General features: G+C 32.1%; 1 protein-coding gene across 1 annotated transcript; it reads left to right on the forward strand.

Annotated features, from left to right (window-relative positions):
* The first annotated feature begins 19,470 nt into the window (after positions 1-19,470).
* On the forward strand, positions 19,471-30,440 carry LOC127723251 (perlucin-like protein). The gene is made up of 5 exons (XM_052229811.1): positions 19,471-19,556; positions 22,688-22,791; positions 26,110-26,200; positions 26,883-27,090; positions 29,959-30,440. The coding sequence occupies exons 1-5, from the start codon at positions 19,526-19,528 to the stop codon at positions 29,981-29,983; spliced, it is 459 nt and encodes a 152-aa protein (XP_052085771.1). The 5' UTR covers positions 19,471-19,525; the 3' UTR covers positions 29,984-30,440.
* The last annotated feature ends 41,649 nt before the right edge of the window (positions 30,441-72,089 follow it).

Below are 72,089 nucleotides of genomic sequence, written 5' to 3' on the forward strand. Positions count from 1 at the left end.
ATTATTTCACTTCAGCCAATAAAATTGCAATTAAAAACAACGGACATTATATTAGCACAGATTAAGGTAAGAAGACTAGCTATAGTTTGTAATTCTTATTTCATGGCATACAAATGCAGTCGTAAAAAATATATATTTACAATGATTTGTTTTTTGCCTATTGGACAATCTAAATAAAAGATATCAATTATACCTTTGTCCACCGGTTTTTGCTGTTTTTAACTGCATAAATTTGTGACACAATGAGCTTTATGAATTAATTTACAAATGCATGAACGTATTGTTTTCATGCTTTTCTAGATTCTTTATTTTAAGTACTTCCTATTATAAGTCTTTTAAAAGGCTTGTTTTTTGTACAGTGAGTAGCAAACATCCTTAAACCATTGAACAGCGATAATATAGGAATATAACAGACATAAGTGTAATTTATAAAATGCGTTTTGTTAAGTTGTCTATTATAGTGTGTTTTTCTTGTGATCTTGTTTGTATTTGTCTTTTAATTTCCATTCTTCTTCACTTGCGTTTAGAGATTATACCATTTCACTACCATGACAAACGTCCTTACAATTAACATAATTTACCACTAAAAAACTGTGAATGTACTTCACGGCAATGTAGTTACTTTAATCCGTATAGGAATTACTCTAATTGCCAAACAATTGATAACAAGCAAAACATTTTATTTTACCTGACAAAAAAAGTATAATTCTTGTGGTTGTTCTGTAGGTACGTTCTGATCATTATAATATTTCTTTGCAACACCTAATGCCTCTGACTCGTAACAGTACATTGCTGACTGGGTATGCAATTTCTCAATGAAATAAACATCGAACAATTGGCATTTGTCTTTGTTGTACATTTTCTATATGTCATTGCATGCTAGTCTTAATCATTCAAACTCTTATGCTTATTACTTTATTTGTAAATTAAATAAACCAATAACCGTGTAGAAATCAATCAAATCCCCATTAATTTAATAAAAAACACACACGTAAGGGAAAAACCATTTAACAATTATTGTTAAAAAATCATCAATCTAACCAATATATTTTGAAGTTACTATCATCCTAAGCTAGAAAAAGTATGTCTTTCGTTCTCAATTGATAATTCCTAGCGCATTTTAACCAAATGTAAATGTATCTTCTATTATCAGAATAGGAAAAGGAAAACAAAAGTTATTTTCATGCAAAACTGCCTATCATAAACTGAAAGCAATGTAATCTTGTGTGGGTTTTTATTTCTCATGTTTTCACTACTGTCTGATTTTTAGACAGACTGGCATTTAATTTTACTTTCCTTTGATATTTAATCGTGAAATGTTTAAAAAAAAAAAACAATTTGCGCAATACACGAGACGAAAAAAAAATTACTTTAGAAAAAGATTTTAAACGGTAACAGTCTAAAATATACAATAGTAAACGAATAATTATGACTTTGGAAAAAACTTATAATTGTATTAATCTGTTGTATAAAATAAAGATCGTCGGCAAAAGATAATACTGGTTATGGCATGCACATCAAAAATATGCAGTACAATCCATCATTATTGTCTGAAGTTTTTCTCTTTTCGTCCAGTCTCCTGCAAATTTCACCCGGATGAGACATACCGGTCAAATTTACAAGTTTGTTTGGTATTGCTGTATTACCTGTAAAATGGTAATATAATGTTCAAATTACGTATTATATAAATTACATGTACATTTACAATTTTTTTTTATGGTAATGGTTTAGATATTTTTTTAAATATAAAGTTAACTTTTTATGAACAAGAGACGCAAACATTTACATGTTATATATAGATACAGCATGGTTAACATATAATAAATTGTCAGCTCAACTTTTTTTTAGAATATGCACTTTAATTTCAAAAATAGCTGCAACCTTCCAACCAATTTATTTTTATAATAGGCTATATAAATGTGCGATATGTTAATTTAGATCCACGGGCGACATACATGATATAAAACATTACCACATAAAAACTGTAAAAGAATCAATGCTACAAATATTAACATATTCTCCATAAAAAACTCACTACTACACGTCTGTCTTTTAAGAGTACCACCATTGTAGGCAGAAAGATATATTGTAGTATCATAATTTGATGCACTGCCCGACTTATAAAGACCAAGGCTTGTCTGCCAGGTTTTTAGCTCACCCCAAATCATTATCTGGCGATTTTCTCGTGTTAGTTGCTTCAATAAGGATTCCACCGTAGCCGCTATATCCAAAAAGAAAATAAAAGATACATAATAATTTGTACATGTAACACGTAAATCAACTGTTTTTGTTCGACCAGTTGTGTAAAATGTAAAAAAGTTCATGTTTCTTTAAAAAAAAATGTTCCACTCAGGGGAATAATGTAACCCTAATAACCTTGCACAGTAAGAAACAGGCTTCCGTGAACAAAATCATATATAAAAGTTTAAACTGTTTACAAACAAAACTTAATTATCAAGATTTATTACCAATCTATGATTATTTTAGTTTGAATTTATTAAAAAATAACGCATTCTTCATGTCATTATAAAAATGGTGTTTAAATCCTACATACAATTCTAAACACATTTTCTGTGCACCCTTTTCACACGTACGGGTGTAGACATGTATTGGTTCTTAATATATGTTTAGTTTAACATTGTGTTTAGGATCGTGTTAAGCTTATAAATAAATGTTTAACTCTGAAACACTTTAACTTTATATTTAAAAAAAAGATATTCCCGGGCTTGTATTTCCTATTATTGATTTCCTTGATAGAGGGTTGCTGCTCACAAGGAAGCTATTAAACCAAGAGTTCCAAATGATGAAGTTGAAATCATCCCTTCGTAAATTTTACGGACGCCATCACGAGTTCGTTGACCGTTATGGAATATCTGTTTTACAGATGATAGGAACTTTTCCTAATGTCGTAACTACAATTCCGTTCCATTTTCACGAATGTGACCTACCGAATTAGATTATTTAACGGATCTGTACTAACACGAAGGGTGCCACATGTGGAGCAGGATCTGCTTACCCTCCCGGAGCACCTGATATCACCCCCAGTTTTTAGTGGGGTTCGTGTTGCTTAGTCTTTAGTTTTCAATGTTGTGTTTTGTGTACAATTGTTCGTCTGTTTGTCTTTTTCCTTTTTAGCCATGGCGTTGTCAGTTTATTTTCGATTTATGAGTTTGAATGTCCCTTTAATTCTAAAACACATTTTAATGTGTTTATATACTACTGTTGCCTATATTTTATATTCAAGTCATGTTCACATTTAATGCCCTTACTTAGAGACGTGTAGAAATATTCCTAAACATGTTTATAACTTATAACATGTACATTTGTAATACAAGTAGTTATCTTATAAGCACGATTTTCAAAGTGTAGAAAAAATAGGTTTTTCACTAAGAAAATTTACTTAACTTAGTATTCAATACTTACATTGATTTATCCTAGAATTTTGGAATGAAATTCCCTGTGTGCATTCCACCTCCTGTATTGTCTGCTTAACTATATCCATGGCTGCAGATTTATTGGTCCCCGTAAAACCTATAGCTGTTGAGTAAATTATTGCTGGTTGTCGCTGAGGATTTTCCTATAAAATGCCCACAAGCTGCTTAAAACGGAGGAATCAAGAACTCTGGCGGAATACTGTTTGTGGAAGAAATATTTTGTAGAGTTTCAGCTGTCGTTTCATTGAAAACCTCCAGAACTGATATCTTTTCGTCTTAACAGAGCTTTGTTCTATTGTGATAAGAAAACGACATCTTAGTATCAACTTTTGGTGTTTACAATGTTGTACTGTATGGGTTCTAATTTAAAACTGAGCGGGGCCAATAACAACGAAACTTCATAAAATAAATACGTAACGTTAAGGAAAAAGCAACAATGAATATTAACACAAACAGTCACTAGCCATAAACACAACGGAAAAGGAAACCAATAAAATGAATTTCAACGTCGTAATGCGACCCCTTAAAAAACTACAAGACGCATTCATGTGTTCAGGTTTATTAAACATATTTTCTTCCGGCATGAAAGATATAAATAGTTATGTGAAGGATATAATTAGTTATGTGAAGGATATAATGAATAAGAATATACAGAAGGATAAATACACCACAGAAGATATAACCATGGCCGTTGATAAACTGGCAAATGTACTGCCGATGTATATATGAAGATTCACCAATGGTATATCAAGAAAGAAGTTTTAAACTACATTAATGGTAATGACAAAAAAAAATATTGCATTTAGGAATTTGTTTCCACATTTTAATGAATGGTGTAGTATAAAACTTGACTGGCGTTCAGCTTCTAAATGCGTTGTATTCGAGAGAGTCAATGGCGCCGTTTCCGGAAAGATTTACCATGGTTTGTGTCGTAAATGTGGCACTACATATTCCTTAAATACTTCTTAAACAGCAAAATGTGAATCATATTATACCAATATCTTACAGCAAAAGTACTTCATGTCATCTAGAGAAACTATTTTTTTAAACAGATTTGCTGTACTCCATTGATCGTGATATGTAAGTGTAATTTTCAATACTAGAATATTTTTTTTTTATATTCTAAAAGATTTTGAATAATAAATATTTAATCGGTAACGTTAGTTTAGTGTTAACAAATATATAACCTGTGTATGACCATTTAGAATCAATTTATAGCTTGCTGTTCGATGTGAACCAAGGCTTTGTGTTGAAGGCCGTACTTTGACCTATAATTGTTAACTTTAAATACATTATGACTTGGATGGAGGGTTGTCTGATTGGAACTCATACCACATATTCTTATTTATATTAAATCAATTTTACCATAAAGAGCAGTAACATTACTTTGCATAACAGGACACAGCCGATATCAGTATAAATACGTGTATTCTTTAGTGTAATTATCATTTGAAATTTCCAGCTGGCCGTACATAAGTGTTTTTTATCTATGTAATGTAAGGAAATACATTTGTGTAAACATTGAACAGTGATTTACCGATCTAACATTTCGTCCACCAGCAAAGTCTAATAAAAAGGCCTGTAGTTTACTAGATATTCGTCTACCACTGAAAACCACCTTTTAAACTGATATTTATAGATTATTATTTAAACATAAAACAAGAATGTGTCCATAGTACACGGATGCCCCACTCGCACTATCATTTTCTATGTTCAGTGGACCGTGAAATTGGGGTCAAAAACTCTTATTTTGCACTAAAATTAGAAAGATCATATCATAGGGAACATGTGCACTAAGTTTCAAGTTGGTTGGACTTTAACTTCATCAAAAACTACCTTGACCAAAAACTTTAACCTCAAGCGGGACAAACGGACAGACAGACGAACAGACGAATGGCCGGACAAACGGACGTACAAACCGAAAAACATAATACCCCTGGGTGGAACATAAAAATCAGGATGTTATATAATTTTTAAAAAGTCCTATCAAAAACGGTAAAACATAGCACTTTAGGTCCGATCCTTTTTCTTCGACTAAACGGTGTATGCCGTAAAGTGTTAAATAAAATGTTTTAAATATACTAAAGGCTCTTTACTGGTTAAATTATAAAAGTTAATTAAGATAGTCTGGGAAGTAATATTTTAAGAATGACGTTTATAATTTTCATCACAGATGTCGGAATGGGTCTACATTTAAAGGAATCGCTTACTCATACAATGATGTACATTTTAGGAAAGAATGGATGATCACTGGGGGCAGCAGAGTTCTAGATAGGAGGTGTCTATCAGAGACATGGTTTAAAAGAAATTTCATTAAATGGAAACTGGATCTCGGAGAACAACAAATCCCGTCTTTAAGCAACATCTAATTGAAATATTTGCCAAAGTTTAGAGAATGGTTTTCTAAAAAGTGGTCACGATCACAACATACAGACAAGTGTGATGCAAAAGGTAAAATGCCATTTATTTCCAGGTTACACTTTAAATAATAAAAAAAAACAATATATATTTATCTCATCAAATAACTGCAGTATAGCGTGCATTAAAACACGGTCACTATTTTTTCAAAGATAAACATTTTCATGGTGTCGTTTTACATCTATTTTTTCTAGTTGAAAACTGACCTCAACAAAAATGGTCAATAGTGGTGGTATTGACGTTAAATAACAATCAACTCATCAATCTGTATTTTCTAATATAATTGTTTGGTTTTTTTTTTTGCCATTTTGCAGACTGTAGTGAGGCCATGGTGATCGATGGTCATATGAATGGAACTAGATTTATATGTGATTATGACATCGGCACTGTTTATTGTGAGGAACTTGGTGACATCATTGGGGATATATGAGATGTAAGTACTGACTGAAATATGGGTTATTTAGTAAAAGGACATCATCAATATATCTGAAAGTGAAATTAAAGAATTCGCAAGGTGCTTTTTTTTGTCTTTTAGAAGGTTCTGAATGAATCCTGCTTTATACGAGTACAAAAACAAATCGGTCAGAAGGGGTGCACAATTAGTACCAATTGGAATACCGACTGTCTGTTGAAATATCAATCCACCAATCTCAACAAATATATTGTCGATTAAAAATTCCAGCATTTTGATATCATCTTCAGTGTATTTTTCTGATGGAAAAAAAGAAAAAAAGAAAAAAAAAACTCTTGAGAATATCACATAACAAACATATCATTTTGGAAACAATTAGTCAGGACCATATTGTTCCTCTCTCGGTTGAATTTTAACCCTTGGTTATTTTTTGTTGTTCATCCTGTGGTTAAATTTAATCCTCCGTTTAGTCATTGGTTAAAGCAGAAATATTTAACCCACCTTTAGGGGTTGGGTTAAATATTTAACCAAGGGTTAAGTTTCAAATGGCCGCACGACAAATTATCTTTAATGCTCCTACACCAAATGTGAGAAATTAGCGAGTATTTAGAAGAGGAAATAATATCACCAATTTGAAAGAACGAGAGATGAGAGAACGATACAGGTTTTGAAAGAGACTTTTGGTTTTTTGGGCGGATCTTCTAGGGAATTCTAATATAGATTTTATGCCAACGGGTCCTTTCTGCAGGTGATTATGGATACATTGGGCTACGACTTGTCGACAGTTAGCAGAGCAGTAGACACACTACTAGTTGGCTATGAAAGAATTACTTAATTTCAAAGCCAACTAGTAAAACTGACGTGGGTGAGGGACACAGGATTCCACGAGCAAGCTGGATTTTCAAATAATGTAGGCTGCATAGATTGTACTCATGTACGGATCCAGAGACCTTCAGAGGATGAAGCTGCATTCGTCTATAGGAAGAACTTTTCGAATATTAACGTCCAAGCAGTGTTTGACCATTAAAGAAAACTTTTCAAATACTTTAATTTGTTCGTGATTTGTAACGCTTGCGTCAATGTCCGTTGTAGTGTTAACATTATTTTCAACTTTCTTTACCTTGACATTTAATGGAATGTACAGTTTGATACCTAGTTTACCACAATGGTCAAGCACTTCAAATATTAGCACGTTTCTTTTAAAGTTTACGTGGGGAATCGTCAAAAGATCATTAATATTTTAGCGAGGTTGAAAAGAAAAACATTTCAGTGCTTTGGACGCCCGACATTTTAACTAGAGGCTCTCAATAGCCTGTGTCGCTTACCTTAATCTACTTTATATTTAATTTTGCAAAATGAGTATTCCCTATACATGCTATAAGGTCTAATATTAAGTGATCTTGGAGAACAGATCAGCAACAAAGTACAAATTTAACCATGGTCAGCACTTCATTAGGAACATGCAAACCATTACTAATTTCAATTCATTTATCGGTTCTAGAAGACATTTGTAAGTATTTCTCAAAGCATCATATGTTAAACTAAGCCCCCTTTGCTGAGGCCTACTCAGACAACAGATAGGCAACAAAGTAACAATACTTTGTCAGCACCTTATAAGGAACAATTAAACCATATAAATAAGAAGATGTGGTATGAGTGCCATTAACTTTTTACAATTTGAACTTCTTTTAGAGAACCACAGAATGGAATGAAACTTAACATGGCATAAATGTTCCTTATGAGGTGTTGACCAAGTGTTGTAACTTTGTAGGCGATCCATCATCCAAGATGGCCGCCAGTTGAGGACTTCATTCGACATAGGACCCTATAGACAATACATACAAATGTTTTCTTTTAGAGAACCACTAAATGGAATGAAACCAAACATGGCATGAATGTTCCTATTGAGGTGTTGACCAAGTGATATTATTTGTAGCAAATCCATCACCCAAGATGGCCGCCAGAGAGGGACTTAGTTTAACATAGGCCCCAATTGGAAATACATACAAATGTCTTCTTTTAGAGAACCACTAAATGGAATGAAATAAAACATGACATGAATGTTCCTTATGAGGTGCTGACCAAGTGTTGTAACTTTGTAGGCAATCTATCATCGACGATGGCCGCCAGCGGGGACTTACAGGTAGTTTAACATAGGACCCTAAGGGAAATACATACAAATGTCTTCTTCTAGAAAACCGCTTAATTGATTGAAACCAAACATGGTATGAATGTTTCTCCTGAGGTGCTGACCAAGTGTTGCTACTTTGTAGCTGATTTGTCATCCAAGATGGCTGCCAGCAGGGGGAGTAAGTTTAACATAGGACCCTATGGGAAATACATACTAATATTTTCTGCTAGAGAACCACTGAATAGAATGAAACCAAACATGGCATGAATGTTCCTAATGAGGTGCTGACCAAGTGTTGTTACTTTGAATCCGATCCATCACCCAAGATGGCCGCCAGCAGGGACTTAATTTGACATAAGACTCTATTGGAAATATATACAAATGCTTCTTCTTGAGGAGCACTGAATGGAATGATACCAAACATGGCATAAATTTTCCTTATGAGGAGCTGATGAAGACCTTAATACATGTATCTTTATAGATTGAGATCTACTGTGAACTGCAAAAATATCAAGAAAAGAAGATCTACACATGAGTCAACATGAGCAAAATTGTCAATTGACATCTTATTGGAGTTACTGTCCTTATAAAGTCATTTAATACAATTTCAATGAATTTATTGGTAATTTCTGTAAACTTTACAAAAGTCTTCTGCTTTTGATTAAATTACGGGGCCAATATTAAACCAAATTTGGCCTCAATCAATATTAGGGTATCTGTTATGATTTAAATCTATTTTTATATGATTTCCAAAACCAAAGTAGAATCAAGTTAGCGACACAGGCTCTTGAGAGCCGCTAGTTTTGTTCACATTCATAAATTACCAATAGAAAAGACACAGAAGGTAGATGTTACTTTCATGATTTCACTTTTTTTGTCAATTGACTTAAAAATTGTCCTCGGCCGCAACTACATTGAGGCAAATGCCTCATGTTGAAAATTTTAAAAGCGGGAGGTTTGGCATGCCACAAAACCAGGTTCAATCCACCATTATTTTTCTTAAAATGTCCTGTACCAAGTCAGGAAAATGGCCATTGTTACATTATAGTTCGTTTCTGTGTGTGTTACATTTTAATGTTGTGTTTTTGTTGTGTCGTTGTTCTCCTCTTATATTTGATGCGTTTCCCTCAGTTTTAGTTTGTAACCCGGATTTGTTTTTATCTCTATCGATTTATGAGTTTCGAACAGCGGTATACTACTGTTGCCTTTATTAAAAAAAAATAATAAGTTGAAACAAAAGCCTTTCTTCATATCAACATGTTTTGACGGTGAGTGTCTTGCAAGAAGCAATTTCTGTTCACTTCCTGTTTTTTCCGTGATCCATGTCTCTCCTTTATTTAAGTTTTTGGTGTTGTCTATTATTTGTTGTTATATGTCAAACTGTTCCCATGTTCCCAGATCTGGTATAAAAAAGAAAAGAAAAAGACAAGCACCAGTCCACAAAACTGAAGATTTTAAAAGGAGCACACACCCCAACAAAAATAGGTGAACTTGAATGTTCCACAAAAGTCGGCAGTTCATGCTTTACTTGTGACACATCTGAGAGTTAATCGTTTGGTCAACCAAAAGGGATAATAGCGGAAAAGTAAGAATATCCCTTTTACAAGATCACACCTACCAGAAATAAAAATAGACGACATTGTATTTACAAAAGTGACAACCACTGGTCAGGAGTGAACACATGTAAAGGAAAAGGCGCAACGGCAGAGGTGTATGCAGGTCAAGTTGCTACACATTGTGGGTTTAATAAAAAGAGGCAGTAATACTGTTCAAAGAACCGTACGATAACCTTGAAGGGGATTTCGGCGGAAACAGGGCTCCTAAGAATGTTGGAACTCACAGATATCACACCTCAACCTTTTGGCATTACACAAATAACCTCTGTATCGTGACACACATAAAAAGGAAATAAATATTCAATATTTTGCAGTAGTTATGGTGTCCGTAAGGAGTGGAAACCATATTCAAAATATATAACAGTAAGATTAAGAAAGTATCTAACTGTTATCTAAACAAGATCCTGTTTTAGAAGCAACCTGGCAGTTACCTCAATAATGGCTTCAAATTATGTTTTGAGAAGAACCTTGCAGTATTACAATAAACCACATTTTATTAATAGTGTTTCAGGAACAAACAAAATTAGTTTAGTCAAAAAAGGGGTTCTAACCTCTGTTGGCACAATTACTAAAATATAGCTTATAATAACAATAGAAATATAATTCGAAGACTTGTAGCTATACATGTACGTGCAGTTATATTTGAAAATTAAATACGGAAATTGAACAGTTTGTATAAGTTGTATTTAATATTTTGTGTTTATTGATTTATTATTGTTGATTTTATTTATTTCATTTAATACTATTTTCGTGACTTTTGTAACGTTACGCTCATGTAAATTGTAATTATTGAAGCTGAACCCTTCAGATTTTGATCTTTGGCTCAAAGCAGTTATTTCAAGTTAAATTTAGGGAACAATAACTAAAACGTTCGAAAGAAATCATTTAATTTTAACGTATTTTGTCACTTATGCTTTAATTTTTATAATTATTGTTTCGATAAAAGTTGTCTTGAAGTTACTCTTCTTAATAAGTTTTTGGATGGAGAGTTGTCTCATTGGCTCTCATACCAAATCTTCTTATATCTAATTATAGAAATATGTCGGTTAAAATTATAAATTTAGCAAGACTTAAGCCGCTATTGTAAAAGGTATAAAAAATTAGTAACATCTTTTAAACCCAGACAGAATAGAGTTATAAAGAACTCTAATCACTCTGAATATTGGTATTTTTGAATAGTTAATCACTAATATTTTATTCACAAAACACTCTTGCGTTTCTGCGAAAAATAAATCATGTGAGACGTTTGTAAATAAAAGGAAAAGTAAATCGTAAAGCCGTTTACTCGCGCACGTCAATTATGACACGATATTTTTTTTCATTATGACCTGTCCATGGATACTGACAATATCAGCGGGTACACATCAAAGGAAAAAAGTACCAATTTCCCATAAAATATATTTACTGTACTAAATGAACTGTTCATTATACCATAATTGGTTTTAACTGATTGGTCGAAATTCGGTCATGTCAGTTGCCAAGATTTACTTTTCCAAGTAATTGGAATTGTTTCGATATTTTGTATATGTGTAGTTATTCATCCCCTGGCTCTCTACAATATTTTGAAAGATGAAGATATCAATAAATTATAACATTTCTGTGGTATCTGGTCTAAGTGATACAATAGCAAGCTGGGCCAGGATCCCAGGACAAAGTTAAAGTTATACTTAAACTCTTTAGGAAATTACAGATGAGGTCAAATGAAAAAATACCCCCCCCCCCAAAAAAAAAAAAAAAAACAACAACAGAAAACATACAGCATCGGTAATAGAAGGCACTTAACAATCGATATAACTTAAGATCTACACAAACCTCTACAAAAAGCACTTGTTGATGTAAATAAAAGATTCAAATGAAATTCCTCGTGTGAGTTTCTGATTTGAATTGAACTTCAGTGAATATATGATAATTTCATTACTGATTTCAGACAGCCCATCATCATCAGAAGGTCCATTAGAGGTTACTGGTATTACTGAACAATCAACACCAATATTGTTGGCGAATCACTAATAACAGTTTTGTTCCGATGCATAAAAAGTTGCAAATAAAAAAATAAAAGTCGTAGATTAATTACCAGTCATAAAGAAAGAGACGTGCAATGACCTTGCAAAAATTGCCTATAAAATAAGAACTGGTGAGAAACGTCAACTATAATAAAAGTAAGAGGCATACCCCATAGTCTTGGAAACACACTTTAACGCAAGGGGGATGTTTGAAATGTGGGCACCATAAATTGTATCAGATGATACATGTACATTATGATTACACAGATTTTAAAAAAACAGGCGATCTACGTTGTTTCTGCTTTGACTAAAAATAAAATAATACAATTTTAACTTATTAAAATATTCATTATTTTTAGCACTTGCAGGTGCGTTTTTCCCGTTGAAGTCTTAAAACAAGTAGGATATACATAGGCTTTGCGTTAGTTTATAGTCTAACTTAAGTATTTTATTTTTGTTTTGTTTTATTTGTAAAAAGAATATGTATTTTCTATCATTCATTCGTACATATAAAATCGCAAGAAGAAAATTTGATGATTATGCTCCTCGCAAAGTTTTAGCAATATAATGTGACTTAAATCAAATTAGACTTATCTCCAAAATTTCAAATCATGAATTAATGAAAATTTAGTCAGATATGTTGTATTCTGCAATATGAAATTGGTGTTTATTTCTGCACATGTTTTTAATCAATATACATGTATGTGATCCTATAAGATTTTATTTTGTATTTCCTTTGAACAAAATGGTTTTTTTTAGTCGCGTAGCACTACTCTTAGTAAATTTTATGATAAGCAAGCTAACAGCTGGCACTTATGGTAGAAGCATCGAATTGGAATAAAGAACGATAACTCTCTCTATATGACCCATCTGAAAAGTTTCGTCACTCTTGTACGATTATTTTATTTTAATGGTTGCCAGATTCTCGTATTAATCGCGCACATGAAAAAACGGGACAGAACGCAACAAATTAGATGTTAAATACGACATGAATTTTTGTTTGTTTACAAAAACAAGAATAAACAAATTTTGGTAACTTGTGTAGTTTATTTAAATTTTATTGTACCACAGAAATAACCGAAGTTTGGACCAACAAGTTACCTTTAACCTATCTTACGTAATTTTTATCGTCTGCTTCATCTTTCCTTTGTCAGTGACAGCGAAAGCAAATTTCCAAAATAATTACAGGTACTTCATTTAAGTCATAAAATCATATTGAATGATCACATTTATAGTGTAAAAGTTCCGTCCATCCATGGGAACACAGAAAAACCCTCTGCAGGCAATAATTTTTGGGAGAAACGTAGGTCATATGCAGAGGTAATAAAATCCGGTGTTCTGGTTGACCATGACTTCTATTATTCATCTGATACAGAATTCCCCATATCAAGTAACAGTAATAATAACGTTGATTATACTGTCGTAGGTGATCACGGTTATTCCTGTAGCTCACAGACAAATGCAGGTGAAATTCCCAATAACATTTCTTTTCAGCAGCAGTCTCCAACTTCACAGAAGCTTTCAAAAGTTAACAAAACAAAAAAATAAAATTCAAATTTACAGTCTGCGAATTCTGTACTTCCTTTGGCAAACTTAGATTCGCTGCCTTCAACAAATCGTGTCATTAATAATGACACATATTTAACTTATACAGTCCCAGGAGATGGAAACTGTTTTTTTTTTCACTCTCTATGTTTAATCATAAATGGAGACTTGAGTCTGAGTGATACATATAGGTATTTTGTATGCTCCCATATTGTCCAAAATTGGATTTTATGGGAAGATAAGAGTTATGATAACCCATGCTAATACCATGACTTTTGATAGGTATATACAGAGCATGTTACTTGGAAGTATGTGGGCTACATCCAATGAAATTCAAGCTGCTGCCACATTATTTGGATGCAATATAAATAACGGTTCCTGCAGTCGCCTGTATATTTTATGCGTCAGTTTAAATCTGATCAAAACATTTTCACTCCACCGGATATGGATATACTTTTGTCAGGTGCACTTTTCAACCCTTTAAAGAAATCAACACATATGACTATATCAACTTCACCACTACAAATTAAAGTTTATGAACAAAAGAAAAGTACCAACAAAAAAGCAAAAACTTGAAAAGAAAGTGTACCACAAAAAAATCAGCTACAAAACCAAAAAGCAAGAAACTACATAAAACTTACTCTGAATTAGTACATGCAATTGATGTAGAATAACCACAAACAGGAGATGATCATGAATACATTGATACTGCTAAGCAGTGTTCTCCCCACAAACTTCAAATAGCATCCCAGAAAATAGCAAAATCTTTAGATCATCAAATTAACAAATCTATTTATGGTTCCTTAGGCTTAGATGAAAATGAAAAATCTGATCAAAAAAATATTCTAAATAGGCTCACTGTAAATTCAAACTCTTCTTTTAACAATCAGTATGATCCTCTTGCTGATCAAATATATATGAGATGCAGGAAACTGGGAATACAATATGAACACCCAGCTAATTTAGAAAGTAAAACTAATTTAACAAACAGAAAGCGTCGTTTGCAATACTAAATTAAAAAACAGCTACAATTTTAAAATATTGATGAAAAAGAAATTCCAAATCCTCCACCTCTTCATGAAATTTTGTCAATTTATATAATATACAACTACATCAGTTCAATATTATGTCGAGACTATTTTATACTTGCATATAAGGTTAGAATATGCGAAAAATACACTGGCTACCAACCAATCAAAATCCAGCATTCTTATATAAGGTGTAATTATTATAAATATGACTTTTTGTATACTGTATCAATTTTCTCCATAACGGCCAAATGGAAAAATATAGACGGCGGGAAAAAATTGTTCTACTAAAGGGAACAAGTCTTGTGTAGTATTGGTTGACGATTCATGCCCGTCGTACAACGTACTGTCCTCATCTATTTAAATTTCCATTTCTTAACGTTGTATTTACAGCCTGATCGGGTCCGCCCTGACAGTTAGCACGTGTCTGCGGGGTTGCCAGGATAATGGTGTCAGTGACTGACGACATCCTTGAAATCTGACAACTAGCTTCAACTTTGGTAACAATTAACGTCTACCACTTCGGAAAATATGTTGTCATATGAAACAATAATCAAGGAAATAATTGAGTTAGTAAATTATTAAGCTTGAACTGATCCTTTCTTGTTTGTCGAATTATAAAGAGGAAAAATACGATTGGAATACAAATTACCACAAAACATACTCCTATTACAGTTGCAACGTCATTAATACTCAACATAGTCAGGACGTTATTGGCGAGACAAAGCAAGAGAAAAACTCGTCAGAAGAGTATTAAGAGAGGGAAACAGACGTTGTTCAAAATGCTGTAACTACATAAGATGATACTAGCACAAAGATAAACAGTTTAGGACATATATCGTGAGGGTACCCAAATTGCACCTATTTTGACAGTTTTGTCACCTACGTTTTTTGATGATCCAGACTAAAGTTTCCATTTTGTGTTTATTTTGTAGACGTATCCTTATTTACTATATAGTTACACCAATTTAATTTTGAATCCATACTGAATCATAGAAAAATGAGCTTGAGCCGACCGCCAAACGATCTATGAAACTGTAATGAGGAGTAACCAAATTGAATCCATGCTTAAATTCATATTCACAAAAAATCGAATAACTGATGTTTTGTTTCATCTTTTCAAATATTTAGAACAATTTGACATTAGTCCATGCTTACTATTCATTCTTTCAGAAATGGATGCTTGTAATATATTTCATTTGCTCGTTTTTAAAAGATGACTTTTTGTGAAAGTCGCATGGCGACGTTTCCGTATATTTTACTTTTTCCAGTGAATGCGTCATCTGTTGATATATACTGTGAACGTTTTGTGTATATTGAATATATTTACCTATAATGAAAGACGTGTATAATGTAAAATCATACAATTACCAATTTAGTCTCAAAGAAAACTTGCAAAATTTCCGCAGCTATTTTAGTTGAATAGGTGCAATTTGGGTACTCGGTGCAATTTGGGTACTGTGACGTTACATAAAAATGTGTGAATCAAATTCACGAAACTATGAATCACATATTCCAGATTGAAATGGGCTAACAATAATACAAAAAGAACAAACCACTCAGATCATCCTGGTTTTGCGTTTGAATTCCCTGTATTTAAATGAGATATTGACACGATAGGAACATCCCTAATTAGAATTTGACAGCAAAGGTTTTAAAAACAAATCTAAAATATAATAACATACATGTATATTCAAGAAATCTGAAATGACGGTCTAGATGAGGGTTCCTCGATTTCGATATCCTTTAAATTGTAAGGGCATTTTTCTTTGTCTTTAAAATTTCGATTATTCTGTAAAATTCTCATGACAAAAATACCGAATCAAATTCAAAACGGAAAGTCCCTATAAATCAAATGGCAAAACCACAAGCTCTAACACATCAAACGAACAGTTAACAACTGTCATATTCCTGACTTGGTACAGGCATTTTCTGATGTAGAAAACGGTTGATTAAACCTGGTTTTATAGCTAACTAAAACCTCACACTTGTATGACAGTAAATGAGTTTACTAGTATAATAGTTTTCTGTAAAAGATGATTTATATATTCTGTATGTCTTTTATGTCTGTAATCAGTATTTTGATACTAAATTCTTTTATTTTCGACAGTTATTCTGTATTCTTTAGAAACCGTTTCTCTTCATTCTTTTTTTTCTGGTTAATTTTCTCTAATCATTATTTATTTTGGCTATTATAGATTCTTAATTCGGTAAACCCATCGTCAAAAATGCCGTAGGAAGAGTGACATTAGATTAAAACTGCGTGTGACGTCGCGGTCATAGATTTTTAAAAGAAAATGGATGCAGTTCAGGAATACACGGACGTAAATTTCACATAGAGATATATTGATGATGTTCTTTCCATTAACGCTCAGGGAAAAAGATTAGCAGGGGCCCAGTAGCCAATGCTACTGAAATTTGGGTTGGGTCCCTAAAACTTTCATGTTAATACCCATAGTGCTTATCCTAATTTTCATATTGTGGAAGGTTGGGCTCCTAGTTGGGAAATGTTAGCAATTATTTGTCAGTAAGAATGTAGTATTTAGAAGTGAACAGTGTTATATTCTATAGTAACACAGAACATTCAATAAATTAATATCAGTGCATTTATGTTTGTCCTCTACTAGAAATATGGATAATGATAACTGTTCTTTAGTCGTAGTGGACTATAGGTTTGTACTCCGTCCGTCTGTCTGTACAGTCGTCAGGCTGGCAAGTCCGTTTTCCACCCTTTTTCTTCGTGCTATAAGATATTGATTTGATGTTTGGTATAATTTATATAATTTTTTTTAATCTGACCAGTTGCAGATCAAGTTCGAATTTTGTACCGGTCTAGCTATTTTTTGCACAGTTAATAACCTTGGACTTCCAAAATTCATGCAAGTTATAAGTTTTTTTTCGCACTTTCTTTTTGTTATGCTTACAGATATTGTTTTGATATTTGGTAAACAAGTTACAGATCAAGTTTGAATTTTGTTCGGTTCGTAAGATGATTTGGCAGAGATATGGTCCTCTGACTTAGAAAACTCACGCAAATAATCAGTTTTTTCGGAATACAGAGTTCAGATTGAATTAAAAAATGAATGTGCTGTAAACTTGTTCTTTTTAGTTTGCTGCCTTGCCTCCATTTTTTTCTTTCAAAATGAGATTCAGGTTCTTTTTATAGACGTTTTTTCATCAGAATTGCTTATCTCATTTTTACAACAACTTAATTATAAGCTGATTTGATGTTTTCTTCATGCGGTGCATTGCTTACTTCATGTAAAAACTGTGTTTTGGAGTACAGTATGGGTACATGGAAAAGACATTTTTTTTTTGGATTAAACTAGCATATTCTCTTTCTTCTAGTTCAGTAATGAGGAATAAATTGTTACTATAGAGCCCAACCAACTATCAATTGTATAAAAAAAACACAAATAACCTGTATTATCACAAACAGCTTGAACATTGATGGAATGGACCCCTTTTCTATTGACATAAGCATATTTATTTCCACCGGGTGGTGATTGGATTTTTATATGCGTGCCATCAATTGCCACCAGGAAACTATGCTACCTCGTAAAACCCCTCTTTGTTTCTGTTTTTCTTCTCGCCAGTGGAAGGCCATTTTATGTCATTGCTAGGAATGTTGCTGAAAACATCTCTGACTGCCCTAGACACACTAGATATATGGTATCCTATTGTATCACCAACAGCTTTCTTTTGGCTATCAGTTGCGAAATACCTCAAAGCCAACTGAACTTGGATTACTGCAGGTACAGCATACGACCTTAATGTTGGTCTGCATAAGTCTGGCTAAATAGGTTTTTTTTATGTATTCCACACACTCTTTCGTAAAACCTAAATCCATCTCTTAACTCCCTGTCATCATACTCTAAATCTAAATGGCGATAAACTCTTTGCTTGTCGTGTAGTCTGCCAACATTTTAAATTAACCTTGCAGCCATTTTTGTTTTTATTCAATGGACAAACAGTTAGCCGGTTGATTTTAGTTGGCTAAATTTATCCAGTGGATAATGATGTTTAACCAATGGATACATTTTGAGCAATAATAATTAACCAGTGGCTAAAACTTAACCACTGCATAACCTGTTTATCCACCGGATAAATTTACCCAACGCTTTGAGAAACTCAGTCCAGGAGTCCTAAAAATTCCTTGCATTATCCAGTTGTTTATATTTTACTAATTTCTCACATCCAATATGAGAACCTTGTTTGTGTGTGTATGCAAAAAGTAATTATTCAGAGTAAATTTTCCTTCAATAAATTACATCTGATAAAACCCGAAATCAGAAACTAAAACTTTAACATAGCACACGAGATATTTAAAAAAAAAGATCACCTGAAATCAAAATTTATATGCCAGTTTTCAGTATACCATTTAACCTCAGGAACATGTTTTATAATAATGTATATATTTGTTCATCTTATTCTAAAAAAAAAAGCTTTGAAAATATCTACTACTTAATATTCTTTTTTGTCAATTCCGTAATTGACCTTGTACGATGTTGTAATTACAGATGCATTTTTGAGTTGTTTCTATTCCGAGGGCATAACTTACCAGAATATGATGTTTAGTCTTGACATCTGCTGAAAAGTCTGAACAATAAATTATTATGTCGTGTTCAGTCTTTCAATCTTTTGGCAGTCGTTTCGGTAAATTCAGTACTGTTCAGACAATTGCTTGCAGTCATGTCAGTATTGTTTAGTAGTTTTTCAGACAATTAAGTACCATAAATATCCAAAATATTTAAAATATCTTACAAAGTTCATATTTCTATTATCTTTTCACAAATATTATCTCATGTAATACTTCGATTTGCGCTATCAGTCAAAGGTTTACAAGAACGTGTCTATATAAGCATGATAAGAAATATAAATGTGAAGAAGCACGCATCATGATCATATATTCATATTTCTAAGGCATTGTATCAAGACATGTTGTATTACATTTTGATATGTTTATTTGGTATGTCACGTTGTTTTACTTATCTAATTTGATAGATTATGTTTAATTTTTACAGTAAGCACAATTAATTATATGTTTACCATGCTACTAAATGCAATATATGATACCTTAATGTTTCTTATAGAGGAATTATTGATCATCGAAATGAATCATTTAACAGTCGGGTTTTTTTTAAACATAGATTATTTCCGGCTTTAAGTTAATCATGTTAATATTTAAGTAGAAAAAACATAGCGACAAAAGAGAACATAACACAGCGGCATATTTTACAAAATATATAATATCCGTCAATACAGGTGGTTAATTAGTTTATATTATCGCACATTAAGATGCCGAAGGTCTGTGGTTCTCTAAGGTGTTACGACTTCTTCATTAAATTAGAAACTGACTACTATGATTTAGTCAAGAGTGTTGATAGTGGAGTTCAAACACCAACAATCAATATATCAATCACTAATAAAGACATTTTAGATATAACATTTCTTTACTTTTATATTATTTAAATAAGACTAATAAACTGTCATTTTTATTACAGAATTTAACTTTATTAAGCCTTTCACCACGGTCAAATATCTGATATAAAATAGACCAGAATGTGAAACTTCCGGCTAAATATTCCATTTGTTTTTTCGTTCTCACATATGTATTGGTAGGCAATCTAAAGACCCGATTTACAATATTTCAATATCTTTGAAACTAAAAACGGTTGATTATAACTATCGAACAGCTGCAATGGAGATTATTTTCATTTTTATTTTCAATTCTTAACAGATTAAACATATTCTTAACCGAGCCTTCGAATGATCTATAAAGTTTTTATCGTGAGCGATCTAAATATATAAGCATAATAATTATGTATCCATGTAATAAAATTACATGACAACGTCATATCAAGCCTTTAATGTAGATCGGGGGTATCTCGCCGTCTGGAATTGTAAAATAGCAGAACACTATAGGTCTACATCCTTTATTGAAATATACAAATTTTGTGGTATGATTCAATTTTATTCAACTTTGTCATACTACTGGGAAATAACTTAAATAGCGCTGCGTTTATGAAAGAATGTGTATGGAGTTTACCTATTTTAATTTGGTAGCATGAACAAGAGTCTAGTGACCCAAATTTGTCCTTTTATTTTCTGAAAACAAGATTTTAAGAATTATCTATCCATGTTTTTTTTTAAGTTCTATTGTTTAGTATTCTTTTTATCCTATATGGTTTTCCTTGTTTATTTTTTTTTTAAATCTGACAATATTGCGCAACCAGTTTGACGAAATAAAACCGAAATATCCAGACTCCTAATTGCCAATGTTTTATCTATTAGCGTTTGTGTAAGTTTATGTACATGCTGCGTAGATAAACACATGACATTATCTTGTTTGGCCCTGTAACGACATGAATTTACACTGAAAAGGATTGAACGTTGTTGAAATAATTGCAGTTTTCATCTAAAATCAATATTCTTGAAACATAGAATAGAAAAAAATATATTTTTTATTGTTTGGGTAGATTATAAATATTACAAATAAATAATCCTTATTTTATATCGGAACACTACAAAGTTGAAAAAGTCAAAACCTGAAATAGTTTTGAAATTTGATAATTAAACATTAGATGTGCCTTGTCCATTTTTTTCTATTGAAAGTATTGACGAAATTTCAATTATGTCAAAGGTAGTTCGAGTGTCTTTTACCATCTTGGATAGTGAAAAAAAGCAAAAAAACAAAAGACTCAGATCTTTTTAGAGAGACATGCATTCATTTATAATTCTTTTCATTTAAATAAAGACAATTATTTGGTATGATTTACGACTGATTTGACTAATAAAGAACTTTTTTTTTTTGGTTGATATAATTTTTCCACAACTTAATAATAGTGGTAAAACATAGGAACATCTATTTTGTTGAAGGAATGTACAGTAAATTAACCTTTTTTGTTCTGTAACAAGAAAACAATTTCAGTGACCCCTTGATATTCTTTTATTTTCTGTTAGCACATAATAAGAGCTATTTTCTAAAAACAAGGTTTTTAAATTCTAATTTGTTATTCTGTTCACAATCGGTGATTTAATGAACATTATATTATGAAGTCATCTCCAGTCTTTCAGTAAATTTCAGACTTATCCACAGCAATAAATTTAGTACTTTTCAAACTATTAAACATAGCATGTACATATCTGAATTGACTGCAAGCGAATCGTCTGACCAGTACTTAATATACCGCATAAAAGTCGACTTAATAATTTATTGTTTACTCTTTTAAACACTGTTCAGATCGAATGACCGTTTTCTATCAGAGTTTGTTTACTTGGGTGCATATACTGAAACTTGTAAAAAAACGAGACTCTACGAAAGTCATCAATTTCAATAGACGTGTAAATGTGCTAATTTATAGTTATCTATGAAAAATATTTTGTGTTTTATTTTCAGGACTCTGATTATCTCTTTTTCCCCCGATTTTGTCAAAGGTGTCGTTCTACAACAATAACTTATTGTTTTATTGAAAAAGAATAACAAAAATACCGAAATCTCAAGGTAATTTCAAAACAGGGAAGTCCATAAAAGCTGACAAAAAAATCGAACGTTATCAATCAAGGGAACGAGTGGAAAACAACTGTCATATTCCTCACTTGGTACAGGAATGTCCCGTAGAAAATGGTGGGTAAAACCTAGTTTTATAGCTAACTTAATCTCCCTCTTGTATGTCAGTTATTTATAGTTCCTTTATATAGACAAAATTGGTTGAACAACCCTAGTAGACATAATAGTGAATGTTAAAATAATTGGGAATCAGCAGCAAAAATTGTGTAAACACGTTTTCTTAATAAATAGAAGTTTGTGCACTATGCACTTGTTCGGGTAATCCAGGGTTATATTATGGGACAGGCTTTCAAATGAGTTTTGTCGCACCGATAAGAATTTAAATCTTTGATAAAAAGTAAATTATAGGTTAAAAAACAACGTCAAGATTAGAACCAAAGTAATATTCATTCGTATTTCATATAGAAAATTAGTTGTTGGAAAGAATTATCAACAAATTTTTGAATACAACCGTAGATGCTGGCTCTTCACTTTTAAATTTTACTTTTATATACAACTAAGAAGATAAACAATATTGACTTTAATTGTAGCGGGTTTCCAGAATGTTGTTTGCCAGTGTAAAAGTGGCTGGATTCATCACAGTACATCATGTTACTACTTCAGCGATAATTCGAAAAACTGGGATACTTCTTCTGTAGGTTAATTATTTAAAACAAACTTATACACTCGAAATAATAAATACTACTTAAAACACGAATGCAACAATAGCAATTTTACTGCACATTTTATCAACTAGTATGTCTCTTCAGTGATGCCAAAATGTTTAAAAATTAAAAAAAAAATACCAATTTTGAAAAGCTGGTTCAACCAAATGTCTAACTTAAATGTAAATATTCAATCATTATCTTGAGGGTAATTAAGTCTCCCAAACGAAGTTTGGAAAGACTTATTGGTTTTGCTCAGTTTGCTTCTTATTATTTCTATGGCACCCTCAACGAAGTTTGGGTGACATATTGTTATTCTACGTTTCTTTTTTTTTCTTACTATTATGGCACCCTCAACGGAGTTGGGTGACATATTGTTATTATACGTTTTTTTTTTCTTATTATCATTTTTCTTTTTCTTCCACGATTTTTGTCCAGCTTATATCTTGGAACTGTGTGAACCAATGGTTATGGAACTATACCATAATGTTAACCAGCATGTGCAGATTTGCAATCGGGATATGGCATCACCAAGATGGCTGCCGTTGCCATGGAAACTGATAAAATGTGAAAAAAATGCAAATTCTAAATCTTTCATTATAAGACCTAACTGGATGAAACTTTATGGAAAGGTTGCCTGGTATCCCTACATGTGCATGCAATATTAGGAAGTTCCAAAATGGCCGCCATTGTCATGGAAACAGGGCGAAAGTTTAACATTGACCCTATGAGAAAAAACATTGAAGATGCATTTTCTGGAAGAATATTAGATCAAACCTTATAAAACTTAATGGAAATGTAACATGGCATGTCCCAAAGTGGCACCTGTTTATGGAATTTTGGGAATTTTACCCGTTACCATGGAAATAACAAAAAATGTTAAAATTTCAAAATGCTCCAAAATTGATGAAACTTTACAAAAATGTTAATGCAGATGCACTCTTTGACTTTGGAATTTTCAAAATGGCTGCCGCTCACCTGGCAATGGGGGAAGGGTGCCATCCGTTATTGCTAGCAATTACAAATCTAGTTATTTTTTTTCTTCCACTTTTTTTGTCCAGCTTATATCTCGGAATTTTGTAAACCAATGTTAATGGAACTATACAATAATGTTAACCAGCATATGCAGATTTGCAATCGGGGTATGGCATTTTCAAAATGGCCACCGTTACCATGGAAACAGCAAAAATGTTCAAAAAATCAATATGCTCCAAAGTTAATGAAACTTTACAATAATGTTAATTGGCATGTGTAGATCCCCTGTTTGACTTTGGAATTTTCAAAATGGCTGCCGTTACCCTGGCAATTGGGGAACGAGGGTGCCATCCGTTATTGCTAGCAATTACAAATCTAGTTATTATTATTCTTCTTCTTCTTCCTTTTTCGCCGCTTTTAAATTTGAACTTGTCCGCACTTGTTCTCTAAAACCGCTTGGCTGATTAACTTAGGGTTCCACAATATGCTAGACTAGCATGTCTAGTGGTGCAATCAGGGTTTTGTGCAATTGGGTTTATAAAGGGGTACTTTGAGGGACAAAAAGAAAGAAGGGTTTTACTAGAGAACCCTATGGGATTTTATTTTTTTTTTTTAATTTTCAAATGTTTATAAGTTGAAAACCGTTTGTGATAGACACAATTTTTTTAATTGAAAATGTTCTAAATGATAAAGCACATTAAATGAAATACAAGGTTAGTCCCCATTTAAGAACGTTCTAATATATTGTAAGTGGTCGAGATACCCCCCCCCCCCCCCTAAACCATATATATTCTGGTTTGTCATGCTAAGATGGTTTGAATATACAGGGTTAGTCACCAAGGGTCATCCCGACTACCTGCCATTTGAGAAAATTCTATTATGTTGTAAATGGTCGAGATCCCCAGCCCTAAACCATATAAATTCTGATAAAGCACATCAAATGAAATACAGGGTTACTCCCCAGGGGTCACCCCCACCTCTGCCATTCAAGAAAGTTCTAATATCTGATAAGTGGTCAAGATCCGCACCCCTAAACCATATATATTCTGGTTTGTCATGCAAAGGTGGTTTGAATGATATACAGGGTTAGTCCCCAGGGGGTCAACCCGACCCCCTGCCATTTTAGAATGTTCTATTATCTTGTAAATGGTCGATATCCCCACCCCTAAACCATATATAGTGTGGTTTGTCATGTCCAGATGATTTGAATGATATACAGGGTTAGTCCGCAGGCATCACTAATGCATATAACTTTACTGGACCAAACCAATTTTTACTGGACTTTGCCCAATGTCCGGCGACCCTAGGAATTACGAATTATTGGAGCTTCGTTTGGGAGACTTCGTAACAGCATCCTGTTACATTCCTTTCTTGTTAACTTGTTTGACTTGTGTTAAGAAAAAAATGTTTTTCTAGTTGAGATGCTTAATGATTCTATAGATTCATAGAAACGTAACAATAGTATTACTTTACATTACAATAGTGTGCGCAAACGTCCGGGAAACAATAACATAACAAAACATCGACTCATATTCACTACATTCTGGGGCCTCAAAATAAAAAAGATATTAACTTTTGTAGATGATAAATAATCAATACAAATAAAGTTCTATAAAAAGATCAAATTGAAAGTTTTTGCAAAATATCACATTACGTTAACTGTCCTCCACAAAAGCCACTTAACAGTTCTTCATTCATCAGTAACTATAGTTCTTAAGGATATAACTTCACAATCGGTCGCGTGGTAACTAATCCTCTTGAAGTTTGACTTTTACTGCACGAATAACACCAGCATCTCCTTTGATAACGTCTTCTATTATTCCTAATCTCCATAAAAGTCGTGGTGATTCACTTTCAGCTGAACTACATTATCGATGTTAACTAGTCTATTATTTTTTCCGTTTTGAAGAGTGATCTAATAAAAAGTATATTTCTCTCAAATAGTTTGTTTGCAGTGATTGTATCAAGTTCTTGAATATTTACGTTGTGCATGTTGTGTATGTCGTTGTGCATCTCTGTCGTCGAAATAATCCTTTTTTCCAATATCTTGAAGATTATTCAGTTTAATATTTTCATACTTAAAAGTCTTAAAGTATATAATATTGTTTTCATTAGTTTTATTTGGTGATAGATGTCTTATACAAATATTTAGACTCAAATACCTAATTGGGTTCCAATAATTGACATTTTAACTTGTCATACATTACATCGTAAAAGAGTTTTTTTTTTGTCAATATCGTTGCTATCACTCCTCAGTATTATCATGATTAATGAATTAAATATAATAATTAGTATTACATGTATTGCAATCATTATTTTCGTATATTTTACAGGCTTCTTGTCAGGCACATCATGCAGAACTTGCTGTCGTAGAGACATTGGACGAAAATGCGTTCATATATTCTATCATGACTAAACTGGGAGGTGGGAAACATCATACTTTGTACTTTACATAGCTACAATGAAACAATTACAAAGCTGCAATGAAACTATTAAATAGCTACAATAAAACAATATCCTTTAATTATGAAAAAAGTATTAACAAAAATACCGAACTCTAAAGTATATTCAAAGAGGGTTAACTGCATTAAACATACGCCCTCTGCATTTTTTTCAAACATATTTTTTTGCACATGAACGTCAACGAAAATTAACATATCGCAGTGTTTTTGTTGTCCTTAATTTCTTTGGGAAGACATAAAACAGAATATCAAAAGTCAATGATATTTTTTAATTAATCATTTATGGTTTACTATTGAAAAGTAAATAAAGACAAATCATTTCCATATGTGCATATAAACAGTTTTGAAATAAATGCAGCGTGAATTAATATTTTGTAGTTAAATATTAGCAATTACGCGGACTAGAGTCATATTAGGATTCTTTTATATATAGTATTTATAGAATTATAATCGAAAAATTTCATGTGGTATAATTACTAATATAGTCAAGCCCGTATATAACCAAAAGAGTACCCGTATGGTCGGACAATATGAATTGACCCACATGGTCAATACTCAAATGGTCCGGAACATATCAAATGCATTAAATACAAATTTAATGAATTAAAACCATAAACAGAATTTCAATATTTACTGCTGTACAGGATATTTTTGGTTGGATGGAACAGATGAATTTTCTGAAGGACAATGGGAATGGGCTTCAACTGGTGATGCTTTAGATTATTCAAACTGGTATCCAGGAGAACCTAATAATGATGGCGGAGAAGACTGCCTGGTGACAGGCGGAGGCTACAAAACATTCTGGAATGATGCCCATTGCAGCGATCATAACAAATACATTTGTGAAAAAGAGTAAGTAAATGTATATTTGTTTTCATTCTAAATTTAAATAGATGTTTAAGTTCTTTAGTTGCCTTTAGATTAAACCGATGTTATTAAGGGGATATAACTACCAACCCATAATATCTAATATCACTCTCGATTCCAAAAAAATGTTGCGCAAAGATTTATTCTAAGTGAAGGTTAACGTATTTTCGAATTCATTTGTCTGCATACCATTTTTTTTTAATTTTCATTCGGATATATGTAAGGTCTTCATGATCTTACAAATACTGTTAATTCTCAATTGTTTCTATTATTTTATTTTTTTCGGAAATTGCGACTGGATCTTTTGCAAAATAAAAAAAAGACTTCCGTTATAAATTTTGATAGCAATTATTTGCAACATTTTCTGAAATAGCAATAAATTATATCACATAATTGTCAAATTATCAAAATAATAAAAAAAAGCAAAAAATTTCTGAACTTACAGAATTCTTTACAAAGAAAAGGAAAACAAAACATTTCAAATAAAATTCTTTGTTTAGTAAATCAAGCTTTTAAACATTTTTTTAGGTCTTTCCACTTTTTCCGTGGAAAGACCTATTGGTTTTATTCTGATTATTATCTTGTATTGTTGCTGTGTATATTGGTTTCGCAAGCTGTCGCGTAGATTTTTGGCATATTATATCGAACAGTTATTGCGCTTTTGAAACTGACCCTGTTTAACTGTTTACACTTTTTATTGTAAGAGTTATATCCCAAATACACTGTTTTTCTTGTGTGCGCGTCTACTTCGCAACCATAAAAGATGACGAGAAAATTTTTTCACCAATTTACGTGTTTTATCCTTATGATCTTAAGAACAATGTTGAGAGAAGCGGTCCGGAGACTCCATATGACAGTTATTTCCCATTCTGTATTTAAAATAATTGTAATGTAATTGTAACTGGTAAACCATTAGTGATAGAGACCTAGGGTCTTTTAATGAGGTCTTTGGTCCACCAAAAAGAAAATTAGGTCAAGGTCAAGGTTAGGTTCTAAATTTTGATTTTGGCTTAAAATTGCTCTTTTCAGAAACCATATAAGATATCGAGAAAATACTTTTACTAAACTGTTTTTTGCGACATGTCGTAACATACATATGTTGGTTAAAAGGGTTCATGGACATTTGATGGGAGTTTCCTCCCCTCTAATACTCAAAATTAGCTTTAATGGGATAAAACTAACTTCCCTTATATAGTGGAGACTACGAATCATTTGATATAAGGTCCTTGCATTATGACCATGAAATTAAGTTCAAGGTTAAAGGTACAATTGACGTTCTAGATTTTGACCTTTGCTATAAATGCATATTTATACATGATTAAGCCATGGGATCTTTTGCATTTGGTTAGTAGACATATGACCTTGCAAATGTCAACCAAAAGTGACCTTTTTTCAGAACGTAAGTAGCAACTTATCTCCCTTATTGAAAGCATATATATATTTAGAATCAGCGTAAAGTGACTTTGATTCAATCGTAAGTGGCTTATTATCTCCTTTAATTGACGAAAAAAAAATGACTTGAACATTGTATTTTCAAAATCTGTTTGTGGTAAGCTATCAAAATCATTTAAAGACCTGACATACTTTTTTTATCCAAATTTTCATATCTCTAGTGAATTTGGACGGACAGACCTTCAATTGGTTTTTAATATTGTTATTACAATTCTTCTCGGAAAACATGGACCAAGTTCTTGTGAGCGCTACTTCACTGAAACTACGTGTCTAATTGACATCAAACTTTTCACCCACCAGGATTTACATATATTCCATCTAGTTATAACAACGCTGTGCAGCTACCTCCCAAGAATTTTCACAGAGAAAGCAATTTTCAATGCCGTAAAAATCGCTTTCAAGCTCCGTAAATATCAGTGAAATCCTACATTAAAATGTCTCCTGCTAGATTAAAATACAAATCTGTGTTCCAAACTGCTGCTGAAATATGAACATTGTATGAAAATAGTCGATAAACGTGTTTTAAGAGTACACAAGATAAAATAAATCAAAAACATGCTCTGCCCGTGAACTCCGATCAACACATCAATTACCTACAGTGACAAAAGAAATACGTTAAGTGTTATTCCGTCGATATACATGTTGTCTGTTCAACATCTCCACCTTAAAAGATAAAAATTTTCGCTCATATAAACAAGCCTCGTGACGTCACAATCTGGGGCGAGAGACGCGCTCGGGACCTAAAATAGAATAAAAACTTTTCAATCTAAATATAGAAACTTAACTTAATCAATGATGTGGACCCTTATATGAAAATGTGAACTTGGGACCCGCCCCTCTTTTTATTTAGGGGAAACATTTGACCTGTTTCGTTCTTTTACTCGCGTTTATATTTCTTCTTGTAATGTGAACAACAATTGACTGGTAGACGTTAAGACATTCATTGAACAAATAAAACAAACAAACAAAGAAATCAATCATGTTTCGAAAGGGGAAAGACCGTTTATAATTGCTTTTTTAAAGCAATTGATTTATATTTCAATTGATTTATATTTATAATCTGTTTTCTTTCGGTTTTTGTGTAAAGATTATCTGTAACCGTTTTACAGTTTATGAATGTAACAATAGTTTAGTTTAAAATCATAAGCATTATACAAAATCATTTTTATGTTAATGAAATTTTAAATATAAATACCAGAGAATACTCACATTTATTGTTAGCAATTTCATAATCCTTATCTGTTCATATACATATGTAAAATTAATCTTTAAATCTAATATGAATTTATTTTCGTAAAATGCTATATGTTGAAGATAGCTTATAAAAGTAGAAAGTATTATACCAGTGTTGATTTTTTAAAATTTATTTAATTTATCACATTTTGTTCATGTCTTTTTCAGGTTGGAGGATCCAGTCGTTGGATAGCATTTTTTTATAAAAATATTTCAAAGATATAATAAATGACCATTTCGTCAGTTTTTGCAGTGTTAACATAATTTATATACCTAGAGATAAAGGCCGCTGTTCAGTAGTCATCAATCGATATATCAGCTTTACTTGGAACTAAAGATTATAGAATGCTTGGACGTTGAAACACAAAACATATGAGAAGAATTCGACAGCTCATACTGAAACATTCAATGATAAATGATATGTAATTATGTTCTAAGAGTGATATCAAAGGATATTTAACACTTGCATGAGTGATTATGATTAGGAATAAACAATGCAATGTGATTCAATATTTATATCATGCAGGCGCCAAAGAAAATTAAATTATGATGTGTTTTATTAAAGAATTGATGATACAAACTAACTGTTTACTTACATGACTAAGTAGTCAGAATGGTTATTTATACTTTTTATATCACTTACTCTGAATACAACACCACTTTTAACAGTATTCATTATTTTCAAATATAATAAATCATTGAGATACACAAAAGTCTATTTGCCAATTGAAGATTTGGTTTTGTTATTCCAAAGATTGATTTCCTGACACCGGCCAAAATAGGATGTCGTCCATAAATAGCCTGATTACTTGAAAATAATATATAAGCAATTTTACTATTTCAAAAGAAAAACAAAATGTTTCAAACGTGTTTACATAAACAAAAAATTACATGCAATACATGAACAGATTTGAAAATTAAAAGATACACACAATTCGCACAGAAACATTTGCTCTATCCGCTAGATCTTCATTGTCGATGAAATTTTGTGTCCGTCCAAAGAAAAACAACTAAAAAATGGATCTCCAGTTACATTCAATTACAAATATAAAAAAGAGAGTATTAAATGTTAGACATATTTCCAAACTGAAAAATAATATCACAAAATAAATACATTATTATTAAACCTGTTCCTGAATTTAATTATATTCTGAAAACTACCACATTCAGGTAGCAGGTGATTTTTTAAAAATATTTGCATGTGCTAATGTTTAGGTTAGAGTGTTTCCAATATAGAGTTTTATTGGATGGAAATTCACTCTGATCAATTACTATTCCATGCATAATAAATATATTATCATATGGGAGGTCTTGAATCAGTGTACGGTAAAAACATTCAGATAATTGCAACGACAGCTAGGTCTCGTGATCTTCAATAATGTATAACTTGGCTAACAAAATGTTATAGTTCCTGTAACCGTATATCATCTTGAATATTATCGAGTTTCTATAGTTGATCTTGTGTATGGCTTGATGATAGTGGGCCAAATATTAAATTTTGATTTATCATCAGTAGTAATAGTCCAAAATTATTGATTTGCTTCTGTACTTAAAATTGAGGTAAGCAGATGTTTTCCGCTTGTTCTCGATAGGCAGCAGCGCATGCAACTCTATTTCCATCTTTTGGTCCATCAGTGTATATGGTTCGATTATTTATTTTCACAGAATAGAAAGTCACAGCATGATTATTTTCAGGGAGTCAAATGTCATTTCTGGTTAAAGGCATTTATAAGTCTGTATTCAAGCAATGGAATTTAGTTAAGATGTATTAAGATGCAGTTGCTAACCAATTCCCCTTGGATGAATTATTTTCATGTATAAACAAGTATCTTCATTGTTGGATAATGACAAGAATTATAGGCAGATTTACGGAAAAAGCTTACAACATAGTAAATTCCAAATATCTAACGTATGTAGGACACTGAAGACTCTTTAACTGCACCAAGACACAGACAACAACACTGGTGACGCACAGTTTCGAAAGTTTAATGCATGATTTCCTTGCTTGTGCTTGCTATCATTATGTAACCATCATTTAGTTTAGATCATTCCATATTACCACGGCATTACTTAACTGTCATCCTATCTTGTTCATATTTTAGCCTCGGCTACATATCAAAAAAGTGTTAAAATGTCTAAAATTAGCGCATGATAAGTTAATCTTTTGTAGTTTAAAGTTGTTGCAAGAACAAATTGGAATATTTTGAAGGTTTTTAATCAGAAGTCAGTAATGCATTTATATATTGCCGAACATATGTCTGTTCAAAGTCTTAGAACTCTGGAATATCCAGACAAGAACATTTAAAAAAAAACGGGAGCCTACATTCACTGATCCCTACAACGGTGAAAAGTTTAAAAAGTAAAATCACAAAAATACTGAACTCCGAGGAAAATTCAAAAAGGAAAGTCCCCAATCAAATGGCAAAATAAAAAAAAACCAAACACATCAAACGAAAGGATAACAACTGTCATATGGGGAATGATTATATTTTCTAGATATTTAAAGTAGTATTTGTTAAAAACATACAACACCTAGTCAATGATAATTTAAAAAAAAAGTCACCTTAGATATTACAATTAAAGCCAATAATTCCGGATTAAAAATGCGAAAATTTTCAAAACTAAAAAGTACCTTTCATTCACCAATTTCAACAATTGTGGAAAGTGTTAATTACATAAAATTGAGAATGGAAATGGAGAATATGTCAAAGAGACAACAACCCGATCAAAGAGTAGATAACAGCCGAAGTCCACCAATGGGTCTTCAACACAGCGAGAAGATCCCGCACCCGGAGGTGGTCCTAAGCTGGCCCCTAAATAAAATTGTGTACTGGTTCAGTGAAAATGAACGTCACACTAAACTCCAAAACATATAAAGGAACTAAAATTTAAAAAACATACAAGACTAACAAAAGCCAGAGGCTCCTGACTTGGGCCAGGCGCAAAAATGCGACGGGGTTAAACATGTTTTGTGAGATCTCAACCCTCCCCGTATACCTCTAGCCAATGTAGAATAAAGAAACACATAGTATGCACATCTATATAAAAAATACAAATTAGTGTTCAACATTGTGAAAGATGTACTTAAATCTGGACAAACCAGAAAATACTAAAAAGGTGAAGGAAGTTTTCTTTAAAAAAATCTCATTTACAGCATTAATTGAGATGAGTAATAAAGTTATACTGAAATTGATGAGAACGACACATAAAGAAAAAGTGTCAAAAGCAACTAACTTTTATTGATCAAAACAACAGCTTTCAGTTTAAGTTGAATTGATAGAAGCAAACTTGAGGTGTAAAATTTGAAAAAAAATGCCTTAAATCTGACAGTAAAAGTCCGTTAAAACTACGGGATGTAGTGTGCATGCCATTGAGAAAACTATCCACCAGAGCCCAAACGACGTACTAGATGTTACCAACTGTAGGACACCGTACGCCCTTCAACATTGAATAAAACCCACACTGTATAAGAAGCTTTAAAAATGGCCTGATCTTTTTACAAAACAAAGAAAGAAAAAACAAACGAAAAAAACAATTATAATTTATAGCAAACTAATAAAAATAAAATAAACGACAACCACTATACAGTCCCTAGACAGTTCGGGTACTTATGACACGAACGACACACTTAACAAAATCAAAATGCTTACTCCCAATGTTCTGTTGATATATCACGAGCATTGGTTAAGGCATATTTTAGTTATCATACGAAAGGTTGATGGACGGGTGAATTGACTACATTATATTAAAATTTCTAAGGATCAACAGATAGCTTCTGTTTGTGAACTTTGTCTCTCACAAAAGTTGTTAATAATCCGACTACACGAAACATTTTCCTCTACAGGATAGTTAACACGGCATTTAAATCATTCAAAAATAGCTAAAACATATGGATCATGTTAAAAAAAGAAAGGACCAACACAGATGTGTTTCCCTCGGTTTTGGTTTGTGACCTGGATTTGTTTTCGTTTAATTGATTTATGACTTTTGAATAGCGGTATACTACTTTTGCCTTTATGGATACATTTTGAGAAGAATTTTTTCGAAGGTAAGTATTTCAGTTGGCAACTGTTTTATTGCCTTTCTTGGAAAATCGTTTTACATCGCAGATTCCTTGAGAAGAAAGCTCCTTGCGAGTTTTGAATAAAGATAAGTCGGTATAGAGTTGGAATCTCTAAATTCGCTGAGCTTATGTATGTGTTTTCATCTTAACAGTATATATATAAGTATTTTGTCTTTTTGTTTTGTTTCTCAAATAATGCCATGACTACTGTTGATTTTAGTGTTAGGAGACCCGGATGTCAGTTAGTTTCAAAAGATTAACCTTTTTTAAGACGTTGATACCTTGGTCCATTGTAGTAAAATTGGAACCGATCATGTTGTTAGTGGAAACACAATTTATCAAGGCCCGTTTGTATGTATAAATATGTTTGAATATGTAAGACGTTCTTCTTCGTAAATAGAACCAACCCACTAACGTCTTCGTAACTTAAATCATCCAACTGCTTTTTACTTTTCGTTATCTCAATTCAAGAAATAAGAATGAATGGGGAATACATTTTACGCTTTGCTGTCATCTGTATTGGGGTGCTATTCCCATTCCCCACAAGATAAGATTTTGTCGATCAATTACATACGTCCTATAAAATATTTAACATAAATCTGGGTCTATTACCATCGACGCAAGGACAGTTAACTTGCATGGATACAAGAGAAGACATTTTTGACAGGGGTTACTCAACTTTTGATTTACCCATGAACAATGTAATTCTTTATAGCAATATTTCAAATTTCATAATGCAAATGCAATAAAATGAAATATAGGCTAAGCTCTACCATGCGATTTAATCGTCTCGTGTGAAGGACCTAAAGCAGGAAATGGGACAATAGCACAACAACATAGGTAACTCGCTAAGATCAAGTCCTCCATCGACACAGGTCAAAACTCACGGTAAATGGGTTTGAATGCAATTTTTATTTCAAACATTGGATAACTCAATTAGATGTGCATATAGCGTTATTCTATCCTTGACCCATCGACCAGTACAGCATGGACGATCCTATCAAGAATCGGTTTTTGAGGTGACTGACGCCCTCACTGTACTCAATCTACTTTCCTGATTACTGCGAACATCTGTTACAATGTTTACCCATCATTCTTCTTTCATAGTAAAGTTATATATCACTCAATATTATATCATAATTTTCTTCTTATCACACGGTTAAACATGTTAAGCTGTGATTCTGATTTATTTAGAAATTATCCATATGTGAAGTGGATTTAGGATGAATAATGTTGATAGTTCGTGTTTCGTTTCACTTAACGATGAATAATGGTGGCCAGTTTCTATTGGTGGAAGTACCAGGATAGAACATACACACGGAAGGAAAGCATGTATTTAAACAACTTTACCACTGATAAATATGTAAAAATCTTGTATAATTTATTACCCAAGTGTGTTTCACTGAAAGAACCAGAAACAAGATGGTTAGTAGAACATAGACCTTTCATTAGCTATATAACATTTATAAAAGTTAAAGTTTGTTTAGATTTTAATGTGTTTCACAGAAAAGTCTTCCGTGTATTTTTTTCAAATTACTTTCAGTTCAGAAAAGTTTTATTTTATAAATTGACGTTAGCAATTAATGAACAGTAAACATCAATCTACTAGAATAAAGGAAATTGAAAAGCTGTGTAATATAATTTATATACACTATCCAAACAATAGAAGCAGACAACATATAAAAGAAATAACAACGCGCCTAACGATTAGTAGATTAACATTTTTAATGGCATCTGTAACAACAGAGAAATTATATTAGCCATCATTTAACAAAACAAGTATATTCTCAAAAAAATAAAATAGCACGTTAAAAATTGTATGCATCTGAAGAAGTTTTCTCCGGATTTTCCTATACCAGGAACCCTCAAAGGCCAATAATGTATAAAACTTTTTTAGATTCTTTCTAAAAAAATGTTTTTCAAATTGTGATTCGAGTCTGACATTGTAGCGCAGAACTACTGATTGTGGCATCATTGTGAAGTCGTTCTCGTGTCAAATTAAACACTTATGTATATTACATGTACTTGTCATGTCCATTTTAAACATTTCATGAATAATTATTTTTTTATATGAGCCAAAGAATAGGTCCACAAGGTAGTAATACAACGTCAACATCTTTGAACGAGACATACTTTCAAAATATCGTTTTAAGTAAGGTTCATATCTTCTACATAATGACGGGGTCAAAACATGTATGAATGTATTTACTCAAACACAAAAGATTGAAGGCCTGAAACTTATCAAAGATACCAGGCATGTATTTTGGTATACGCCACATGCGTGATTCGTCCATATAAGACTAAAAAAAGTTGCTGTGACAGGACTAGCACACTTATTTTCTTTTGTTGATATTGTATGACAAATCAAAAGCTTATCGAAAATGGTCAAAAAGCGACTTGTTGCTTTTTGTTCATCGTTCCATGTATACTTTGTCAAGCTTTATTTCGAACGGGAAAACATATACATAAAAACGAGTAATGGAAATAGTAACATAGCTGTTTTAATAAGTGTTTACATGCTAAATGCTCAAAAGTGTACCCATACTAGTATATGATAAATATAGATTATTACATGGCATTGTTCATATCAGACCCTTGATCGGCCATAGGTCATGATATCAGTCCAAGGGTTGGAGGGATGAAATCATGAACGAAGTGGGCCGACAAAGAGTTTGAAATGAAAGTTTTGTGTTCTTGGGCTGATACCATGACCTAGGGCCGATAAAGGGTTATGATATGAAAAAAGACATGTGAAGGTCTTCTTGTCAATTACGTAAAGGATATAAGCTGATAACAGTTCATTCTGTAAAATACTTTACAGAATGGACTGTTAAAGGCTTATATCTTTCTTAAAACATAGTTTAACATGTAAAAAAGGTAAAAAAAGCAAACAATAAAAACTTTTGTTAGGATTTATTTTCATCAAGTGTGTAAATTGTTTTATGGATAAACTTTATTAATATTATCCTACATGTTGGTCCCTTTAAACAGTAACTCAAATTAAACAATAGACAAAAATAAAGTACAGCTGAAGGTATACAACATGTATAGCTACACGTACATTAAGACACAGTGTATATGTATCATACTTTTTGCGTGCGCTAGGACTAACATTATATATTTTCCGTGAATACCTTCACATGAGTTTGGTGTCTCAAAATGGATAAAGACGATGAAAGTATTGTAAATGCAAAAAAGAAATTGATGTCGTATACATAGTGATGGTGTTGTTTCTAACACTGGATTTAAATCAAATGTGTATTCTGATATATCCGATTTCAGTGCGGACGAGGAGGAAAAAAAAAAGAAAAACACTTGAAGCTTAAAGACATGTTCACGCTCTAGATAAAATGTTCAACAATATCGAGTGCAACGTTGTCAGATTTTATTTCAAATACAACACTATAAAATATAATTAATGAGCACAAATTAAGAGATAAGAAGCGTGCATTCAATTTAATTCTTTCGTTGTTCATCAGAATTTCCCCATCTTATAATATTTTAATAAATTGTAAGACAATTATGATCCAAATATTATATCTTTTATGTGTAAAATTGAATTATTATAGTTAGAATATCTCAACTTATCGCCATGAAATGTCCGTTGATCAAAAAATCTATCAGACCTATTCCTTTTAAAAAAAAATGTTCACAATTTTTGTCTCGATTTCACAAAAATTGACACAGACTCCGCAGTTTTCTTGCATGAGAATATCTGCATACCCCCCTTTTTCTGTTTTTTTCTGCAAGGTTCGTGTCGCTCTTTTCTTTGCGTATTGCTGTCCCCAGTGGGTTTTTATTTTTATGTTCGATTTATGAGTTTAAATGTCCCTTTGGTATCCTTCCCCTCTTTTTTTCCTTTTGAAAATTACGCTTTCTTTCTTTTTTTCTTTCAATACAAAGCATGACAAGTGTATATATCATTGTTTCTGTGCCTAATGTATAAGTATTGCATTCAATCAGTTCACCTTTACGATCTAAACTTAAGTCAAGTGTTTGAAACTGTTCATAAATACATTGGAATGACACAAATGTAATTCGTTTTTTGATGTTTTTTATATATAGTAAAAATACTTTTATAAATACCACCCCACTCACCCCAGCACACCCCAATCCCCCCCCCCCCCCCCCTCCCTACCTTTCCAACCCCCTTCCTTGTTTTCAATCAATTAAATACAAGCAAGGTTTTTATATTCAAATTTATATAACATAATTACAAAATGTCTAAAAAGTATATTTAACAAATATATGATTAAATCTAGCACCTACGTTTATTTAATTTCAAGATAGTTCATCGGTTTCTAACAAATCGTTCACTCCAAACAAAGTGTGAATCGGAGACACGATTTATTTTTTTAACCTGGGGTAACGTGTTCCTTTTTATAAAAACCGTTGTAGCCCCCTAGTACATGAAGCAAGTTCTCGATTTGCACTTTGTACACAGGGTGAGGTTCAGGTTGTTAATCAAATTCTTGATTAGCTATTTTGTCCACTCTTGTTAAAAAATCCACTTCAGATGGACGATTTTCTCCTAATTATAATAATACAATTATTTTACTTGTGGTCCTTGTATTGCGACATGATCTGTCAAGCGTTATAAGCATTATTAATTTTTTTTAATTTTATTTGTAACTGAAAATGATATTAGGAAGATGAGAGCAACACCAGATGTCGACTTTTATATCCAAAGACGGACGATAATAAATCTTTTGCAAAAGAAAATGCCTAAAAGCACCAAAAACAAAACTTACAACGAGCCTTATCAACCAAATTCATGCTAAAAGAGACAACCAAAAAATGAGAAAAATTAGTGTGAAATAAGTATTGACACTGGCTGTGTAAAAATCCGTTTATAAGTTTTTTTTTTGAAGAAACCGTTTTGATGAGTGACAAAATTATTGTATTGGAAAGTGACCTTAATAAAATGTTTTTTGTGTAAATGTCATTTGTTCTCTCGTTGTAATGTTTTTCAAACAAATTGTGTTAATTTTTTTTCAATCCTTGAACTATCATCTTCCTGTAATAATCAATTATGCTACCTTCAGCTGTCCAATATTTTTAAGAAAGAGGAGTGTTATTCAAGGAGGGCAAGACAAGTGCAGTTCCTTTGCCATTGTTTTTTTTCAAGTAATTGTTGGGAGTCTTGTAATATATTAATGTCCGTTTACCTTGTTTTAATACATGTAACAACTATAATCTTATTCCAAGCTAGCGTACTGTGCTATTCTTATAAAGAGAAACAAATTAAAACAATTGAAGATTATATAAATTGAAAGAAATGATGCATGATAATCAAGGATCTGCATTTATACACCCAAATCACGAATGTCAAATTGACAATGAAAAAAAATACTTAATATCAGCTAATTGCCATAGATTTAATCCTGGTAAAATGTTGATATAAATAACGTACATCTATACGAGATTTCAAATTTGATTTTCAAAAGACTAAAAACATTATTTTAATCTTCCAACATGAAAGTCAGCACAGGCAACAATAATTGAAAACTAAAAAATCATCCCTCAAATGCTTACAATTGAACTAAACCTTTGTTCCGAACTTTTTGTCCGAATAAATAATCAGCTTATCATAACGCTAAAGGTTCAAAAACTGTCTCAGTCAAGGGATTACGTTCAGCTAGATAACATGAACATGGACGAGATTCTTATCTGTAATTATTCGTTGCACAAATAAAAAAATTAATGATCCTCAATGCACTTGAACTGCGTACTGCGTTTGGCCTTTAACTTTTTTTTTCGTCACTGATTATCTTTTTGTAGAGGAAACATGCATCTGGCGTATTAAAGCTATTAGTCTGGTATCTCTGACGATTTTTTTATACCCTAACAATAGCCAATTGGACATATAAAACATGTGAGGAAAACTGTCAACTTAATGAAATTCTTCAGAATATTCAAGTTAAATTAGACCAATCAGGAAGCAACTCATATATAATTCGTACTTACTCAATATACAATGTACCCGGATATGATATATCAGCAGGCCAGAAGGTAAACAAGTGTGTTTTTACATTAAGGTCAAAATACAAAATTCATGCCAAAACCGAAGTAATGGCTACTAGTCGGATGATTATATCATGATAGTCATCCGGCAACATTAACGACAATATAGTAGTTCAAACTATAACCTGACTCGCTTGCACACACCACGTGGTTCTAGAATATTTTTAATCTGTGGTATCCTCTGCAGGAAATTTTTTTAACATCAACACGTCTAAAACCATAGAGTCGAAAAGGACCTTACCAACAACAACAAGATCTGGAACCGTCCGATATTAATTTTAAATGATGGAAAAGAAATCTTAATTTCAAATTAGATTTGCATTGTGCGTTCAAATGTTCAACTTGTATTTGCATGAACTGATATCAATCTGAATCTGTTTTTTTTTAATGTCAGTGTTATTATTCCAAGGGGTTGAGCTGAGATTGCAATTAGGAGATAAGAATTAGTTCTAAATTAAAGGTAAGTATTTAATTTTATAAAACAACCTCTTACATGTATATTGATAGTAGGCCCTTACGTGTATATTGGTAGGCATATAAATTTTAAAGATTAAAAATACTAGATTTACAGTGGTGTCTTTTTTGTTTTTGTTATTCTATGAGAACATCAACGATGTATCACTACTTTCATGTTCATGTGCACTCTAAGACAAGGAAATGTTGACATTAATGCTTGAACGTTGTCTGTATATTGAAATTGAAAGTTCTCATCATATTTCTTATACATAAGGAGGGATTTGAAGGTTTACTAAAATGTGAAAAAAAAAAAATACCGACAGTCGTATATAATTCCATTATATTGGCAAAAATGAGTGAGCAAAACAAACAGACATAATAGGTAAAAATGTCAACAATTACATTATATTATATTGAAACATAGTATTCATTTAAGGATTGAATGCTTTTTCTATGATTTTATTGGGGTGTAAAAAACCTTGACCGATGCACATATATTTAAAAAGATGTGCACGATTTACAACCCTATAAAGCATTCATAAATGTAAGAGTTATTTCAAGCTTTTCGTTTTTTTCAGTGCATTGTTTTAAATTTGTCACGAATAAAACGTACAGTCATATCTATTGTATTTTATACCGAAATAAGATATGATATTGAAGTGCCTCGCAATTTTTGTCAGTCAATCACAACTACTGATTCTTATGAAACACACATGTTATACAGTGGTGTCTTTTTTGTTTTTGTTATTCTCAACATTGACGACTTCAAGTCTAAACCTCCTGATTGCACCTGTGCTAGTTCCCAATTCACATATAATCCGTCTGGCCACGTTATTACCGAAGACCTCAACATTTTCAATAACACTTCCCTGCGAAATTTGTTATCCAAAGGTCCGAAATATCGTGAGCCTAAATCCGACAATTGGAAATACAACTTCAAAATACTAATGGATTCAGTCGGGGATTATGCCAGGCAATGGGCTAAATGCGAGAAAGAAGACGTAGATACTCTTTCCGAATGGATTAAGGCTGTGAGGTCGTTGATACAAATCCGAATTAAGAAACTAAATTGGCATATCAATACCCACGCTACATCAATTTTTAAAGACCCAAATGTTGCAAAACACTTGTCCTACCTCCATGACAAATATGTTGTTGTCCCCGCAGATAAAGCCCCAAACAACATCGTTTTTGTGTGTAAATCTCATTACATAAACTGCTTGATAAATGAATTAGGTATTGACAATTCACTTGGAAACTCATCAAATACCCTCACGACACTAACCAAAGAGGAAATCCTGGATAATCATAGGTCTGTTCTATGTTCCTTTGGAATTTCAACCAAAGATGGAAAACTGGATCTTCCATCACTGTATTGGATACCTAAACTACATAAGTGTCCTTACAAACAATGGTATATTGCTGGGTCTTCCAAGTGCTCCACGAAACCTCTTTCTAAATTATTAACATCTATTTTATCAGCAATCAAAGCCGGGCTCCAAAGTTATTGTGAAACTGCCTATTCTAGAGGTGGCGTGAATCAGATGTGGATACTAAAAAATTCCAAAGATCTTTTAGAGTACATACAATCTAAGACTCTCTCATCTAGCAATAGTATTAAAACATTCGACTTTTCTACACTTTACACAAATATTCCCCATTCCAAACTAAAAGACAAATTGAAAGAGTTTGTATTACTTTGTTTCATTAAAAAGAATGGCGAACGTAGATACAAGTATCTTGTCTTGGGGAGGGATAAATCCTACTTTGTAAAGAATCACTCTGATTCAAACAAAAAATTCTCTGAAAATGACATTATCAAGATGCTTGATTTCTTGATTGACAACATATTTGTTACGTTTGGAGGACGTGTTTTTCGAAAGACTGTCGGAATTCCAATGGTAACCAATTGTGCCCCTCTTCTTGTCGACTTGTTTCTTTATTATTATGAGGCTGACTTCATACAGGAACTTCTTAGGAAAAAAGATAAGAAGTTAGCAATATCCTTTAACTTTACGTTCCGCTATATAGATGATGTTCTCTCACTAAATAATACAACATTTGGTGACTATGTTAAACGAATCAATCCCATCGAACTAGGGACAAAGGATACGACAGATACAGTTAAGTCTGCCCCATATCTTGACTTACATCTACAAATTGACAATGAGGGTCGGTTGAAAACAAACTTTACGACAAAAGTTATTATTCCAGCTTCCCAGTTGTGAACTTTCCATATCTATGTAGCAACATTCCAGCAGCGCCTGCATACGGAGTATATATCTTCCAATTGATACGATATTCCCGGGCTTGTGTTTCCTATCATGATTTCCTTGAGAGAGGATTGCTGCTCACAAGAAAGCTATTAATCCAAGAGTTCCAAATGGTGAAGTTGAAGTCATCCCTTCGTAAATTTTACGGACGCCATCACGAGTTGGTTGACCGTTATGGAATAACCGTTTCACAGATGATATTGGATATGTTCCTTATGTCGTAACTACAATACCCTTCCCTTTTCACGAATGTGACTTACCGAATTAGACTATTTACCGGATTTGTAATAACATAAGCAACACGACGGGTGCCACATGTGGAGCATGATCTGCTCATCCTTACGGAGCACCTGAGATCACCCCCAGTTTTTGGTGGGGTTCGTGTTGCTTAGTCTTTAGTTTTCTATGTTGTGTCATCTGTACTATTATTTGTCTGTTTGTCTTTTTATTTTTGGCCATGGCGTTGTCAGTTTGTGTTGGATCTATGAGTTTGACTGTCGCTCTGGTATATTTCGTCACTCTTTTATGTAATCATGATTGATTGAATATATTTATAAGAAAACAGCTCTAAAATTGATCGAGCATAATGACCTATTTAGAAAAAAAAATACACTGCTAACAAAATATAACAAAATACAAAGTGCTCCCCTCTTCTGATTTTTTTTTCTAAAGTCAAAAAGTGTACATTGGTATTGACTACACATAATTGACCCTCTATGGATATACAAAATGTTAAAATTAAGAATATTTATCGAAGGACCTTTCTGATTTGAACAAATTATAATCATTATCTTGAAATACTTAGTACTTTTGGGGGAATATGTAAGGAGCATAATGCCGAAAGTCAATCAAAACAATAATGCAAAAAACAATCACTAGGACAACAACACTTAATGATCCTATACATTTTGAAGAAGTCCTGTCATCTGCTTCTGACATGAGCAAGCGTTTGTATCTGTTTGTTTTCTTTGTATCCACAACCAGATCTGATCTTAACTGCTCAATCTTTCGGAGAAGTTCATCGTCTGTTATCGGGGTGTAGTGTCTACTATCACATGAACAAGTACATTGAGGTTTTGTTGATGAAAGATCAGTTTGAATCATATTATATGTAGCCGTTATTGATGTTGTGAAGGTTGTATCCACTGCTGTGTCATTTGATCTGGGAATCGCCGCTGTGCATGCTATAAAACGATACATTCTGTACATTTTTTTTTCAAAGGAGATAGTAATGTAATATCGTTTAAGTGATACATTATTACCACATTTTTCATTTATAATTTCAACTAAGGCTGTAATCCCTAAGGTCAAATTGACTGTCCTAGTTTTATCGTTCACAAACGTGTTAATATGTAAATCCATGTAGGCACCAGATGAAGGATACACGGCTTTCAAATTGAAATTATTGAAAATGTCCATATTCTTTGGTTAATTATATATATCATCTCGACAGCAAATATTTGGCACTGGGCGTAAAGCAAGAACAATCATTGAACAAATCTAGACAGAAATACATGTAAACAGCTCTTTACAAATAAGGATATTTTTATGATGACAAATGACAAAACTATCCAGCAGAGACAAAGAATTAACGCAATTAAAAAGGGAAAACAAAGGACATGAATTGAACTAAGCCAGAGACGAAACATGAATATGACAGACAGCCGACAATTGTAACCACTAATCTTTAAGCTTTTGACATTTGACAGGCACTTGAAATTGCAGAATGTAGCGGTTTTTCATGTGGTTGTGGGCGCTGAACCTTTCTAGAACCTAGGAGAGCGTGTAACAACCTACTTGTATAAGACAACACTAAAAATCAGTTGCATAAAATTGTTTACATCATTGCAATTTTGTCTATGCTTGATAGTGGTGTCAATAGAAATTATACGTTTCTTATTTCTGTACAATATAATTTTTTCTTAAAATCTGTTCCAAACATTAACTCATCATGGTCACAGTCTTCTTTTATCAGCTGAATACGTGTTTAATTTTTATAGATAAAGGTAACGCTAATGTAATGTAAATAACCCATCATAGAAGGAATTACATTGAATCAACACAAATTTCTTACATTATCTGATTTTGATATACACAAACTAAAATATACCTTGAAGTTATATGTGATGATCATAACTACATGTGCTTATTATAGATACTTAAGGAATACAAAAAGTAAGACGATACCATTGGGACAAATTAGAAAACAACAGAAACACTTCAAAAAGTAAAACGGCCACAAAAAACTTTATGAAAAAAGACAATTGGGCAACAGTCACTCCACCAAAGATCAGTTTTAACTCATGTGCTCCGAATTATTTTGCAGACCTTACTCCACTTATTAAACTGTCGTCTTATTATATTCATTTCAAACGTCTGTAATAAATATCGTGACTTGATTTTCCCTATTGCTAAACTATTCTTTCTCGTATTTGATTACAACATGCCAGTTATAATTTTTTGACCATAATTAGGTCTAACGATTTAACATTCACCATACATAAGAATATTTAATAAATATTGATTCAATGATTTTTACTCATATAATATTTATATTTACCATTTGTTGAATTTGCGGGAAAATTAAACATCCAATAGGCTTGATTAGTGGAAGCTACTTCAATAAAATTTATTCCATTTACATATAAACCACTGTACTCAATGAATATGTGGTCTCCAATATAGGTACCAGTTCCCGCCTTGATGGTTGGATTAGACCATGAAATCCATAAACTAACGTAACAGTTACAATTTAATCCTGACCAGGAAACATTGGCCTTAGTGAGAGATCTTGATCGTATTTGGGAGAATTCTGTTCCAAACATTACTGTGTAAATGGATGGTTCGTTGTTTATTTCATAACGTAAACCAATGCTAACTTCACTGCAGGCTTTGATCTTAAAATTTATTGACTTTTGACTTGTTACATTCAATCCGTCAGTGTTGTTTAGTACTTTTATTTCATTTTTCGTTTTAACATGATTTTCTACAAAAAAAAATTTCAATCATTAATACCGTTAACAACTATCCCGTCTTCATATCAGCGAGTTCTTCTTAAATATCTTCCAGTAGCAATATTTCATTCATATACAGGACGAGGCCACTTTAATATAGTTACAATACAATGTTGACTGCTGTACACCAATTTTTGACATTTTATCTATGATGTCTGTTTGTTTTGTTCACACATTGTTGTCAATATATCGGAATTTTATACAACTGTCATACAAGTGAGAGGGTTAGCTAGCTATAAAACCAGGTTTAATCAACTACTTTCAACATAAGGGTATGCCTGTACCAAGTCAGAAATATGACAGTTGTTTTTCTATTTGTTTGATGTATTTGAGGTTTTGATTTTGCCATTTGTTAAAGGACTTTCCGTTTTGAATTTTCCTTTGAGTTCGGTATTTTGATTAATTTACTTTTTATGATCAATCATTTCAATTGATACTTTTTAAAGATTGAGTTTTCCGGGATGAAGGGAGTGAATTGTGATTTCCAATTTTATTTATTACTTCTTTTCTGTTACATTAAATACGACACGGTTAACTATTTTGATAGTTGATATTATAGGGTAAAGCGTTCGACCAATTTTCTCTTCAATTTTTATCACCCTTGACGTCAAAATTCGAACGATGTTGAAACACGAGAGAGTTTAAATGTCAGAAAGTTAACATTTATATATTAATATAACTCAGTATGTTTTGTCTATATAAAAAAGAATGTATTATTAGTGCTATTTCATTCATCATACCTTTTACCGGTTAATAGTTTCAAAGATTATTACTCCTGTCAATAGCTTATAAGCATAACCTTATATTATAAGAACTAAAACATAACAAATATATGGTATGGGTCTTTTGTCGTTTTTATTCGACACCTTTTATTCTGACTGAATATTTGGATTTTTACTAGTAAAATGAATTAATTCTGTCAAGTATAAGTTAACTGATACGTTCGTCGTCATCATCATCAAAATTATACAGCGAGAGAGAAACAAATGGATGCTTTGATTAAACCATGATTCAAGCATATACATGTACAATGTTAAAAGTATAGACTTGTGTGATGTTTTTTGTATTGTACGGTATTTAAATGTGTCGTTTTAGATTCATACTTTTTTTGTTTACCATAAATAGTATAACATGTATAATAAGTTTAACAAACTACTTTTAACATCAAACCATATCCGTATAATTTATATAATGACTGAGGGTATAATAACCCCACACACATAATACATAGAAAATAAATAAAATAAAACTGATCGTGTTACATGTATACATATTGAAGCTAAAACAATACACATAAAACAAAAGTACCAATATTGACTATTAACTCTGATTAAACAATATGTGACCCTATAAAAACGAATTCATCGATCGCGTCTCGAGTACCCGTACTGTCAGACCATCCGTATATAATTTCTTCTCCAATTCCTGTCGTATTCCCAGTTTGATAACAAATGGAAGCAACACGAATCTTATCCACACCAATATACAACCAATCAGAACTAATTGTTTTTAAGTGATAATTTCAAGATCGCTAATACATCGACTGATACTAATATCTTTGCACCGTGATGTTAAGCAAAAATCAAAGTATGATACCTTACTAATCATTGAATATAATTGAAAGGAAATGTGTTTATATGTCAATGAGACAGCCACTCCACTGGCTTACGATATTTGGCACGAAGATGTATTTCAATTAGACCGTGTATCGCATAACATCGTGACCGTTAAGTGACCTTGACATTGATCTCAATGAAAAAATACTTCATTCTTTAGTTTTTTGTTACCAGAACACACCTCGTTTCTCCGTTGACACCAGTGAAGCACCTTAATATGATATGTCCGTAAAATGGATGATGACCTCGATTTTTAACTTTAAGGTCAAATAAGAATTTAAGGTAAAAAAAGAGTTTAACATTTATTTTTAATATATATCACCCTAAAACCATATATATTTTCCGTGCCATGGCAATATAAAAATGAGGAGATGTGGGATGATTGCCAATGAGAAACCATCCACCTGAGTTAAAATAAAGTTGTAGTAAGCAATTATAGGCAACAGTTCTGGCGATACATTTTCGGTGCAGCTGAAGATTTGCCCCTGGGTGTCATTCCCCGCCCGCTCATATAATAATGTTGCTATTTATTCTAAAAATGGTAGCATATGCCATCCCCAAAATATCTAATCTAAAATCATTATGCCTTTTTAAAACATTTCTTGCTCATCACGGGGGACATTAATAGCATGTTCATATCCCCACCTTTTAACCATGTACAGTATATATAAAAGAATTTAATTTTAAGTATATATATATATGCATACATAAACAACATTACTGTAGGGTTCCTGTACATGGACGTGAAACAACATGATTTTTTTTATGAGCAACTACTTCTTCTAGATCAACGAATCTAGCGTGTAAATTGTATTCAAATCGTCTGTTGAAATATATTTCTTCCGTTAACCTATAGTAAATGCAAAACGTATGAACACTTATAAAGATATTCAAAAAGAATGCCGACAAAATTTTAATACAATGGGGATAAACAATATATTAAACAAATGAACAACTGCCATGCATAAGTCTTATAGATAAACAAATTTAGCATACGTACCACAATAGATAGAACTAGCACAGACACATAACACTATTTCCAAAATAAAAGGCATTATGTATTCCAAACAACATGAACTACTTTTTAAAATGAATTTCGTTTACTCAAAACTTCATAGTTGGTTCTTTTACAGTCTACGTTGTACTTTTATATTGTGTAAATTAGTTGATTCGAAATAATGCATATCTGACAAATGAAAAAAACCTTCAATTATTCGTAAACATGTTAGTAACGAACAGTGCTTCACAATAACAACTTAATGATAAAAGTATGTTTAACTTAACCTTGAAAGAAGATAACGTACGATCTCTTATATAAAAAAAAATGCCTACATATTATAAAACCAAAGGGAAAAACTAAAATAAATATACAAAGAATAACCGTCGAGCAAAAGTCTATTAGATACATAATTTTAGCATACGTAACAGAACAAATAGAACTAGCACAGAAACATAACACTATTTCTAATAGAATAAGCATTAGGTATGTATTTCAAACAACATGCACTGCCTTTTAAAATGAAGTTCATATCCCAAAAACTTCATAGTTGGTATCTTTTATAGTCTACGGTGCACTTTTATATGAAGTAAATTAGTTGATGAAAATAATTCGTATCTGACTAATGAACCAAAAATTATTTATTCGTAAACATGTTAGTAACGAACAGTGCTTCACAATAACAACTTAAAGATAAATGTTTGTTTAACTTAACTTTGAGAGAAGATCATTCACGTGTTTTACTGAATTTATAAAGTTTAAGGCTATAAATAAAATGTGAATGGATGACGTATTATATTAGACTGTTTTTGCTGATACTGACATTATCATTTGCTGCAATATAGTACATATATATCGGCTTATTATACTATCCTCCGTGTGTCGATGACTTTTGTAAGGTTCCAATGATTTCGCAAAAGTCTTATTTCTGTTAAAGGTTCGAGAATTCGTATTTCTTTTAAAAAAGAAATTGTGATTGCCTCAAAACTTTATTTATTTTTTTAGAGAAAAATTTAGTTCAACCTGTCAATTAACTAAGAAAAGAGGGGCAAAAGATACCAGAGGGACATTCAAACTCATATGTCGAAAATAAACAGACAACGCCATGGGTAAAAAAGAAAAAGACCAAATGACAAATAATACTACACAAAACACAACATAGAAAACTAAAGACTGAGCATAACGAAACCCACCAAAACTGGGGGTGATCGCCGGTGCTCCGGAAGGGTAAGCATATCCTGATCCACATGTGGCAACCGTCAATGTCCTCAAGTAAATCCTAACCGAGTAAAAGTCTGTTTCGATATGTCACTTTCGGAAAAAAAGGGACGGGATTGTAGTTACGACAATTGGAAAATAACCGTCGTCATCTTAGAAACAGATATTCTACATTCCTTTTAGCGTGACTCGATATTTATACATCCTACCATTGTGTTATCGTGATATGGTCATTTTTTGTATTCTTGTCTTTCATTTTTGCTGACAAACTTGGGGTGATCTCAGTTGCTCCGGAGGGATCAGCAGATCCTCTTCCGCATGCGGCAGCCGTCGGGTTACTCAAGTAAATAAAAAAAATAAAAAAACGTCCTTTTTTGTAGGTCAAATTCGGGGAAAATTGTAAGTTATCCGTCGTCATCTGTGAAACAGATATTCCATATTCCGTTTGTCGTGACTCGGTATTTATACGCTATTATGTTATCGTCCTATGGTAATTTTTTTTGTATTTTAGTCTTTCATTTTTGCGTATGTGCTTTGTCTCTTGTGTGTCTACATGCCATTTTGTTTTTTCTATGTTGACATAGTTGTTTGATTAAGATTTTTAGACAACGTTATGTGAGGGTTTTGTTAGCTAATTAACAATTTTCTACATAAGGTAATGCCTGTACCATGTCAGGAATATGACAGTTGTTTTCGTTTGATGTGTTTTGAGCTTTTGAATTTTCCATTTTTTAATGAACTTCCTGTTTTGAATTTCCTTGGAGTTCATTATTCTTGTTGTTTTACTTTTTAGAAAGATGTTTCGTGGAGCACTTAGAAGACCCAGCAATATAACATTGTTTGTGAGGACAATTGTGTAGTTAAGATATCTAATAGAGTAAAGAAATACCGTATAGAAGGTTATTTTCGCGGGTGTAAAATTTCGCGATTTAGGGGTAACAAAGTATACGAAAAATTTTGGCGGTTTTTATTTTGGCGGATTCTTTAATCGCATTTATATATTTTGGCGGATACTGAAATGGTGCAGTTAAAAAGTTGTAAAAATTGACAAACAAGGGTCTATTGGTATAGTTAAATGATTGTTTTACCTGCATGACGTCTTATTTACTGATTATATTTTGATACAGTTAATCAATAGAATACCGGTACATAGTTATTTGTCACAGGTGTACAAACTTCTTGTTAATGTTACGGTTGATAGTTACGAAATTTACCGGACGTTTGATATACTAATTAGATTATAAAATTACCATGAGTGATTTGCAATTTGACACTAATTGATAAGGATAACATACCTGACAGCGTACCTTGCACTCTTATATTATTATTTATTTTATTATGTAACCAATAAACTAATTAACACCTGACAGCTAATGAACAATGGCCTTTGGCATTTATGTTGTTTAAATTAACATTAACCGTTATTGATCCGTCGAACGGGAAAGAATAGATAGTGCACAAAACTCATTAGCTATTAGAAAGTATCGAACATATGCATAAATGTTCGCAGAATTTATTTTTGCGATTTCCCCCGACCCGCCAAAATAAGCGAAAATAAACATTCCGCGAAAATAACCCGCTATACGGTATATAGTTCATCATCTTTGGTTGAAATTTCAAAGGAACATAGAACAGACCTATGATTATTCAGGATGTCATCCCTGGTAATTGTCGTGGGGCTATATGTTAAATTAATAGTCAATACCTACATGACCTAATTCACTAATCAAGCATTATTTACGTAATATGATTTACAACTATACACGATGATTATTGGGGCTCTATCTGCGTGGAGAACAACATATTTGTAAAGGAGAAAGAACAGATGTATTGAAACATTTGGGTTTTTAAAGATGGATGTACCATAGATAAAGGCAACAGTAGTATACCGCTGTTCGAAATTCATAAATCAATTGACAAAAATACAAATCCGGGTTACAAACTAAAACTGAGGGAAACACATCAAATATAAGAGGAGAACTACGACACAACAGAAACACAACATTAAAATGTAACACACACAAAAACGAACTATAATATAACAATGGCCATTCTCCTGACTTGGTACAGGACATTTTAAGAAAAAAAATGGTGGGTTGAACCTGGTTTTATGGCTAGCCAAATCTCCCGCTTTTATGGCAATGTTAATTATAACATTAAAATGACAACATTACATGACAGGACTACAATACAAATAAATGGGAGAACATATAGGACAGAGAAACATACAAATAATAGCTAACAAAAGGTACCAGATTTAAAAATAAATGCGCAAGACGCGCGTTTCGTCCACACAAGACTAACCAGTGACGCTCAGATAAAAAAAGTACGAAAGCCAAAACAAGTACAAAGTTGAAGAGCATAGACCCATGTCTTTTGTCGCAATACGACAAGATTACACAATTCATTGCAAAACAAGCCGAAATGACATAGCCTATTTTTACTTTTTGTCAATTCGTGTAATACGTGTAAACTTTGTGCTTTAAAATATACAGACTGGTGGCAACAAGTGATACAAGGTGTTGTACCAAATAATGAGATTTGTAGATATTGTCAATTTAAAACATTGGTAAAGTTATTGCATTTGCTGCATATTATCTATTTAAAGTGTTAAGTTTTTAGGTTGGGTTGAAAGAGAGGTTTACTAAATGGTTGATAACTTAAAGTTGTATACCTGGCAGACTGTCTTATGGATAAGCAAATATTTACTATAAACGATTGTAGAGCATGCTACGTGTTTTCTGATGGGCAAAGTTTTACACAGTTTAAAATTGAAATAGTAGAACAGCAATGGGTTCATGGAGTAAAAAAAACATAAGCAATAAAGAAATCTATCTGAAACAAAATTCGAACATTGACAGGACAGTCCAAATTCCGCCAATATACTGCATTTGGTGATTTTGTGATTGACAATAAAAGCCTAGATCCCAACGCAAAACTAATGTTTGAAACGTATAAGGTAAGGAACCTAAAGTTATAAAACAAATTCTGAAATATGATAGTAAAACAAAATAAAAACATATAAACTTTTCAGTGAAAAATTCTTTGGACGATATTAGAACGGCATCGAATTTTGTGACGATTAGGCTTTATGATTTGCGTCCCTTTTGTGCAGAGGCAAAAGATACTTAGTAAACTCTTCGAAGATATAAGGATTCAAATATTCAAGGAATATTGAAACTCATATCAAAAGCAAACTGACAACGCCGTGGCAAATAACGAATAGCCAAAAAAAAACCAGTACACAAGACGCAATATAGAAAAATTAAAGACGTAGCTACACAAACCCCAAACACATCGGAAATGATCTCAAGTGATCTGACCCACTTGTGGGATTAAACTTTTTAAATGTAATTATATGATGGTCATATGAAGTGACAATAACTTTGATCGAAGCCAAACAATTATGTCCTTTTATTATCAAATCTGTAAAGATTAGGTTCGGTCGATAAAGGAAAATTTCAGAGAAAATATGTCAATAAATATCTTCTCCTTTTTTTGAAAAATATCCTTTATCAGGCATATTTCATTTGACAAATCAATGGGAGCGTTTGTATACAATTATAAGTTTGCATTCATGTATTTACAGTTTTTACAAAGCGAATTTTAGATACTAAATTTGTAAAGTTGCACATTTATTTTATTTTCAAACGTAATAGATTTTGAAAAATAATAAATAATGAAATAAATGATTATTTTTCATTTAATATATCTGATTAATAATGTTATTCTGTCAAACGTACGTAAAGACAAAAATCTAAGTCAAGGGCATGAAAAGTGTTCACATTTCTAATTTATCAGAATCATATTTTCGTGAGTTGAATTGAATCTTGTTCAACATTTCATATTCTACAATATTTGGTATAATAGTATTCCGAGCAATTTTTGTAAACAATAATAAACCTGAAGTAGTTGCCGATCGTGTAATTGTGAATTGCTTAACATATTAGACCAAAAAGGCCATGATTATGGAGAAAGAAAAACAGCTGAAAAAATTGATAAGAACCTTAATGTGTGCGCAGAGTACCCGAGTCGTTAGCGGTAAAATGCATGTAAACAACTGGCTGTTGCAAAGGTTATGTCATTACAATAGTGGGGTCGCTGAGTACTTGATAAATATTAGAAGTTCAGCTAATGCTTCCTAATATAAGTTATGGTGGTCCTATTAAGATTGTACTTGATTTTAATCCATTGTAAAAAATTCTTTGAGAGAATTCCTACTGCTGGTTATCAACACGACAGTGTAATATTCTTACAATTATTTTGCCGGTAATAAAGTTTCAATTTCAATGGCAATACCAATATCGGTAGAAGTTTTCTTAAATCATGTTTGTAAAATCACGCGTTTATTCCATATTTCCAATGTTGCAAAAACCTTCCAATATATTGCCTTAGAGATGGAAAAATGAAAGAACCTGATTACTGTGAACAGAATATTATGTTAGCTATGAAAATCGTTCATTAAATAAACATTAACGTCGTAATCGAAATCATTGTGTTACTAGGCGAGAACTTATTCACGCCTACTTATAACAGTTGTAAAAAGTGCCTTAACATTTCCACCAATATTAAAACATATAAAAAGTGTGTACTGATAAGGCAGCCCTCAATTGGATCTGTAAATTCAAAATCTTTAAAGTCAGATGACTAGTTTAATCGGACCCGTTGACCGTGAGATTTTGAGCATTACTATTTAAGAGTTATCAAGAAAGACCAAAACCCAAGTGCATGACACCCGTAAACTATAGATAGACCAAGACTTAAGTCAAATGAAAAAGTGACAGGAAAACAATAAGGAAACAAAAAGGTTGTCAACAGTTTCAATTCATCATGCATGCATATGTTTTTTCAGTCCATGCGTTTGTTTTTCATTCAAACTGGTTTTAGTTTACGGTTTTGGTCTAAATAGTTTTAACCTGGTTTTGGTTAACCAGTTTCAAATCGAATGAAAGTATTATTGGTGTGTTTAGCTGTTTAAACTACCGGTGGATGTTTCATTAGTTTTTGTTTTTTTAAAGAAATAAATGTTAACCCAATTTCGGTAAGGAACTAGTTTTGAACCGGTTTTAAAGAACAAATTGAAGGTTTATTTAACCTATCAAAACCCGCTTTACAGATGGCAAATACGCCCTTCTTAGACAAAATTTATCTTTCAGCTTTTAATTAAAGAAAAGATAAATGGCCTATAGTTTTTAGTGATGTAACACTGTGATGTTCAAAATATGACTTGTATCAACTGTAATTAAAATGAATATAGTATATATAAATTGATTGTTAATCAGAATTTTGTCTTGTTTCATTATTTCGTGCTGATGTTTTTGGTTTGGTGGTGGTAATGATTTTCTGAGGGACGATGGGAATGACCTTCAACCGACGATGCATTAGATTATTAAAATTGGTATACATGGGGTGGCTAGAAGACTGTCTGTTAAGAATACTTTTTTAAAGTAAGATCTATTTTGCATTTTTTGAAATTGTTTTAGCTATCACATTTTGTTCATATCAGTTGCAGGTTGGAGATTCTAATCGTAGGATAACGTGTATATGTTAATTTGTATAATCAGGGATTATGTAGAATTCCTGATTTTTCAGGAATTTTGCATAATCACTAAAATCATTAGTGATTATATCTAATCCCTAACAATGATCAGTGATTTTACATAACCACTGAAAATTTTAAGAGTTATTTTACAAGTTCCCTGAAATGATGTCAGGGATTATCAATAATACAAAGATTCTTTTTTTGGTAAAAATATATTAAATACAGACATATAAATCATATGTATAGCCTTTTTATGTTTTAAGTGGACAGTTTTCATTCCCCGTGCAGTAAAATCAGATTCAATATGTAAAGGCTAAGGTTTTTTCTTTTTTTTTGGGGGGGGGGGGGGGAGGGTAGTTGGAAAAAAAGGATAAGCAGAGCAAATGTTCAATAGTAAAGGGTCTGTGTGTAGCCAAAAGTAGAAGAAAAAAAAGAAAAGAGAATTATAGTGTGCTAAAATATACAGAATAGAGAATAATGGGCAAAATAAATAAAGTATAGAGAAAACTTATCTAAAAAATTAAAGAATTAGAAATGAGTGAACACCCATCCAGATTCTCATAGTAGATGTTATCCAAATTTACAATGTACACAATGTAGTTTTTCAAAATTAATGATATGTATTAGAAAATTGTGCTTAAGAATAAGATTTTAATATTTATGTTTCTAAAGATGTTTAAATATAATTTTGTAGAATAAATTATTTTAATCTTGTTCACTGTCTGTTCATTCCAGTTATTATGTTTAATCCTTGACATTTTTTCTAGTGATTATGCATATTCCCTGAAAATGTTAGTAATTATATGTAATCACTAAAGTTACCAGTGATTATACATAATCCCTAGAATTTTCAGGGATTATACATAAAACCTAACTCTACAAATTCACTGTAACACATATAAATGAAGCAAAGATATAATTCGGGAAATGTAATAAATTACTATTTCGTCAGCTTTTTCAGTGTCCTTTTCAGTGAAATGTTATTTAAGAGTTTCTAACCTTACGTAGAACTAAAATTATTCGAAGAATGATCGATAGTTACATGTAAAACATAGAAATTCTAATTCGAATTCGACAGCACAAATTGGAATTGTTACAAAATGATACATATGATATGCTAAGTTTGTTCTAAGTGTATAACAAATCTGTATGAACACCTGCATTGAACCATGGTCAAATAGAATACAAACGATCTTTGTCTCGACAGGCAGGAGCGGATGTAACTATGTTTATATGCTTCGATCCACCTTATGATTCCCCTTTCTACGATTTAATTCAGCTGAATATTGCTGACTCACAGGATGGTAATATGTAATTCGAGAAGATCAAATATCATTCCTGGTGAAGGAAGTCCTTATTAAGGCATAAGGCATTTTCAAGACTGAATAGAATCAACGAATTTTATTTCAAATGTATTGACATTCAGTTAATAAAGGATTTTTCAATACGACGTTTTTCATGTTAAAATACATTTCTTCATATATTAATTGGATAAACAAAAACAGAATTATTGCACAAATGTCGGGTATTGTTTTAAGTTGTACGGCATAGTAAAGACCAAATTTCTAACTTTTGTACGATACAGAAGGATATACTTCAAAACTCCGAACTTTTAAAGTATAAATGAATTAAGACCATTTAAAAAAAAGTTGCATGCTAATATCTCAAGACGTATAAACAAAGACGAACATATGACTGTTATAAGAACATCAAAAGACATCAAGCCAAAGGTCGGTGTACAAATTTTAATTAAATCGTACCGTTTAAGTCCCGTAACCCTGAAATGACCCATTACAATAGACGGTGATGTGATGTCATTAATAAGATAACTATCCACTATAGAACAAATGACGTAGATATTAACAACAATATGTCACTGTACTGTCTTCAATGATGAGCAAATCCATACAGTATAGCAATATTTAAATGGCATCTAAATACCAAATTGTAAAACACTTCAAGCGAGAAAACAATAAGCCTAATTTTTTTTTATTTACCAACAAATGAATAACAAATATGATTTACACGATGTGATCATTGACCACGCGGTTTTGCTTTGCAGTCTCTACTGGAAAAGCAATTTTCAGAATTTAATAGAACTGAATGATTTTTGTTTGGTTTTGGAACCAGATTATACTTATAGTATACTCAGGTTATTACATTATAAAAAAGAATGTATCGCAATTTTCTTAGAATCGCACAGGTAACACTGATGACGCTTTTTTTTTGTTTGTTGTGAAATAAAAGCATGTTGTATGATATTTATTGGTGTTGTTAAATATCACTATAAGCTGAGTACTGGTGGTTGGTTTTATTGATTGAGGAAGTCTGCGAACCTGCAGTGAACAGTCCTTCGACAAAACAATTGCAATCCAAATAAGATGAAAGTCGAACAAACCTTTGAGGAGCGGGGTTCGAATTCACAACTTAAGTGTTGAAAGGCTAGAAAACACTGATATTTAATTACGTTGACCATTAATTGAAATGAACGTGATATGAACAATGCAGTTAAAGTTCATAACCCAAGCGTGTTGTACTACTACAGGAACCAGGAACAATATGCCTTTTGCAAAACAGACTTTTCATTGGTTACATGATATAAATAAAAGAACTAGCTTGTTTATATTTTAGTATATTCACAGAAATATCTTCCGTATAGTTTTTTTATCAAGCACTTTCAGTTAAGGGTGGTTTTATAAATTGATTTAAATAATTAGTGAGCAATCAGAATTAAGCTACTAGAATTCGAAATATTGAAAAACTATGTAATATAATTCATTATACAACCAATTGTTTTTTGCTTATCATCCCGTTTAAAAACAAACTTAAATATAGGGAAACACATCAACTATAAAGGAAAACAATTGAACACCAGAAACACTGAACTCAACAAAAGCATACGTCAACATACATAGAAACGGACTGTAGATAAATCCGTGTCATGTTAATTTCTTTTGTATTTCAACTTAGTTTTATTCTTGTTACCGCATTGACCTTGGTATTGATAAAAAAATAATTATGGACTTACTTTTTGTTTCAAATACCGAATTAATCGCGATTGATTGTTCATCTTATCAGATGAGATCAGATGAAACAACAATCATGATTAATTAATGAGACAGTAGTTTACCAATGTTCAAAGGGAATTGCATTAACAATCAAAGGAGCAAGACCGGATTTGGTATAGTACAGTGAACTGCACACAGTAAAAGACATTTACTAAACATGAAATTATGCATGTAAGTCTAACATTGCAAAAAATGGTCAATGTTCGAAATCTATTTCTAAACTAGTCCAAACTAAATGTCGATAATACATTGACGGTCTAATAAAACTAGTTTTCACAGTACGGACAAAGTGTGAAACAAGAAGTATTATCTCTGTCGCAGAACGGTTATCGGTGAGAAAAATATATGGGGGGGGGGGGGGGGGGGGGGGTGTTACCAAACGAGAGTAAACTTACAGTTCTATACCTTGCAGACTTTGTTATGCATAAACAAAGTATGTATCTATACACAATTATGAAAGTGCATGTGGAATATGACGTCTAATTATTGAATTTGAACAAAGTTTCTTATTAAAGAATTTCAGACCATAAGGTAAATAAAATAAAGTTGAATAATCCTTTTGAAATGTGAAATAAATACATATACTGTACATATGAAGTGAGAAAATGTAATGGTTAGGCTAAACAAATACGTCATTTTTATGATTACTTTTCAAGTCTGTCGGGTGCTACAAATTGAAGTTAAAAAGAAAATGTCAATTCATATACTTGTCCATTCTTGCAAAAAATATCTTTATCAAAATAATAAATGAACGACATTTTATCGGCATATAACAAAGGACAAAAAAGGTCATTCCATTTGTATAAAAGCATACGTGTTCAGTATTTACAGAGCCACTTCATTAAAATTGCTCATTTGTAATAAGTTTCTTTTTCAAAATTGTAACTTATATTAAAAAAATCAATAGATAATAATTTAAAAATGAATATTTATTTCATACTACAATTTTTCATGATAATAGTACACATACATCACTTGGTAGTCTCAACCTGGTGCATATCCGATTATTTACCTTTGAACTGGATCAATGTTTAAGCACTTGCTAAGAACATCAAGGAACATCCTTACGTAAATTTAATAGTTACTTTTACTGAAAAGCTGATATAGGTTGCACTTTGAAAATACAGCTGTTTCACAAGCCACGACTCTTTTGGGGAGATATGTAATATTCATAGATATGTTAATTTGTTAACGTACTTGTTCCAAGATATGATATCTGTGTCTCATCTCATTGAGACATAACTTGGCAATGTTACCAGTATAGAAAAAAATGGTAGCGCCTAAAATTTAATTCTTAGGAGGTCCAAAAATGGAGGTAGGTCTGGTATAGAATTTTAGTATAACTTTAAACTCTCAGAAGTTCAGGGCATATAAATGTTGAAAATATGCCGCACAGCCCAATACTTTGACCTTTGAATAAAATAGTAGTGCATATCAACTTTCTGTTCTGGGATATAATTTTTCACGAAACTTCACAGTAAAAGTGGCACAGTTTTAGCCGCTAAGGGAGTTCCTATGGGAAATTTCATTGTCTATATTTACAGAATTGCAACCTATAGTGTATACATTAATTAAATTTAAACAAACAGCTAAAATAATCTAGCATGTACATGATGTACTTTCATTTAATAGTTCATAAAGTAATATATTTAAATCAAGAAGTTGTTAACTATCAATTCAATTAATATTTTTGTTTAATTATATTCTTGTACAAAAAATCAACAACAAGATTGACAAAAGTCGAAATAAGGGGTATGAATAGTTTTAACATCTCCAATTAATTAGAATATTTTTTTCAATTAAATTGAATCTACAACTTTTGACGAAATAGTATTTTGAAATAGTCCTTAGTGGTTGCAGATTGTATCATTTGAAAATGCTTCCCAAATTTAGCCAAATATGCCTTGCAAAGTCAGGCAGAAGTCAGCTTAACATATGTAACAAATTGAAAAGAATTTCAATATTTGTATAAATGAAAATTGCATGACTGTACCAAGCCAGAAATATGCCAGTTGTTTTCCACTTGTTCCGTAGGTTAATAACGTTTGATTTTGTCAGTTTTTATGAACTTACCCTTTCTGAATTTACCTTGTTATTCGGTATTTTTGTTAACGAAAAACGTCATATTTGTTTTAATCTAGAAAATCATCGAAGAAAACAAACCAACGTGGTAGCTCATGTAAAGACGGTTTACTTCGAGCTACTTTCATTCTTTTTACCTGAATCATTTGCGGTAAAATGCATGTAAAACATAAGTTTCTGCATCGTTTTGGTCATTACGTCAGCGGAGGTGTCTTGTGTACTTATAGATCCCAATTTCAGCCAATGCTTCCTAATATAAATTTATCATGCCTTATTTCAAAGTCATATGCTGGTTTTGATTCCGTGTTTGTAACATGATTTTGAGTATTAATAATGGAAAATGCTGTCCTTTATATAAATTATTTAAAATCAGCCTTAAAAAAGAAAAACATGACGCAAAATTAACGCCTATAATATGGAAAAAAAAGGTTTTCCTAAATTTGAAAAATGATCCAGGGTATTTTTCATTTTCAATTCGCGCCATAACAGCGTTACTTGGATTGTTGTTAACAGAAACGTTAAAGTACGATGCAAAAAAATCCTAATTTAGTAAACCACATTTTAGGAAAAATAAAGGCAAGTAGTATACCGCAGTTCATTAGTCATAAATCGATTTAACTGAAACAAATCCGCGGTCACAAACAAAACCTAGGGAAACACAACTTTAAGAGGAAAACAACGGAACAACAGAAAATCTGAACTGCTACAAAAACAAACACAAAACATAGAAATGGACTATTTGATAACAACTGCCATATAAAACATGGTCAAAATTCTGTTTGTGTACATATATAGAGCAAAGATATAGACCATCTTATTTCATTGCACAAGACCATGCAAACAGATAAATTGATTTTTATACATTGTAGTTTTAAAATTATGTTACGCCCCTGTTATATTTTTTTTACATATAAAAGATATTCAAGGATCCCCTATTGGCGGTTTTGTTTCTTTTTGAATGGTTTTAATTAACAGATTCGGTTTTTGGACCGGTTTTGTTTACAAGTATCGAAACAAATGAAAAGTTCTGATACTGGTTTGTTGAACTGAATTGAATATTGGTAATTTTAAATTAATAATTAATGTAATAATACGTACCAGACAAAACAGAGGTAACACCGAAATTCAACAGTATGTCCACAATTAAAAGCATTATGTATTCAACACCATAAACTGCTGTTTAAAATTAAGTTTTTATCCAAAAAAATCCGTAGTCAGCTATGTCTTATAAATACTAGCTCATTGTGTGAGTTTAATTGATGGATATATTGCATATCTAAAAAAAATCGAACGATTTTTCTACGTAATTATTCCTATAGCAAGTTAATGACGGGTTGTGCTTCACAATATCAAGTTAATGATTTCTATTACAGGACCTACCTATTATTTTTATTGTTAAATTAACCTCTTTCTGAACATGCATTAGATATTTACCACTGGACTTTAACCAACCAACAATCAACCAATCAATTATATTATTAACCTTAAAAATAAATAAATGCGGAAAATTTAAGCCATTGCTTTAGGAACATGAGGAACGCTAAAATAAAAACACGAATTTGTTAACTTTTAGGGAACAACCCTTGAATTGCAGTGTAAAATAAATGACTTCTCATAATTATCAATTAATTGTTTGTAATAAAATTACTGAAAATGATTATCTTAACAAACAATGTTTAGCTTAGACACAGGTAAATGCAAGTCATGACAATTTTAAGCTAATAACAGGCTTTCAACCGACAACCAAAATGAAAAAAAAGAATATGCCTTAGGAGACGGCTGGCCCCGCTCACGGTTTGCCATTTGCCATTTGGTAATTTACTCACTGCCCGAATTCGAACTCTATCTGCGTGCTGTGGCTCTTAGTATTGTGTATAAGTTTCATGAAATTTTGATGAGACAAACTTTAGTATAAAGAGTGCGGAAACGGAAAATTTTAAAGTGATAAAGAGGCATAACCATAGAACGAGTAGTGATTCGCTGCCCAAATTCCAACTCTGTCTGCAAGTTCTGGTTCTAACCATTATGTTTGAGTTTTATAACATTCGAATGAAGAAAAACTTAGGTTAATAAAAACGGGACGGATGGACGGAAGGGCGGGCGGGTATATCAAGTCTTAATAGTTTGCCACAAAATAATTAACCCAATTAAATGCAATTGTTGATTCCTACTTTATTACAATTACGGCCTCATCTGATAATTTAATGTAATAAAGCAAGTATCAAAGGCCACATGTTGCTTTATCTTCATTTTGAAAAGTAATTTCGCCGTTTGGAACTGTGCAATATGGTTAATGCATTAATGGACAACAGATCGACGTAGACCTTATACCAGATTTTTACTTACATGAGTAAAACGACAAGTGCCACATGTGGAGAAGGATTTGATTACCATTCGGAGTACCTCAAATCACCCTCTGTTTATGGTGGGGTTCTTGTTGCTGAGTCTTTAGTTTTATATGTTGTGACTTGTGTACTGTTTTTTGTTATTTTTCTCTTCGCTTTTAGCCATGGTATTGTCAGTTTGTTTTCGATATTTGAGTTTGCATATCACTTTGGTATCTTTTGCTTCTCTTTTTAAGAGTTATTAAAAAAAAACATTATTTTTTCAGATAAATTATCAATGCTACTGACAGTATATAAATGTGTCATATGAATATTCATCTAAAGGCCGTAACATTTGTTCTTAATGTGAATAGTGTAACTTGAGTAGCGCAAAATTAAGAATTCACACTCTGAAATATGAAACATAAATCTATACGCAGTTTTTCCTGAAATCGTAATAATTAATCACGCATTTTTGTCCATTTCTTAACAAGAGGATGTCAGAGTGACAGCAAACCGGATTTTTTAACATTTATTTGTGTCCTTGAATTTTTCAATATCACAAGGACCATAACTCCTGAATGGTAAAAGTGACCATAATCAATATTGAAGTTGCCCTCCATTTTGTCATCAGTAACAACATATAAAAATTTGAAAAGCTTTGGTTGAACGGTTCATGATTTAAAGCATGGACACGACTTGAAACAACATTTTTCAATCTTTCAAGAACCATAACTCCTAAACGGTGAAAGTGAAAATCGTCAATATCGAACTTGACCTCCATTTTGTCATCAGTAACAACATATTAAAATTTGAAAAGCTTTGGTTAAACGGTTCATGAGTTACAGCACGAACACGACTGGAAACACCATTTTTTCAATCTTTCAAGAACCTTAACTCCTGAACGGTGAGAGTGAAAATCGTCAATACCGAACTTGCCATCCACTTTGTCATCAGTAACAACATATTTAAATTTGAAAAGCTTTGGTTGAACGGTTCATGAGTAAATGTACGGACCCTGTTGAGCAGCCGCCCGCCGTACATCCCCAAGTCAATAACCGAATTTTACTTCGTAAATCCGGTTACAAATTGCAATAATACATGTACGCCATATGTTCTGAGTTTACATTTATCGAAATAGCAGTTTAGAACTGTGAATTACACAAAATGAAGGATAATACTAGAACATGTACATGATGTAGAACACATTAAAGTCTGAGAGCTGTTTGACAAAAGGTCACATACTGGCAGAGTACGTCAAAGTCCGGAAACCTCTTGGAAAATTAGTACAAAACCAAATTACGATATATGATTGTCAACTCTACGAGGAGGAGAATCATCCTCATCCAGAATGAATGATTTCGGTTGAATGGCGTTAAATAGACACCATGCGTTAATGCTATACAAATAGATTAAACCCATTACTTTCTTAGAAAAATGCCTATGCATAGTCAAGAATATGGCAGTTGTTTTTCACTGGTTCTATTGATTGAAAGCGTTTGGTTTTGTCAGTTTTTGTGGACTCAGTTTTTTTAAATGTTTCTTGAATTCGGTATTTTTGTTATACTTCGTATATATAGATCTATGCTTATTAACTTCTGACAACTCCAAGTCAAAATGTAGTACAGTAAATCACTATCGTGCGATCAAGACAATCCTACCAATTTTATAAGAAACCTTTCGGGCAAACTGTGTCATCAGAGTAGTTTGTATATTATGGCCGAAGGACGAAACAATTAGCGTTCCCTCTGTCACACTGCGACCGGGATACCAATAACAGAATACACAATTGTAACAAGTTGATTTGACAGTGGCAAAACATTTTTGGTTATATGCGTGTGTAAATGATGTGTAAAAATTTAATTTATAAAAACAGGTGACAAAAGTAGTACAATTTATGGACAATTTAAAACATCATTTGTAGCTTCAGCAGTGGAAAACTTGTTGAATATCATTTACTCACAATGTCAGGTTTGAAAAAAGGTCAATTTACCAAATGGAAGACAACTTAAATTTTATATGCCTCGCAGATTAGATTAAAAAAGAAGATGATACATGTATATAATTGTCAAAGATATAACTATCCAATAGAGTAGTCAGACCCCCAATCAAAAATCCCTATCTGTTCAAACAATTAAGGTGGCTGGGTGGTATAAATATCTAATATAGGATTTGGCTAATACTTTTTATAAATGAACTTTATCATATATTAAGTGGAAAATAAAAATAAAAAAATGGGTTCACCGTCTAGTTAAATTTTGTTGAAGGGTTCAAGTTTATTGGTTTTCATTCAAGATTACTATAGAAATGATAGGGAAATGAATGCATAGCCGTCTTTTTTGAAGAATTTCTCATGAAACCTAATATAGGATTTTTTAATGTTTGTGTTTTTTCTGTTGCTGAAATAGTCTTTTTAAATAATAAAAAATAAAATCAACAAGTCACCGTCTAGTTAAGACAAAAAATGTACATCATTAAAAATAATGAGCATTTTTTCAAAAAGGGAGATAACTCTGTCTTTTACACATTTTTCTAATTTTGAGACCAGATATAGAGAGACCTGGTTATAAAAACTTGTTATACCCTCTATACATGTAAGACCATATATAATATATATAACATTCCAAACAGTTGATTTGCATATAGGTTGCCATGGCAACCAGCAGTCAAAATGGAAAATCACTAATTTTTGGGATTTTTTTTAATTTTCAGTTCAAATTCAATACCAAACTATTTGAAAAATGACCAGGCAGTATCTATTACAGTAGGGGTGTGTTTGTTTTTAGAACCTGCATATTTATATAGACTGTGGAATCCCTGAGGCAAACAGTTCTTAGTTTGTCTGCTCGTTCACTTGTTTAATACCACTGGTTTCAGTTGATAATTTTAGTATCTCTTGCTTGATTGTAATAAAACTTGCCTTCTTTATGAAACCTAGAGACTCACTCAGACACCTGACTTGAACTGATTTTTCAGTTTACAAGACAATCCCTCATCTGCAATAAATATCCCACCTCAGGGACCTCTAACATAAGTATTCCAATTTTGATGAAACTTTGCAAGGTATTTTTATTTTATTGGTGTTTTGTACATAAATCCGACTGTTTTGACATGTTTGAATTGCCTTACATTTGTCATTTGGTTTCATAGTTTGCCAAACGGTATGGAGTTGGCTCATTGTTGAAGGCCATATATCTCTTAACTTCTATCTCTTTTGGTCTCTGGTGGCAAGTTTTCTCAGTGGCAATCATGCCCCGTATATCCCACCTTTTTATATATGTTTGAAATTTTAAACACAATGCTGACAAATATAGCACACAGGACAGCTTCTATGTTTGTTGTATAATGGAATTATTACAGGAGCATATCTAAGTTTGACATAGACAAATTCTTCTTTCATTTCCTAGTACTTGTTTATGTATAAAAATTAACACATGAGATAGTTGAATCTGATACACCCGCCATATAATCCTTTTTTTACATCTGTCAATTTATCCGTTTTATGCTTTTGAAATTACTTACATAAAAATTTCAGGTTAAATAGTGTGTTATTAGATTTGTATTAAATAGAAAATGTGTCTATAAGACACAGGATGTCCTGCCATTAAATGTAGGTCACAGTAATCAAATTGTTGATGACCTGTGTGGTATCATTAAAGAATACTGTAGTGATGATATATCACAATAGGTTTCTGTGAAATGAACCTAAACACAAGACTTAACCAAAGACACAAAAGCAATAAATGTAGGTCAAAGTGACTCACGTAATGTATAGTACTACTAGCATTACTAGTATACAAGATGTCTGTGGAGAAAAAATATCATTGATATATTACCATTAGTTTCTGAGAAATAGAGATAAATGCAAAACTTTACTGGAAAGGGATGTACATACATATGGACTGACAAAGGTATACTAGTATCAATCTATATAATCCATCCACATTTGTGGCAGGGCATAATAAAATCCAATCTTGGTAACTTTTTCAAATAAATATAAATAACAACATGCAGTATTGTGACAAAAGTACTCATTTATGATCAAATTTCAGTTCCCATAAATTACTTATTTAGATTCAATAAATTCCCCCCAAAAAATAACTAATTTAAAAGTGTTGAATTGCATGGTTTGATTAGTAGCAGGCCAACTTCACAGGTTTATTCTATTCATATAACCTTATGATTTTCTTTTCAAAGTGTGCCAATTTTTAAAAATCCTGTTCTGTATAATCAGTTATGCAAATACCTGTCACCCCCCCCCCCCCCCCCCCCCCCTTTCCTCCCTCTTACAATTAATTTAAATGCACACATGTTTTTTTTATGCTAAAACAGTGTTTTTGAGATTTATAAAGTTCTCAACAGTAAATTATTTTGATAAGTGTACCTGTTTCATTTCATATACTACCTTTATTTTCTTTGGTAGGATAGTTATTTCACCAAATACAATGAACATGTGTATAACAATTAGGACTAAAATTACATGCAAGTTTTCCACTAAAAATTGAAAAATATATTGCATTAGCGTACATTGTACTTCTTAACTTTTGCAAAAACAATCTATTTCCTATAGCTTCTGTATTAATTTTTATGTGTAAATATGCGTTATTGCCTAAATTGACCAAATAACTTTTTTCAATCATGGTGATGATGGGAGTTTTAACTACCTTGACTGGCTATACAGCCCTTGCACTGTCGTTTTTTTTCTATTCAATTATACATGGCCAAGCATGTTTTATACTCATGTGGAAGAATTAAAAAACCTTAAAAATTTTAAATTGGTAAAAAAAAAAAACATTTTTATGTTATGCATCATGCATGTAAAGCCACCTTCTTTGGATAATCTTTTATTTTTCAGACCCACATTAATTTAAATTTTGAATAATTATAATAAATCTTGAATCCTTGATACACTGAATGATTCTTCAATTGCTTTACATACATGCTACATAATATATTAGGGCATTTAACATTGTTAAATAAATTAATGTAAAAAATAAACCACCTTAGGCTAAGCTACATGATTAAAATGGATATATCGGTATTGTCTTTAATAAAGATTGTATATTTACTTTGTCAACTCTTTTATAATTCCCTACTCTAACATGTCTTAGGTCATGCAAAGTCTATAAGAAATGTCTATTCAGTTTGAAAATAAAATTATTTCATTATTTTAAAGAGGTGGATTTAGGGGAGGTACATATATGGTTAATTCATAGCCTTTTTACATGTCCCACTTCAACCGTTGGCTAGTTTGGGAAGCCTTTTGCCCCTTTTTTCGAAATCCTAGAAACATATTTGTAACATTTTGTTACCTGCATTTCTTTCAGACAATACCTGGTAAATGAAAATATAAAAAAAACACACTAGACTTGCACCTTCTCAATTAAATTTTTACAGGCCTTTTAAAGCTGACTATGTGGTACAAATGTATGGGCTTTGCTCATTGTCGAATGCGGTACAGTGACCTATTGTTGTTAATTTCTGTGTCATTTGTTCTTTTGTTTTATTGGATATCATACCACATCTTTTTTTTTTTATATAATGTTCTACTTTTAGGCAAAAATATATATTAAAATCATAGAATATCTACCAGCTCTAACTCAAAGTATGGCCGTTCACTTCCCATATGTTAAAAAATACAAAAAATGTGCATTTATTTGTATGTAATAAAGAAATTATAAAAGTAACGAATCAATGAAATAACCTGAATAACCTTTTACATTTTGCCACTTTGAAAATAATTATAAGAACTATTACATGTACCCCCCTTTTTCAATTCCAACTAATTTATAAGCATAGCCCGATTTGAATTAATCTAACTTTTTAATTCTGTCCATGAAAAGTGTACTGTTCTAGCAAAACACATACTGATATAACTTTATTAATTAAGACATTTGACATAAAATTTAACAAAGAGAACAAAATTTTAATACAACAGTAAATTGTTTGAAATATATAGTTCAATATGCACCTCACCTTATCCATGTTATCATCATGATCATTAAATAATCACAGTATCATATGTGCCAAGTTTTGCATGAATAATCTACAGGAGGGACCCAGAATTTTAGAAAAAGAGGGTGGTGGGGTTACTGATGGATGGACAGACAGACTGACAAAGTGCAAACCAAAAGTCCCATTCGACTTCGTCGGTAGGGGACTAATAATCTAAACTAACAACAGAGTAAATGAAAATTCTGTTTGCAAAAGAAACTCCTGCCTTTTTCCCCGAAAAGTCAAATAGTCATTAGTATTAATTTACTTATGGTGTCTGATGTAGACAACATTCTGTATGTATGTGACTGTCCCAAGTCAGGAGCCTGTAATTCAGTGGTTGTCGTTTGTTGATGTGTCACATTTTTGTTATTGGTTCATTTTTTGTACATAAATTAGGCCGTTAGTTTTCTCGTTTGAATTGTTTTACATATGTCATTCCGGGGCCTTTTATAGTTGACTTTATATATGCGGTATGGGCTTTGCTCATTGTTGAAGGTCGTACAGTGACCTATAGTTGTTTATTTCTGTGTCATTTGGTCTTGTGGAGAGTTGTCTCATTGGCAATCATACCACATCTTCTTTTTTATATATAACACAACTGCCAAGTTGCAAATAAATGGTGATTTAGTCAACACACCATGAATTACATTGTACTATCGATCTTAGTTGTAAGATTAACCATGTTAATGTGAAAACGACTCTTGGACACTAAGTGGTCTGTCAAAAATGTGTCATAACATTTACCACAAGTACATTGTACAATGAGCATCACTCATTTTAGTGTGGGTATTGCTGTGTTTTTGCTTATTCCACATTGGTTACAGACAGTGGAGGGTTAACATCTGACAAAACATGTTTAACCTCGCTGAAATATTGTTTGCGCCTCACCCTGTCCCAAGTCGTGAAATTCTAGTCTTTTTTAGTCTTGTATGCATTTTAATTTTTGGTTCATTTATATGTTTTGGCGTTAAGTGTGACGTCCATTTTCCCTGGACAATACATTATTGTTTAGGGGCTAGCTGGACCCAGCCTCCAGGGGCTGGATTTTCTCGCTGTGTTGAAGACCCATTATACCCATAGTGGCCAAAGGTCATCTTCTGCTATTTGGTCGGATTGTTGTCCTGACATGTAATTTTCCCCGTTTCCATTCTCAATTTTATATAATTTATAATACACATTAATGTTTGTCCCTGTTTTTTGCTTTTTTCCCATTTCCATTAAAAAATAACTTTCAAATGATTTTACGGTCGTGAATGATTCTTGTGCTGGGATCATTCGATCACGATGTAAAATATACCTTCAATAAACGAAGGATCGCATCGGTGGAAACTTAAAGAAGAATTACTTGCATTTATATTCCTTGTTTCATGTTTGTTTACAAAATATTACATACATTTTAAGCATATTTCCGGGTCCTTTTCTAGTGTAAAACAAGTGTGAAACTGCTTCATAAGCTACTAAAATGAAGATCGTGTTCTAATATTTTCGATCTTTGTTTCAGTATTCATGAAAAGCAGCCCACGTGTTCGATTATTGTGATTTATCTTGTGTTTATCTTCTCACGCCGGCAAGAACATGCCATTACCACAAAACGGAAGTGCATTTGCAACAATGAAAATAGCAATAAATTTGTTTGTAAAATTCTCTAGAATTACAGTTTTCGATAACAACATTCTTTTGTTATATATTTAAATCAAATAGATTATTTATAATAATCAAAATTAATTATTATTGACAATTACGACAATAGGATGACTTGCGATATCGATGCGCAACTTCCTGCGCAGTTGGCGCGAAAATTTGAACCCGCGAGCCCCCTTAATGCAATTTTCACATCTTTCTTAAAAATTTACCTTAAGTTTAACTTCATAAAATTCAGGTATATCCTGAATTATACATGTATCACTTTTCTACATGCCAATTTTCAACCCATGTTTAAAGTCTTGTTAGAAATAACTGACTTTCGGAAAACAAGTACTACTAAAAATAACCCCTGGTTTTTTGAAAATCTGAAATTAGTATACTATGGAGCGCATTAATCCTCAATTTTTTATGCAAACTCATAGACAAGTAAACGTTGGCTCAAAACGGTCTAAATATATTTCTCTCTCACCAAAAGTTTTATTTCTGCAAATTTGTTGGTTAATTTGAGTAAATAATTACATCAAAAGTGCTATTTTGGATCAGAGTAGGGCTATTTTTACATACGTTCTAAATTGGAAGGTGTGAACTGATGGTCTGACACCTAGAGTCTAATTGGTTGTACATGTTTTAGGCAAATGTGTTAGTTAAGATGCTTAATAATGTGCTACAATGTTACAAAAAAAAAACCTTTGAAATTGGAATGTTCAAATATTAAAAATTCCAGGGTTGTACTGTAAACACATCTAACCAAATTTGAGTGTTTTACGAACGAGACGCCAATAGCATTTCTCAAGTATAAGAGATCACAGATAATTCCAGAAAATCATACCGTGTAAAAATAATGAAAAGCGAAACTACATTGATAATATTTCTACAAAATTTGTCATTTTGAACTATCTTTTTCGAGAAAAAGTCGCTCTTTTTTGAACTTCATCAAATGACATGGTCAAGACATATTACAAATGACAAAATAAATTTGTAAGGATCAGGTTCTTTAACTTGTATGAATGCAATAATCACAAAAAATATATACACATAAATGGAAATACTACTTTGAAATACTAAACCTGTAGCTATGTATTGTGTATATTCAAATATAATAATATTATAGTATAAATAATTACACATCAAACTGATTTAGTTTAAAGAAAAAAAAAAGCTATGAAAATATACTTACCATCATAGTGAATATACCCATTTCCAAAATCATGATATCAACAAACTTATAAGCTGACTGATCACAATTGAGGTTTGAGATCGTACAAGTATTAGAACTGAGTTTCTAATTATAGTTATAGATTTGCACTGCCTTTCGTCATGTTGATTGACAAATTTTATCTGTGGCTTCTCTCAGATCTGTTCTGCATAATTATATAAAAACAACTGTATCAGTGAATTTTGTCAGGAAATGAACGTCAAATCCTATATTCACGTTCAGAAAAATCCGAATTCTGAAAATCAAGGAAAGTTGTAGGGACGATAGCATTATATAGTTTTCAGTTATCAATACTTTATTGTCTAACGTTGACAAAAAAAATGCAAACTACCTACCATCAAATGAAATTTGCACTAACGGATACAATAAAACAACTGGGTCTGCTTGCAATCATGTACTGCACCTAAATTGCACAGTCAGGGCTTGTTGCCAAAAATTACGTTAACAGAAGAAGAAACGAATTCATCTTTCGTATTGTGAACAGTCGTGTTTTCTCTTAGACGAGACACATGCCTGTGTTTTTGAGCACAGAGACACAGATGCTAGCTCTATATATAATTGTTGATAATAAATCAATTCTTCTTTTTGAACTTATTTATTTGTGACCTTCACCTTTTACATAAATGTTATTGCATTCCGAGACACAAACACAAACAATTTCAAAGTGTTTACAATGCGGATTTTCCATATTTTACAATTTAGAGTGAAATAACTATGAATAATTGAAATGCCTTGTTTCAAATCTCGTCCAAGATTCATAATGTA

Source organism: Mytilus californianus, unplaced genomic scaffold (assembly GCF_021869535.1).
Source record: "Mytilus californianus isolate M0D057914Y unplaced genomic scaffold, xbMytCali1.0.p SCAF_13, whole genome shotgun sequence".
NCBI classification, from domain to species: Eukaryota; Metazoa; Mollusca; class Bivalvia; order Mytilida; family Mytilidae; genus Mytilus; species Mytilus californianus.

What these genes read in the sequence shown, in the direction of transcription:
- LOC127723251 (XM_052229811.1), top strand. Translation starts at nt 19,526, where the DNA reads ATGTTGTATTACATTTTGATATGTTTATTTG. An exon ending in TATCATGACTAAACTGGGAG is followed by an intron (nt 26,201 to 26,882) that starts GTGGGAAACATC and finishes ACTGCTGTACAG; the next exon opens with GATATTTTTGGTTGGATGGA. An exon ending in AAATACATTTGTGAAAAAGA is followed by an intron (nt 27,091 to 29,958) that starts GTAAGTAAATGT and finishes TGTCTTTTTCAG; the next exon opens with GTTGGAGGATCCAGTCGTTG.